The sequence below is a fragment of the Calypte anna genome, chromosome 1 (assembly GCF_003957555.1).
Source record: "Calypte anna isolate BGI_N300 chromosome 1, bCalAnn1_v1.p, whole genome shotgun sequence".
Lineage (NCBI taxonomy): Eukaryota > Metazoa > Chordata > Aves > Apodiformes > Trochilidae > Calypte > Calypte anna.
In genome coordinates, this window is record NC_044244.1 from 106943498 (window position 1) to 107014492 (window position 70995).

General features: G+C 45.0%; 3 protein-coding genes across 6 annotated transcripts; 2 read left to right on the plus strand and 1 right to left on the minus strand.

The window, feature by feature from the left end:
* The first annotated feature begins 34239 nt into the window (after window positions 1–34239).
* Window positions 34240–34617, plus strand: KCNE2 (potassium voltage-gated channel subfamily E regulatory subunit 2). Its single transcript, XM_008496651.1, has one exon. The coding sequence runs from the start codon at window positions 34240–34242 to the stop codon at window positions 34615–34617; it is 378 nt and encodes a 125-aa protein (XP_008494873.1).
* Window positions 34618–36898: 2281 nt separating this feature from the next.
* SMIM11A (small integral membrane protein 11A) lies at window positions 36899–45778 on the plus strand. 4 transcript variants are annotated; one of them, XR_003988977.1, is made up of 6 exons: window positions 36899–37002; window positions 38020–38081; window positions 41945–42056; window positions 43644–43823; window positions 44487–44528; window positions 45584–45778. XR_003988977.1 is itself a non-coding variant. In XM_030469323.1 (5 exons), exons 3-4 carry the CDS (start codon window positions 42036–42038, stop codon window positions 43809–43811), a joined length of 189 nt encoding a protein of 62 aa, XP_030325183.1. In that variant the 5' UTR covers window positions 36900–37002; window positions 38020–38081; window positions 41945–42035; the 3' UTR covers window positions 43812–43823; window positions 45584–45778. The 4 variants fall into 4 exon arrangements, 3 of the variants coding, with proteins under 3 accessions (XP_030325183.1, XP_030325182.1, XP_008494872.1); XM_030469323.1 differs by lacking the exon at window positions 44487–44528 and having other exon boundaries at window positions 36900–37002; XM_008496650.2 differs by lacking the exons at window positions 36899–37002; window positions 38020–38081; window positions 44487–44528 and adding an exon at window positions 41804–41834.
* A 7785-nt stretch (window positions 45779–53563) lies between these two features.
* Window positions 53564–54325, minus strand: FAM243A (family with sequence similarity 243 member A). Its single transcript, XM_008496693.1, has one exon. The coding sequence runs from the start codon at window positions 54323–54325 to the stop codon at window positions 53564–53566; it is 762 nt and encodes a 253-aa protein (XP_008494915.1).
* Window positions 54326–70995: the final 16670 nt, after the last annotated feature.

Here is a 70995-nt window from a genome sequence, read left to right on the forward strand (position 1 = left end):
TGTGCAGCTGAAGAAGAAATTAATGACTGTTTCAGGAGCTGCAAGTAGACCAGAATCGAACCTCCTGGCATATTGCCTGATTTCTGCCACACAGAGACCCTCTGGGAAGGGGACTATGAGTAATGTGTGCGTCACAAAAAGTAGCTGCCAGGCATGAGCAACATTTTCAGCTTCTTGGGAAGGAATACTTTCCCAAGGCTATGCTCAGGCTGTGGATATCTACTGGGGAGATGGATCTTAAGCCCTGCCCTTGGCAAACTGCAGCATGGCGGCTTTGTAAGAGGGAGCAGGCTCTGCATTTTGAAAGGGAAGCTCAAGCTGGTCAATTCTTGAGGCAAACCTGCCATTCTTGAGTATTTCACCATTGCCTGAGCAGTTGCATATGTGTCTGCAGGTTTCTTGGGTTCCCTTTTTGATCAGCTTTAGCAGGTAAACCTAAATCCATAACCTGAGATGTGTAACAGGGAAGCTTAGGTTGGATATTAGAAAGAATTTCTTTATGGAGAGGGTGATCAGGCATTGGAATGGGCTGCCCAGGGAAGTAGTGGATTCTCCATCCCTGGAGATATTTAAAAAGAGACTGGATGTGGCACTCAGTGCCATGGGCTGGTAACTGCAACAGCAGTGGATCAAGGGTTGGACTTGATGATCTCCGAGGTCCCTTTCAACCCAGCCGATTCTATGATTCTATGATTCTTACTGCTCTACCATATGTGTCTTGCATGAGTAAACTGAAGCAAGAATTACAATCGTTTACTAGTTGTGGGACTGGACAAGCTGAACATTAACTAAAGGTTTATCTGTTTACTTCACAGGAAATACATCTGGATATAGTGTAACGAGGCAACCAGGTGCCACTAATTGCCAGGGAGTGAGCATGAGCTTGTGTCAAGCCCACCTGTGCCTAATTAGGGTGGGCCCCCACTGCGCATGAGCAGGACCAGGGGGCCAATAAAAGGTGAGGCCTGAGACACAGGCTCAGCTCAGTCCTGAGCACGCTTTGCAGAGAGGTTGGTTGCTCTTGGAGCACTGTATTACCTTCATTGTGCCACTAGCGCTCATCGCCCACAGGGTGAGGCTCTGGTGGCACAGCTGGCTAAGACCCAGTACTGCAATGCCAAGACCCCGGGTTCAAGACTCCTCAGAGCCTCACCCTGTGGGCAATGAGCGCTAGTGGCACAATGAAGGTAATACAGTGCTCCAAGAGCGACTGACCTCTCTGCAAAGTGTGCTCAGGACTGAGCTGAGCCTGTGTCTCAGGCCTCACCTTTTATTGGCCCCCTGGTCCTGCTCATGCGCAGTGGGGGCCCACCCTAATTAGGCACAGGTGGGCTTGACACAAGCTCATGCTCACTCCCTGGCAATTAGTGGCACCTGGTTGCCTCATTACACTACATCTAGAGGTCATGCAAATGGAAAGGGAATTGTAATTGAACTCTTCAGTTATGGGTAGCTCTCATGACAATGAAAGTGGCAATAAGACCTTAACAGAAATTTAAGTGCAATGTGTATCTTGATTACATACAAGATTTTCTGACAGTGCCTGCTCATGCTATCGGTTTTCTTTGCACCAAAGAAATGGCTGTGCCCATGAGCAAATCTGCCTCAGCCTGGGGTAATGCTAGATGCTAAAGATTCCTTAAGAAATCACAATCATCAAGTTGAATGATGAGTGGAAGTTTTGTGTTTGTTTATGTATTTTTGTCTTCTACAGCACTACAGGGAGATCTTACCCTATCTCTGGATGTATCCTCATTCTCTGACAGTGTCTTGTTGCCATTGCACTGAATGCTGTTACTACAATCTCCTGGGTTTAAATGCATACTACAGGGAAATACCCTGGAATTTCTGTTAAGCTGTTGGAGGGGCATATAAAGGTAAGAAGATGTGTTTGACTGAGAGTATTGGAGACTTTCTTCAAAAAGGCAAGTTTGTGAGATGGCAGCTCAAGTTTCTCTACAGCCTTTCATTTTGCTCAGCTCTGGACCAAAGCAATCCAGAGTACTGCATTGCTTGCGACCTTTTCAGGCATGAGGCTCTCGCAAAAGAAATCATTAAAGCTTTGAGTCAGTCTGCTGCAGCAGGAGACATTATCATCATTACCTAGATGTAACAGTATGTGGAGGAGTATAGAGAGCTGTGTAAGACCTGAGGCAATTAAAGTTCAAACTATTGGCTCTTTCAAACTCTGTCCTTCAGCTTTTCCAGACAAGAGTAATTTTCCAGAGTGACCTGGAATAGTTTTATCAGGTATCTTAGTTGAATGGCACTCTGTCTCCCACCAGCAAACACTTTGAATAATTTAGATGGGCTTCACCCACACAGTGAATATTTCCAAGCCAGGTTTTTAGATGGATCTTGCACATACTACTTTTATTTGGGGGAAAATGTACTTTATATTTTCCATTAGATGTAATAGTTACACTTATTTAAACCCAAGACTTCCTCAGACGAATCTTTCCTCACCAAATGTAAATGTCCCATTGTGATCTGTTTGATGGGGCTCAATGTGGATTTATTTAGGATAGAAAACAGTTGTCCCTGGAGTCTGAACTTGGTTAACAATAAACACGCCATTGAAATATCCACAAGATTTTTTCAGCAGGAAAAAGTCCAATAAATTCTCAGCTGGTCAAAACACGTAAGAATGTGTAAGAAAATGCTGCATAAAGGTGTTGGTTGAGAACCCAAATATTTGGTTATTCAGAATGTCAGTCAAGGATTTTCCACAGGGGATTCTTCTAGGCTGTTTGAGTGGTTTACTGAAAAGTAGTGAAGTATTGGAGGCCTTGAGCCTATTCTAAAAATTATTTTAACAGATTAAATCAGAATAAGGGAAGCTATTAATTTTCCAGTCATATGATCTTATATTTACTCTTGTAATCAAATCCCATTCCCACCCCCTCCATTTTACTAAAGCAATGTGAATCTCATATTCTGCCTACAGTTGAAAAAAAACCATAAAATTACGGTGAATTTACTTTATATGGAATTGCTTAACCAGAATGCAGAGTTCCACTGATCAGATTTAAATATATTCACTGTAAGTCAAATATTTAACTTAGGGTAAAAGATTTTTATGGCTTACTTAGTGGAGACTCATTTATTAAGCACAATAAAAATTTTTACTCACAGAGATGCAAGGCAAAATGAGACAATTAGAACCATGGCAATGGACTCCTGCAACGATTGTCATGCCTTGGAAAAGGTGTTTTTTTAAAATGTGCCAGCATAGAGGCACAGTATGTGTAACAACAGTGATGGGAAAGAAGCAGGAAAATAATGTTTTTGGAGCTCCAAGAGAGTAGAGATTTCCAAAAGGTAAATCGAGTACATTCTGTATGCACCTCAGAGCTCTGTATTTCCAGCACTCCTTTCTAGCCATCAACACAAGGTAGATGTGTGAAGGTAGAGATGCATGGGTGAAGATGTCTGCCTGATTTTGTCTTGTTAATCTTTTTTCTTGTGGTATTAACTGTGTCACTGGTGTTCCAATTCACAAACAGATGTTTAGCTGCAGAGCTATCAAAAAAGATTTTATCAATAAAATGTTTCCCTGACAGTCATGACATTGAAAATCTCCCCAGAAGGTGCTACTGTACCATAGCTACCATGATTTTATTTACCTTTGCTCATGGTAGATGTAGCATCAGTATAATTTTAACTCTGTGATAAGTAGAGCAGCAGTGATTGCCAGTACTCATAAGGTAAATTTGTAGTAAAGAATGATTCAGGTGAGGCTGGGATAAGCATGTACAGCGTCACTGGATGTGATTTCAAGTGAGCAAACTTGAAGGAAGTGGGCTCAGTACTCTTGCATGGATGGTTTCTTAACATGGCCCTATTTCAATTGCTGTTCCATATGATAACCTGTGCAAGTATTTCTCTGGACTTCAGTGACACGCAGCTGGCATCCTGACTCAATGTGTCAGAAGATTGGCCTATGCTTTTTTTCATTATCTACCAGAAGGATACCCATTATAATCTGCAAGATCACACATTTTCACATGTAATTTCTACAATATCTGTTTAAACTTATAAAAATCAAGCATTCCTAGCCTTATAGACTTTTTGCAACAGCAAACTCCCTGCCCTGTTCTGTTTTTGTTTTCCTTTCAATTTAATGCTCTCTGAGTCTTGTTTAGCTAACATTTCTGAGAACTGGAGGCAGAGGTGGGTTCCTGGGCTCAGAAATGGCTGAGCTAACCAGTGAGTGAACGGGGGCCAGATAGCCTCAGAAAAACTTCAGTGTTGATGGGCCAAAGTTGATGTGCTGCATCCCAGCAGTTCCCTGCAGCTGGGCTCACAGGAAACTAGCATTTGAATTCTCATCTGGGTTCAGTCAAATCATTGTAAGCCATGCTAGTTCTTCACTGTTTTATCTTTCAGTGCAGTAGCCAACAACTCTTCTAGGTTCAGGCAGGCTCCTTGGGGAAGCTCATGTTGCAGCACTGAAACTAAGCTAAAACCCTCCATCTGTCTGTCTGTCTGTCTATCCACTCCTAAACCAAGATATTTATATCCTGTGCCTCTCTGAAGCAGAGCACTGTGCTGAATTTCATGAATCCCACAAACTTGCATGGATGTGAGGAGGCAGAATTTGGCCTTGACCAACAAGTTGTGAAGCTGAATCAGCCCTTTTTCCTTTCAGTCCTTCACAACTTTGTCCACAGGATGGCTTCTGCTGTTGTGCTCTTCATCTCACCAGAATGGATTTCCTGAGGCTTTATGTTGTTATCTGCTCATGGAAACAAGGGGGCAAGTTCCTTAAGGGGCTTAGAGAATATAAATGCACAGTTGGCAGCTGATCAGGACACCAGAGCTGGAGAGAGGAAAAAGGTGAGAAAAAGCCCCATATAATATCTGATCCTGGTTTCTCTTCTGTACAGCAAGTCCACTGACCTGAAGGGCAGTGAGCTGTCACAGCCACACTCAACTGTGAGGCAAGAACTCCTTGACCTTTGCAAGGGAAAAGAAACACATCTTAAATGCCAGAAAGAGGAGAAAATGCCATCTACTCCTGGCTTTTATTACCCTCCTCTTTGTGCTCTGAGAACCAGGAGAAAAGGCCTTTCCACCAGTGAAATGGCAGGCACCCCATACAAAGGAAGCACCAAAATCATAGAATGATAGAATGGCTTAGGTTAGAAGGCACCCGAGAGATCATCTACTTCAACCTCCCCGCCATCAGCAGGAATGCCTTCCATCTAGACAAGGTTGCTCAAGGCTTCATTCAACCTGGCCTTGAACACCTCCAGGGAGGAGGCATCCCCAACTTTTCTTGGAAAAAAAAAAAAGAAAATGCACTGACTGCAGATAGGGAAAGATCATTCTCAACTAGACTCTGATAAGTGAGAGCAAAGTGTGCAGAGGAGTATGGACTAGCCCAGAAAACATCAGGATGTGTTTACATAGGGGATAAATGTATCAAAAGGGGACAGGGTACCTAGGGACAGGATCCTGTGTTCCCAGTGTATTGAAGGTGGAGTGAGTGGAAATGGGCAACTGGAAATGCAGATGCCCAAGCGACCCTTGTCTTGTGGCTTATGTCCCATCCTTCTGCTACAATGGACCCAGGCCAGTAGTGACTTGTACCCTTTGCATAGCAGAGTCCCTCCTGTGCATGTCACTCAAGGAAACCAGATGTGCTAATAGAGGGCAGGGCAGAATTAGTGAGAAACAGAGACATAAAGAGATCTCCCAAGCTTCCTACAGACTCACAAACCTCTCCTGGTTTCCCCAAACCTTATTGACACCATCCTTGGAGTGGTGACAGTCAGTTTGAAGTGCTGCACTGATGTACATGCACCTGTGAGGGTGCAAAGAAACTGTCTACCAGGCTAAGAAAGGAAGCATGGCCTCCCCTTTTGTCTGGGAGGGCTTAGGGATTAAAGCGTTGTATAGGACAGAGGGGCCTGTTGTAGGGATGATTTCAAATGCAATATAGTTTTTGGGACACATGAAGTGCAGAGGAAAATTGCAAAATCAGATAAAATAGGAAGAAAGAAATGCAAGGGACAAGATGAAAACAAAAGAAGATAATTTGAAGAGAACATTGATACCTGATGTGTCCAATAAAGACAGGGCCAGTAGCAAATGAAGAACCCTATGATCCCTGATGACCCTGCTACCTCTATGAATCTGTTCTGGGTTGATGTGGTGCTGGTTTTCGGTAGCAGGGGATGGTCTCCGGGGGTGGCTCCTGTGAGAAGCTGCTAAAAAGCTCCTTCGGCTCTAAAAAAGTCCGGCCCCACCACTGGCTAATGTTGAGCCCACCAGTGACAGTGGATGCGCCTACTGCGATTAACATATTCAAGAAGAGGAAAGGAGCGGCTGTGAGACCTCAGGGCAGAGGAGAGGAGGAGGTTACCAGAGGTGAGAGCAACGCCGCGATACTGGGGCAGAGATACCGAGGTCGGTGAGGAAGGAGGGGGGGAGAAGGTGTGTAAGCAGAGGTTCCCCTACATCCCGTGGTGAGACAGTCCTCCTGCAGCCCATGAGGGATCACGGAGAGGGGCAGATGTGGATCTGCAGCCATGTAGGAGCCCATGTGAGAGGAGGTGACTGCTCCCGCAGCAGCCGTGACTCTGTGTGCAGCAGAGGCGGGAACAGTCTGTGCCTGAGGGACTGCACCTGTGGGAGGGACTCGTGTCCCAGGGGTTCCTGAAGGACTCTCCCGGGGGAGGGACCCCGCGCTGGAGCACTGGAAGGCTGTGAGGAGTCCTCCTCCTGAAGAGAAAGGAGCGGCAGAAAACAATGTGTGATGGATGGACTGTAAACCCCACTCCCTGTCCCCCTGTGCTGCTGGGGGGCGGGGAGGGAAGAGGTAGAGGTATCAGGAACAAAGTAATTTGGACCTTGGAAGAAGAGAGGGGTGGGGAAATGTATTTAAGCTCTGGATTTTGTTTTCTCTTTCTGTTTGCCCTGTTTGGTTTGATTAATGATAAATTAAATTGGGTTTTTTTTTTCACCAAGTGGAGTCTGTTTTTCCCTTGAGCATAATTGGTGAGTGGAACCCTCCTAGTCCTTGTCTTAACCCATGGGGTTTTAGGTGGATTTCCTCCTCACCATCTTGAACTGGGGGGAGGAAGTAAGCAGCTGCATGGTCCTTTGTTACCAGCTGGGCCTGCTCACTGACATTTTCTTTGTACAGACTATGAGGTTACCTCTTCTAGAAATACCACGTCTGAGACCAGTGAAGGCCTGGGCAGAGACAGTCCTTTCATGTTTCCCTGTGGTTTTCTGTCTCATTCCTGCCTTTTTTGATTTATTTGCTTCCATATATCTCTTCTTTCCTACTCCCTTTTTCTTCCTGGGCTCAGATTTTCCCATCTCGCTCAGAGCTCAAGTTCCTACTGCAATTAGTGTGGTCTTTTTAACAGGTTGTGCTGATATATGTCTTCTGAAGAAATCATCAAGAAATTATGATTTTTAAATGCTCCACAGCGTCATTTAGAAACCAGTGATGTTACTCAGTTGTCACAGCCCTCCTTCACTTCAAAGTTTTGCCAGAATTCAAACAAGGAGCAAAAGTCACTAGTAGTAACACACTGTCTGGTAACACTTACAATAAGGAGATTGCGTGTTAGATCAGTGTCCTGCCTTCCACCAGAAAATAGTGATAGGGCCCATCTAGTCAGGTGTAGATATTGACAGCATAGGTTTTTCCAGCAGGACTTGTCACCCTTCATAGTTGATAGAGACAAATAAGCACTCTCAGAGTACATTTCATCTTATCCTAAATCATCTAGTTTGGGCCAGACAATTCACACCCCCAAAACATCTCTTATTCTTGGCTAGTGTGAGCAGTTCAGTGCAGGTATCTATTCTGTATTTACTGAAGCTAACAGGATCCATCTCCCCATGAATCCATAATGCTTGGCTCCATGCATCTCTTCAACTACTTATCATAAGGCAGCTCATGCTGTGAATTCAAAAATATTGCAAAATTGAAAAGGGCAGTCAGGAGTGCTCAGCCCAAGGGAAGATAAAATTACTTAGTTCAACTGTGCACCTGAAAGGGATCTGTGATTTGGAGTCCCATTCTGACCATTGCTTATGGTTCTCTGCAGTCCTTCCCCATCCATTCTCTCCCAATCATTAAAGGAGTGTATAGAGAAGGGCAAACTAACAAAGTGCAGAGAGCATGGTTTAAAAGAAAAGCCATCAAGCAGACATCTGTCAAGAAGAAAGACAGTCTGTTAGGAAGATGGAATGGGGAGCACTTCTCCCCAACCAACACCTTTCTTGAGAAGTGCCATCTTTATGGATCTCATCAGGGACTTTGGCTCAGAAATGCAGAAGCCTTTATTTTAAACTTTTCAGCTCTGCTTCAGATAGTGGGGTAATTTTATTTTAGCATTGGCACTCTACAAAATTCCCTATGGAATATCTTGAAGATACACAAACACAAATCCTAAAGAAACAATATTTAGTTTTCGAAGACAATTGAAATATTTTTAAGACCAACCACTGTTTTGGCCCAGGGTATGCACTTTCTGCATGGCAATCTCCAATTTGTGCCAGATGCAAAGGCAGTGATATTTACTACACATACCCCAAACTGCACAAATTCCTTTGTCTTTGTGTTCACTTAACCTCAGCTTCCATGCCACATAACTTACTTCACCTCAACTATGTTTCTTGGAATAACATTGAATTTTGGTCAGTTCATTATTGGCTTTGTTTGCCTTTGGTGCACTGTGCGTTACAGGCTTGGCTTGAAACATGAAACACTGTGGAGAAGGAATCCAATATGGTAATGCAATCATTTGCCTACTATTGCAGGAATAGTTTCCATTATGGCCCCTATTTTTCACACTCCCCTAACTTTCCAAAACACTCACCTTTGAAGATGTAGTTTTTCATGGTTGGTATTTGCCTGGAGGTTAAATTTGTTTGTCTGAATGGAAGTTTCAGCAAAGACGTCTGGTCACTTCTACATTATGTGAGAGTGGAAAAAAAAAACCTACATTTTTTCTGGCTTGGGAAAAAAATGTCTAACCACATTTCTAAGATGGGCGACAGCAAATCTGCTGAGGGTTGAAACTTGACAGGCACAATCAGTGGAAAGTCCAGTCATATGTTATGGACCCTGCTTTTTGAACTCATCTCTATGTCCTCTGGTGTCTATAAGGGGGCTGTTTGCTTTCAACAGCCTGTAGGATGAGCACAACCAGCCAGTCACCCCAGCTGCCACCCACTAATTCCTGTCCCTTATCTTCCATATAAGCACAAAATCAGGAGCTGTATTAACAGGTCTGTCCCTGAGGGGTCTAGAAATGCTACAGTTAAATTTCTATGTGTGATAACAAAGTCTCTCAGAATATATATAGTGAGTTTGTGTGCAAAGGAGTTGTTAAACTAGGAAACTAAGGATACTAGAATACAAGGATACTAAAAGAGGTGGTATTTTTCTTCTGCCAAAATGTGGAGGGGTTTGGCTTAAAACATAGACCTGCTCTATGGGAAGGGCTTGGAATGGCCTGCAGTAACTTATTAATCCTATATGAAGTCTGGCTATAGATTTAATTATTGTGTGACTGGACCTGGTTATTTGACTGTTACCTGCATGAAGAAGTGTCTTGGTTTAATAGCCAAAACATGAAGGGGGAAAAAAGAGGAGGAAAGAAATACAATAGTTACACAAGAGCACTATAGCAGACCTATCAGAAACTCCTAAGAAATAACACGTGAGCTACAAGCTGTAAAGAGGCTACATCCACACAGTGTGCATATCAAAAAAGCCAGGAAAATCATCATTGTTAAAATTGGCAGCTGCAGTCACAGAGATCTCACTAGCAGACACCACACAGGAGGCTGAGGAAGCTAGGCTTCCTCAGGAGCAACAGCTATTACAAGTTGTAGGTGAGATAAAGGTGCAGGTTTTTTCATGATTTTGGAGAGGCAGACGTGCATGGAGAATGTTTGGAGATTTAAAATTAAATACCATGCTGCTACTGCTGAGAGTTGCTTTCAGGTTGCCTTCAGTAATGAAGAGTCATAAGCACTTAGGGAGAAATCAGAAGCTTCCAGCAGCAGGGGAAGTGCTGAGAAGTTACAGGTAGGAGCTTTAGTAGGAGGCTGGATACTAGGCATGTGCCTGGTGAGACTGAAGAGAGCAGTGGTCCTGCATCCATGAAGTAAGAGTAAGTCATTTCAGCAGTAATTTCAGAGTGGGAACAGTGAATGAACAAATGTAGGTATTTCTGGCTGTATCCGTGTTGCTCCTCCTGGTCCTCTGGGGAAGTACTGGAACACCTATATTTCCCCGTGTGGGGGAAATACACAATCCATAGTGTGTGCTATTTCTCCCACAAATCCCCACAGCATTTCAGTCAAGCCTCCCTTAATACATATCCTCCATCTTGACTTATCTGCCCAATGCGCACCCTTTTAGCTGACCATGATTGAGTGAGAGGCTAGACTAGAAGACCTGAGGTCACCTCCAACTTTAATTATCCTGTGATCCCATGAACACACTGCAGAGCAAGCCTACTGTCTGAGTTTGCCATGCACCTTGGGAAAAAGACTGATGCTGCCACATCCATGTGGCAGATCAGGTCCCTGACACGTGGCCAGTGTCACTGTGGAGGTCGGCAGGGCCATAGATTGGATTACTCTTCCATTCCCACTGTCCAGGACATGGCAAAGCATCTCCCCCTTTTTGAGCTCTTAGACTGAACGTGTATTTCCCTATGACGTCCCCCAAATACAGCAATGATGAAAGGTTTGGTTGCACCAGACCTCTCTGATAGCAGCAGATGGCCCTTGTGCTCCCAGATCAGAAGCACCGACTCTGTGTTGTGCCTGTGCTTCCTGGAAGTCCTCCACTTGAAACCCATGTTTACCCTCTCAACAGCTGACATGAGATATCAGGCTCCATGATGTGATTATCTCCACTTTCATCTTTATCAGTGCTGTGTGACCCTCCACAGCCTCCATCTGAATGACCATGGGGAATTCAGTCACATCCTGAGCTCCTGCCAAATGTGTCTTCGGGTGCCTGAGAATTGCATGAGAAATTAGCTGAGGACAAGACCTGGGGCACCTTCCTCACCAGCCTGCTCCAGGGATGAGCATCTGGTCCTGCTCAGCTGCAGATAGGGAAGGGTCGTGGTGGAGAGGCTTTGTCCATGGAGCAAGACATAAAGGGACAAAGATAGGAACCCTCCTATAGGTCAATGAGTGCAGAGAAAGGCATGGGTTGTTAAAATACTTTCTGGCTGACAAGTGTAAAACCTTTTCCTGTGGTCAAGGGCCAGCAATCTGCACTGGCCTCACACAGAGAAGCTTCTGGCAAGAAGTCATTTGTGAAAGCCAGCTCACATTATATCACATTTCTGGGACCACTGGCTCCATGGAGGGAGCACAATCACACAGAAGATGGGCAGGCTGGTCAGTCCTCTCCCTCCTACACCTTCTGGTATCCTGGGAACTAGCTCATAGCAGCAAAGAACTCCAGCTGCAAGCACTATAGTCCAGGCTTGGCACGTGGAGGAAGAAGATGCAGAGAGAATGAATAGCAGTGACAGATTTGCCATTGAGTTTCCCCTCCATCCCCCCAACAATGCAGCCTTGCTTAACCAGAAGAGAAGGGGCCAAGGCAGATCACACAAGGCACCATGCAGATAAAAAAAAGCTTCTCATTCATCACCAGAGCACTGTGCAATCCTGAAGGTCATTCATATGCACTGTACCCAGAAGAGATGGGTCACCATACTGGGAGAAAGGCTGGGATCATTATCACAAGCCACATGCTTGCCTGGCTTTTTGTCTTAAACAAGCTGTAAGTCAGACCTCAGATCCATCTGTCAGCTATTCATGGCAGCGACTCTGGGCTAAGGGCTATTTGCTCTTCTGCTTGCTAAAGTTTGTGGTTTCAGAGCCTGGAAAAGAAGATGCACGAGGCATCCCTTCCTGAAGATGACAAAAGTCAAGAGGACTGAGAAAAAATAGTGTTGAAACAGAGCCCCAGGGTCCTCTGTTACCCTGCTGGCCCCATAGCAAGGAGCTCCCTGGCCCTGATGGCCTTGTTGCCTTAGGTTTAAGGACTCAGTCTTGATGTTGAGGACATGGGGATGAGCCTCCTACTACTTTGTTTGGCTGACTTCCTGGAGCCATGGGCATGGGCCCTCCAGGAGCTCGCTCTTGAACTGACCTGACCGAAGCAGGAATATGCTGATCTGCAGGGGAGTGGGGTGGCCTGAAAGAAAAAATCCCAGTGGATTAGGTAGCTACAGCCTCACTCCTTGCCATCTACCAGGAGGAATTAATGCTTCTATTCAACTTCTGGCAGGCATTTTCTGTGACAGCTGCCCTCCAGCTTTGTATGGTTATTGTTGCTACATGAGGTATCACTAGACCTTAGGACTGCTTGCCGCCTCTAATTTACTCCATGGCCTCCTTAATGCAGTTAAGGACTTTCTAGCAGTCAAGGTTTTGCCTGCTGGTCTTCAGGGAAGGGTAGGATGGAGAATTTCTCCACAGTTAAGGCCTGGATGCAAGTGTTCTGCTCAGTGAACACACTGTGACATCAGTGGTAAAACTGGGCGAGGTAATTTGCCTGCACTGGGTGAGGGACTCTGTGGCAGCTGTGATTTTCCTCAGTAAGACAATCTTTTCCACTAGGATGACACATGCAGAGCAAGAGTCTGTGAATTGTTACCTTTTTAAGCCTGTGTGATAAAAGAGAGAGTGAACATTCCTGTTTAGATCCCATCCCAATAGCTTATTTTCTGGTTTGCCACTTGTGCAGTGAAGACTGCAGAGCTGTATCCCATGTCTCTCTCTTGGGTTTCTTCATCATGACCCATCAACATAAAATTATGTTTCTCAAACCCACGCTCACCGGTTCCCTTCTTTTGCATATTTCTGGGGGTTGTCCTGGAGAACAGAGCAAGTTATTCTGGAGCAACAAAAGTGATAGTGTCACCAGTAGACACACACAATGGTGTCTCCTTAGCAGAAGAGTCCATTTGATGCTAAATGGACTTGATGCCAGGAAGCAATGGGCCTACCCAAAGGGTGACTATTGCTGCCAGGCTGATGGTGCATGAGGCCCACTGTCACATGGATGTGCTGACATGACATTGCTGTCCTCTGATGAGAGCTGAGTTTTCCTTCAAATCCACTGCAGCCTGCTGGCAGGTAAGGAGTTATCTTTCTCTTATCCAAGGGTTTTCTTGTCTGTGGACTTCCCAAAAGTCTTTGTACTTGTGGCAGAAGTATCTTTCCCCACCTCAAGTGGCTGCTTCTGTTCTTGGTCTTGAAGGCAACATTTAACTTCTTCCCATTTGCCTGGAACTGCTCTCCAATTCGCATTTCTCCCAGTGGCCGGTCTGGCCAGGGAACTCTTTGAATCCCATGACCACTGCAGCTCTGCTCTCTGAAATCATAGCTCTGCATGTATTTCTTTCCCCCTTTCCCTTCAGCCTCTCCTCCCTACTTAGTGAGGGTCCCAGACCTCCACCCCCATCTGTCAGGTGGTTGGCACACCTAGATGCAGAGATGCAGATAACAGGACCCTGTGTCCTACCTGCAGTGCACAGCTTTTGAAGAACTATGCTGTGTCTGAAAGGAAGAGGGAGGAGGCTAAAGTGTCATGGCCCACACTGCTTTACCCTTCTGGATATATGTTGGCAAACTCTGATGTTCCAGAATTTCTCCTGCCACTTGCGTGATGGGTCACACAGATATGGAGGTGTCCTAAAGGTGGCTGTAGTGGGCTAGGTGCTTCTGAAAAAACAGCTTCAGTACCTGATGGGGTGGTCTTGCACTTGAGGAGGTCAGGGAGGCTTCTCACTCTCAGGACACAACAGCCACAGCTCAGTAGCAAGGAGACATAACACTTAGACTCAGAAGAGAAAAAAAGCCCCACACTGTCACCTTATCACCTGAGTTTGGGAGTGTGGTCTAGTGGGGTGAGCCTAGACAGAAAGGAATCTTATCAGGTTCAGGTCTGCTATGTGTGTCTGCATGGGCTTGGCAATCAGCTCAGGTGTCCACCTGTGAAATGGGGCTTGAGGTGCTTACCTTTGCTTTCAGGACATTTCAGGTCCTAGTGAGAAAGGTATTATGCACACAAGGAAGGTTTCTGGTGTTATTTCTTAGTCATGAGTGGCAGACCTTGAATTTTGACCTTTACATGTTGTTAGGGATTTTTTTTTTTTGTGTGTGTGTGGTTTGGGTTTTTTTGTTTGTTTGTTGGTTTGTTTGTTTTTTTTAATGTCTCTCCCTACTCGCCTCACCAGGCCTGAACTGAATGGACTGGTTGCAATTGAAGGTCAGAATCATTTCCCTGCCAGCTCTAACCATGTAAGTAGGGGTTAGAGCAGCGCCGGAGGAGGGTATATTTATGGGCATGCAGATGAGCTACCACCAGGACACGTTTTCTGCTGGGAGGTGGAGGGATGGAAGCACAGCTCTGTGGGGACACGGTGTGGTGGCTCCCAAAAATGGCACCCGGCGTTGACGAGCTGAGGCTCTGGCTTGCTTCCTTTTTAGCTGGATGTAGGCAGAGAGCAAGAGCGAAGACCGAGCTGCGTGTCACCGTGGGCGAGTAAATAAAAGCCCCAACTCGTAGGGTTATCTGGCCCTCGGCTCCAGCCTTTTGGGTCTCCAAACTCTGACACTGACCAGCTTAAGGAGAGGACAAATACTGATTCAGTTCTCTGCACTTTGGATCCTGGTAACTCTGCTCTCAACCTGCTCCCCTGGATTCAGAGGAGCGCGTCTCAGCCAGTGTAAATCATGCCTCCTTCTTCCTGGCTCCATTTGTGAATGACACCAGCCTAGGCTCAGCATTTGCCTCCAGAGTAACCCTGTGTGTGTAAGCCTTTCTGTCTCTCTCTCTCTCTCTTTCTCTGTCTCTCTTTCTCTACGCATCAACCTGAGCGAGCTGTTCCCACACAAACTTCCCCTCTTTGTACACCTCAGTATTCTCAGGCTTGTACAGCTGCAACTGGCCTTCCAGGGGAGATTCTTTGGCAGCCCATTGGACTCTCCTAGATTCAGGCCCCATCTTCAACATATATAACTCATACACAGATAATACATACATCGAATCAGAAGCCAGACAACTCGTTCCTCATTCCCTATGGTTTATCGTCTAGCTGGAGCAAGGCTTATGTGTTACTGTGTCAGGGAATAATTCTTCATTAACTCAACTGGGCCAAGCTCAGATGCATGCTATTCTTGCAGCAGGTTCTGCTATCCTGATTTTTGAATGAGAACAAGCGCTCAGGAGGGAAAAGTTTTTTAATGTCCATGGGCTAAACTCTGGATTAGCTTGTTTCTGAAATTGTTTATATGGGCACCCAGGAGCACCTGTTAAATCTCTTGCAGCAGCCAGTGGTAGGGGTAGAGGTGGAGTGCCATGCTGTAGTGTGCAGTGTTCTCTAGGATACAACAGAAGCACTTCATTAGCACCCTCTCTGTGGACTGGATCCATCAACATGACAACTGGCTGAAGAATAAGCAAGAAAATAAGTATTTTTAGGTTTGGATGAGGTTTTGGCAGACCAATCTCATAACTCAGTAGCACAGGGACTGTGCAGATGGCCCATGGACTTCTTCCTCCTCCTCTCCACACACCTGCCTGAGACTCCATTCCCTTTCCAAGAGGGAGATGAGATGTTTGAGTTTCAGTCTGGAATGGAAGGCAACTAAATGTCATATGGGAATTACTGTTTTTTGCTTAGTTCTCGTTGTGATGCTGTGCAGGCTACGAATCTTGATCTCTCTCTTACACATATATTTCAGATTGCTTTCCTGATTAGAGTGGAATATGCCATAACATTAAACACAAACATTTTTCTGGGCTTCTGGTTAACCTAGGAAGAGCTGAGATTCACAGTGATACAAATCAGGATCAGGTTCTATTGCAAAGATGGCTCCGAGCTCCTGAATTCCTTCTGTTAAAAGGGATAGTTGGTTTCAATCTATTATTAATGACTCCTGACATTGCATTTGATCTCCAGTTCCACAAAGCTCAGGAGCGTTCAGCTGAGCCTTTGGTCCTTACTGATCTCATGTGAGCTTCAGCCACCTATGATGTGATATTAATGACCAATTAAAAATACCGTTAATCTATGAATTAATGATAGGGATCTGTGTCAAAAAGAGCAAGTGCAATTCTAGGACACTGTCATATGTGTGGGGTCCCTCAAGCAGACTTTCATCATGCAATTAGCATGGATTTTAGGTGTAAGGAAAGGCTTTGTATAAGAATTAGAATTTTTATACAAGTTCTGCCGAGGACGGGGCTCATAAATGTCTCTACATCAAAAAGTATCAGAAGCCAGAGGGTCAGCAGGGACAGCCACAAATAGGAAGACATAGATTCAGTCTCTTGTCCCATCACAGAGTCATTCAGTGACCTGACAAACTGCACAGCTTCTCAAAGCTGTTTTGGTTCCTGGCTCCTATTACACACCTCAGTATTGTTGAAGATCTACACTTTCAGATGGTTTCCTGAAAGACAGCCTTTAAATCAATGTTTTCATTTGAACTGCTCAAGTCCATGGTAGTCCTTTTACTAGAAAAAGGCACACAGAGCAGTGCACTCAGTCCTGAATATGCAGACCTCCTGCGATGGCATACCCAGAGGCAGCTCTGTGCCAGCAGCCAGGCTCTATCTCTGGGTGGTATGCATCTGTGTCCTTCAGAAGCAACGTTCTTACCCTTCCTTAGACTCCTATCAGCCGTGGGATTCTGCAGGGTACAGCTCATGCTGTTCCAACCCTGGTGAGATAAGGCTCCCTTCAAAGTTCCAACTTGTTAAAACAAGTCTCACACCACATGCAGTGCGTCTGGAAGCTTCCAGATTGTTTAGAGTTACATGAGCAAAACTGTATCTGTATTTTCAGCAAATATCTTCTAAAAACATGTAATCTTTAAAATACATTGAGGTTGTCAAAAGCTGCCAGAAAAAAAGAGCAGTCACTGTAAGACTGAGCTTCTTGTGGTTGAAACACCTTTGAGCCTTTCAGAGACAAGTGTATCTATCAGTACAAGACAAATAAACAAAATTCCTGTAATTTATTGAGTTAGAGCATCACTTCTTCCTACGTGGCAGTTGCTTTATTGCCTGCCTGCCTGTTTCATAGTTTTCAGCTGTGTATGTGAAAAAAATTTAGGAGGAACCCAGTCTGGGACATCATAGGGTACTGACTCAGACTTTTTTTACAGGGCTGATATCTGAAGGGAAAGACAAACATTTTGCTTCTTTGATAAGACCTCAGTTGGCCCTTCAAATAAAAAATGGTACTTAAAGCAACAATGCCAGGTGGAGTTGGTGGGACCCAACTGTGGTGTCCCAAGTGCTACAAGAAAAAAAGAAAGGAGAATCATTCCCCTGATTTATGGAAATATATGTCTCTGAAAGAGATTAAATCCACTTCTGCTTCACTGGCAAAAGCGATCCAGATATTGTTATATCTAACCAGGTTCTTTTTCATTTATCATGATGTTGTAGGTCAAACAAACAGCTTTGTGCTGTATGTCAAATACACACTGATAGGGAGCCTTTGAAGTAAGAAATGTGAGTAATCTTCTCCCCACAGATCTGTTCCTCTTGATAAGTGGGTACACAACCAACACATCACTCTTCAACCCATTCTGGAGTATTCCAGTGGTGTGTTAGCTTTATGGTAATTCTCAGCAATGAAGGGAATACTTATCAAAAGTAAAATCTGAATAGGGAAAGCAGAAAAAAATTAGGTTTTACAGATCAGTTTTAAGAGTAGATCTGTCGTTGCTGAGAGGTTTGAGGCTTCTCTTCTGAGAAGCTGAAACTACTGTAGGTGAGCCCTGAGCTATAGAAACAATGTTTTTATTTTAATTGTGCAGAATATGATAATTCTGAGTGTGGGATGGCAAAATCAAACGCCCCGAGATGGGGGACCCTCCAATTCAATCTTCTTTTTCTTCAGCCAAGCCATTCATACTATTACACTTGGATTTTGCATGATCCTCTGGAGGAGGATCAGTTTGCTATGAGGAACCACTCCATTTTTGACTGTCGGCTAGGATCAGAGGTGAAAAATGGCACAGCATAGAGGTTGCAGATCAAACGTGAATGCACTGACATAGACAAATATGCACAGTTGAAGTTCAGCTGCTTATACAGGTACACAGATATACTATGAACAGTCTGCAGCATTTTAATTCAGATCTGGATTCATATTCTGAACCCTGCCTGAGCTGAGAGAAGGAAGGTCAGAAAGGTCAGCTCTGTCAAGCAAAGCTCCTGAATTATGTCACTGGAGTAAATTTTTAATGAAGGAACATAGGAAACTTAATCAACACTGTCTTTGTAGGCTCATTGGCCATTTCCTGGGTAACTTATAGCACAGTATTTTTCACATTCTCTTCAAACTGAAACACAAGGAAAATTCTTTTTATCATTCAGCACATTCACTGGGTGACATATAGCAACCCTTTCAGTCCTGTTTCTTAACCTTTTCTTGAAAGCTTGCAGGATACATTGCCCTAATCCATGTTTCTAGGCAGAATGAAATCTTTGCTGAAAACCAAGACCTACACAGACAAAGGGGAGACACACAGCCTTTGTAGCCCAAGGCTAACAAGCATCTCCTGCTGTCCTCCTGTTCCTTCTGTGAAGAAACACTTGTGGTACTTAGGAAGCAGTGAGAGTTCTTGTGTTGACTTTAGTGAGAGGAAGCTGAAAGCCTGATCCTTTTCTCAACATGAGAAACCTTTTGCTTCTGTCAAAGCAAATATCTGCTTGTGAAACTTCTTACCTAGGGGCTGGAGTAACACAGTGCCGTAACTGTGAAAACTTGGTAAATATCACATTTAGTATTTGGATTAAGGTCTCAAAGATGCCTCTTAAGCACCTCTAACAGTCTCTTAGGTGTTTGCTTAAGCTGCTTTCATTGTAGACTAAGTACTGCAATTGGTGTCCACCAGCAGATGGTGCTTCTGCCTGAGAATTGTTTTCTTTCATGACCATTGAAAGACACAGCTTCTCCCATCATGACTGTAAAAGATACTTAACAAGGCAAACCACTATCCATTATACTCCACATTTTAGATAGATCCTATGTATGCCTTTCTATCTGCTCTTGCTTGTCCGAGTTTGGGCCAGGATAAAGGTGATTTTCTGTCTTGTACTTTTGCTTTCAGCTAAGTCTCTTGTAAGTAGTTGCACTTGCTTAAATTAACAGCAAGTTTCTCAGACAGTGTGTGCTTCTAGGACTGGTAACACTTGATGTTTATAGTTACTGCTAGAGACTGGTGTGCAGAGCCAAGGACACTGCTCAGCTCTGATGAGAACATTTTACCGTCCAGGAGGATAAAGAAGTCCCACCTGAGCCCTCCTTTGGGGAGGAACGGACAAGATAGATGCCAGAATTGACCAAACAGAGTATTCCATCCCATATACGTCATAGTATAAATTTGAGGGATCACGAGGGCCAAACCATTGATTTCCTGCTTCCAGTTTCCAGCTGCCTGTCCTTCCTGAAGCTGCTTCCCTTCCTTCACCCAGCATCCTGGAAGGATTCCATCCGTTCGTCTGCCTGTGGTCCTGATCCGTGCCAGCCCATATCTGTGTGTTCCTGCCTCCAGCTCCCGACTGCTGCTGACTCCAGGAGTCCAGCCTGGACTTTCCCAGAGCTGCCCTGCAGCCTTGGTGGTGACGTGAGAGTTATTGGGGGAAAAGGGGGGAGGAATGTGGTATCCATTTTCCTGTATATTTGTATATATTTAGTAATTTTTCCTATTTATCACTACTGTTTCATTAAAGTTGTGTGGTTTAGTTTCCAACCCATAAGTCTCTCTCCCTTATTCTCTCTCCTTTCTTTATCAAGGAGAGAGAGATTAATAGAGAGCGTCTGTTATTCGGTTTAATTGCCGGGCCAGTGTTAAACCGTGACATTACCTTACCTTCTTCTTATGGACAGTTTTCCTCCATTCTGACAGTTTCCTTCCAGCTGGTTGTCAGCTCTGAAAACATCTGGAACAGATGTGAAGACAAACAAACATCCACCTGACTCCAGACTATTATCTTTAATATCTGTGGCACCAAACTGCTAACTTTTAGATGAAATCTGGTTGTGCCTATTGTAAGTAATTTGTATTAGGAAACAAGTTCTTTCTTCTGCAATTGTAATAGGAGTAAGTACTTTTAAAATGAAGATCCATAATCACCCCTACTGAGTTAGATAATGCATCTTAAGGGTTCTCTCCTCCATTATACAGATATCTTGACAGCTGGTACTTGTAGTCCCTTAGTTCAGAGCCCACTGTGTGGGCCTGGCAGGTTGCTGAATGTACGAGGGTCCAAGCTCAGGTGCAGTGCTGCTTTGGGGCTGGAAGGCTGCACTTAGCACTGGGCTTGTAGGTAGCTTTGGTGATGGAGAAGGAGAGGTGGTAACAGTAAATCTCTGCGTTACAGGTACATGAGGTATGGCAATCCCTGCAGAAGAGCACAAAAAGGAGCTTGGTTCAACATGTTAGACTGGAATATGAAGCAAACCCTTGTCCTAAAGGGCTCATGCTTTTGAACCCAGACCTGTGTTCAGCAGCCTGCACGCTGACTGCTGCACCCTGGTGCTTTCCATGCTGCTCTGGGCAGCTTCATCCCCATCCAGGAGATACCAGCATGGAGTCTGGGGTTATCTCAGTGAGACCTCTGAATGATCTGGGTCAATGCAAAAGCGGAGTAAGTTATCAACACGAGATGGAAATCTTGTGAAGATGTTCTTACATCAGCCGCAACAACTACATCCTTATATACACAAAATGTACGTGTATTCGTATTGTGCTGGTCTGCAGACTTTTTTGGACACTATGAAAAAAATGACATTTTAAAAAGTGACTGAATTTTAATGAAAATGGTAATTTCTTCTCTTTCTTCTGTCTCGGGATTGATCAGTGAAAGGCAGCAGTAGAAATGCTAAACTCAACCTTCACCAAAAAGGGGCTTTGAGGAACTGCATAGTAGTTTAGAAATCTAACGTAAATCAACAGTCCATGGTTCTTTACTGTAGATTTTACTTGAGTCTTCAATAGAGAGGCCAGAATATAGTACCGAGAGTGCTGGATGTTAGCAGATCCAGGAGGGTAATTAATCAGATGGAATCCAATTAAAAGATTACTCTTGCATTGTCCAGAGAGGGTGTTATATAGATGCACAGAATTATCTGTTGAAATCCCTCAGGCAGATTACCCAGAATAACCTTCTTCTGGATCCACTCCAGCTCTCAGCAGAGGTTCTAGTTCAGGATATTGTCTTTATTCAGACAGCACTTAGGCATTTGCTGAAATTTAGGCATCTATTTAAGAGCCATTTCCAACGAGGTTGTACTTAACTGCACCCTAGATGTCTTCCTAGATTGAGATTAATGTCAGTGGGAAGGTCCCAGCTGATTTTGGAAAGCTGGGAAGAGGCCACTGCCATCTCCACAGAGCCACTGCATGTCTTGACCATAGGATTACTCACAGTTATGCAGTGTGTGGTGTATCCAAAATAACACATTCTTTTTGTGGGAGGGAAGAAAGGTGTTTGGCCCTTTCAGCACAAGGAACACAAGGAGCATCTTTCAGCTCCCAGCTGGTTCCAGGTGGGGTATATCTGGGAACCAGATCTGTTTGGAGGGAGTCAGCAGTGGCTCCAGAGCAGGCTGGTGCCAGGAGTGCTGGGTGTCCCTGCTGGGCACCATCCCTGATGCCAAGGATGAGGGAAGGCAGATGAAAGACACAGGCACAGGGAAGGCATCCAGGCCTGGATGGCCTTTGGCTGCTGCTCCAGAGGTCAGGGTTTTCTGCTGGAAGTGGTAGCTGAATGCAGGCAGGATGAGGAGGACAGTTTGTGCAGCTGGGTTGTGGCCTTGTAAGCAAATGGGCCCAAGGTCAAGGAAGACTGAGGAAACAAGAAATGTGCCTGCACTCACGCAACATATAGCTGGATGAATAAGCAATTATTTCTTAACTCGTGAGCTGACACACTTGTTTTCCTTCCTTGTCAGTGGGCTTGAAATGATCAGTTGTCTTTATTTTTTAGAGCTCTTGGGGTAATATGGGGTCTTGGACCTATGATTTGGTCTCAGTGACCTCTATGGATTGCTGTATGTAAAACAGATTTTTTCTGCCAAAATAAATATCAGTGTAATTTAATTTCTCTGACAGTGGAGTTGGGCTCAGAAGATGCCATTGCATAAGGTTGTGAAGGGTGCTTGCTCTGTTTTTCTGTTTCAAGAAGATGTCTTGACCTGGCCTTTGCTTCCCTTTTCACTGTCACCATGTGAGCAGTATCAACTGGTTCCACAGTCACAGGACTCCTTTAAAGTCCAAAGTATAAGAAATGAGAATCTCTACTAGGCTGTGTTCAGGTCAAGAGGTCGGCAAAAGCAAGCAACACTTTTTATAATGTGCAGTGATGGAGTGCATTGAAGCCAAAGTACAGAGCACCTCTGGACCTAACTTGACATTTCTGCAAAACACTGAGCTCATCAGCAGGTTACATGCAGCCACGGTGGCTATGTGCTCAGACCAGCTAATACTGCTATTATGACCTGCCCTGGGTGCTCTCCTCTTCACCCTTACACAGCATAGCATGGCACATAACCAATTATGTTGCTACTGATCAGCAGCCTTCCTCCAGTGTGAGATCCAGCAGCATTTGCCCACCAGGTACCTGGGTGCAAAGAGGCATCAGTGCACCCCTGGAAGCTAAGTCTGCACTGGGGGGCTGCATCTGCACAGGCATGGATTGAAGCAGTGAGTGGAGTTCTGTTCTGCTCCTGTGTTAAGGATCACAGGTTTGCACCCTGCCTTGCTCTCTTACCTGACTTTTCAGGTCAAGCTAAGCCTCTGCAAGCCTCAGGCTGTACCTTGGGGTCTACAGTCCCTCCTGACTCCTTAGTAAAAAACTGAGAGAGCCTTTAAAGTTAGAAGATATTAAAACATATGAATTAACTATAAATTATATATAAATTAAAATATACAAATGTGTATGTTTGCATGTAGGCATGCAGTTCCATATAGGCATAGGGTCAAAGGTGGACTTTAAAACGCAAAGTTGCTTAACATGAAACTGCTATTTGGAGGCACTTTGATTCGTCTCCTTTGCATAAGGGACTAGTTTGAACTAGGCTCTGGATAGGGGCAGACAGGCACAGTATTTGGCAAGCAATTTAATTCCCAGCTTCTGCCAGGCACTGGCTCCCAAGGGTACCTGCTGGGAAGGCATGATGTTCTGAAAGTGCTTCCTCTCACAGCCTCCAAGAAATGGGGCATTGGTACCCAGCTACCTGCCTGACTTTCCAAGGGGAGCCTTGCCTGAGCAGAAGCAACCCATGGCAGGTCTTGATCATTGGCTAAATGCATCTAGTAGGGGAGAGATCAAGTGTGAGGTAATGCAGAGTCTTTTACACACGGTTGAGAGTTGTTTTAAAGCCTGTCTTGTTCTGGAGTGAGGGGAGTTGGCTGTGTAGTTGTGTCCACTCTGTGAGTAACAGATCTGCTGTGAGGAGCTGCAGTGCTCCACAATGCAAGGAAATGCTCCTAACAGAACTTGAGAGGTCCAGAGTGCCTTGTAATATTTCAGAGACCAGGGGGGATAGAACTTGATCCCCAGCTTCAGTCTTTTGTCTTCTAAACAACATTGCTTTAAAACATGTTTTGAAATGTATCCTTGCCAAGGAGTCACAGCAGCCCTCCTGAAGAAATGGTTGACCTCTCCTGGCCCTGTGAATCAGATCACTTGTTTCACTGATGAGCTATGAAAACAGATGATTCACTCATACGTGGCACTTTTCAGCAACAAGTCCCTGAGACTGCAGACATGTGAGGTAACAACATCAAGCCTTGCGAAAATAGGTATTGGCAGTAACTCCAGTTCTAGTTTCCTTGCTCCGTTCCATCGAAATTCCCTACTGGCTTCTGTAGGCTTCACTTGAGCCAGGAGTGCAGAAGTAGCTTGCTTAGAATCTGGGCCCTGCTGGAGGGGTGTCCATGGAAGGGTTGGTACCAAAGCTGGCCTAAGTACCCCTGCACATCTGTACTGACCCACCTTTCAGCTATGACTCTCCAGTGGTGTCACAAAATTTGGGGCTGAACCCCACTGTGGTGCATCACTGGGCTACAACAACATAAGAATGGCTATCCTGGGTGAGCCACAAGTCTAGCCTTCTGAGGCAAGAGCTTGTGCTGTCACACAAGCACCCTGTGGGTGGCAGGTTGTGATCTCTCTTCTGACCTCTGCAGAGCCTCCTAGCAAGCTCCTCTGGCTGCTCCTCTGATCTTCTCTTTTTTTTCACCTCATCCCTTGTCAAGCTTCATCAAGTCATGGCATCCTTGCCCCCAGAGTGGGAGGTTTGGTGGGAGCATCCTGGTGGCCTTTACATCCTTCCTTTCATTTCTTCTCCTGTTCATTGATCAGGTTGATTCCTACTTGCTTTTTTCCTTTTCTCACCATCCTCTTTCCTGCCTCTCCCCCTACCCTACCATACAGAGTAGAGAGGTTTTGTTAAGTGAAGAAATCAGTCAAGGGAAGGGACAAACCTGGAAGCCTAAGAACATAAAAGTGGGGCAAGCATTTAGTCATGCTTCCTCAGAATAACCCTCAGCAGATTGCTGTGACAGGGCATGATGTCTTTTTACTAAAATACTCTTGATTCTTCTCTGAATAAATCTAATCACTTCTGAATGCTTGCTAGCTACTAGCATCTCCACTGTCCTGTGGCAAAGAGGTCCACAGCTTAGTTGTGCAGTGTGTGAAAAAAGAAGGCAACAAGACCCTTTTGTAAAGAATCAGAGCCGCAGTCAGAATTTGGATCCAGCTTACAGGCCACCCTCTGTGGTTAGGATATGAAAGGAGGAGGAACAAAACTTAATGCCAGGCATCATTACTGTGGGAGTTCAGCCCATCAAAAGCTGTGAGCTGCCCCTGCCCAGAGAAGCTGTTGCAATTGGTGACCTTTGTCAGTACAATGATCACCTGCCAAACCCCTGCCCTGTTGCTGTAACTACTGCTCACCCTTCCCTCTGCTATAGGAGGACAGAACTTTGCAATAAAATGTGGTTTCAGCAAGGGCACCTCTCCCAATCCCCATTCCCCAGAAAATTCCTCAGTACTACTAGCTCTCTGAAGGAGACCCCAGAGACAAGTAAGTTTGATTGTGAAAAAATGGATTGCTTTTTTTTGTGGCATGATGCCTGCTACCATTGTACCTCTGTGATGAAATTTCCATAAACTGGTAGGCAGTATTACCCCCAAAAACCCCTCAGGTCAGCTTGGGAGAAAAGCTCAGACATTTGGCCCTCTCACACCACCTGAGTTCTCCCTTTCCTGTCTCTGGATGTCTTTCAGGGAAGTGGAGGGAACATATAGAGTGCTGCTTCACTTGCCCAGCCCAGGCACATAGACAGCGAATGCATACAGGAGGAAGAAACTTCATCATCATCATCATGTTCAGCTGTGGCATCACTGAAGTCAAATCAAGGTGCAGGTATAGATGATGTCTAAGCCATGGGCTGTATCACTACACAAGATGAGCATTTCTATGTGAGAACAGCACTCATTACCCTGCATGTCTCATAGGGTCTTATTCTGTCTGTCAATTGAAGTGCACAGCACACAATTTTCCAGTCAGTCTTTAGTTACAGAGATAGTGTTTATCAGAGCAAATGCCAAGACAACAAAATCAAAAAAACCCAAAAATATTTGAGACCGATTGATCATGATGCAACTTTATTTCCCTGACCAGGAGTGCAGTTGCCATGTGCATAGGCATTGGATCTGTATAGGGGCATCCAGGGTAGAGGGCCCAGATCCCAGGCTGGGTGGGTGGGTGCATGAGGGTCAGTGGTACCACCACACTGCCATTAGTGCTAGCTCAAACCACTGATGGCAAATGACCTGTGGTTTTCAGGTCCATGGAAGGACAGGACAGGTGAGCACAGCTCACTGCGTCTGCTGCACTGTGTGGCATTTACACTCCTCATCCAACTCTTTACTACCCTCCCTCCAACTCTGTGACTGCTCTGACTGACCTACTGACTGTGTTCCTCCATGAGGACCTGGGCAGTGTGGATGAAGAGCAGAGGGAAGCAAAATTGGGTGTCAGAAAGTACTCCTGTGCATGCAGGAGGTGTGTGTGAGTCTGCAGAGCTTTGTAGTTCCTATCTACAACTCAGCAAGCAACTCACCTTCAGTGTCCCATCTAAAGGATAGATTTAGTGTCGACTGTGAGGAATAAAAGGGCTGCTGTCCATTGTTGACATTAACTTTGCCTTTTGTGACTCTTCAGCAGGACTTTGACCAGATAAATGCAGGTGGTATTCTGCTATTTAGCTACAGGCAACAATATTTTAATTACAGCTGGAAGTATGGTGGAAATCCACTTGATATCTAGGAAGGGACATGTGTGGACACTTCAGGTTTCTTTTATTCTCTGCAGGACACACATACGTGCACTCAAGGTGCCATATCTTACCTTCCTAGCCAGAAGGACAGTCCTCAGGCTGTGGCAGTGTGAAGAGGTCAAGCTGGGAACTAACAGCCAGAATATAATTTCAGGACTGCTTTGGCTGCCTGTCTTGCAGTAAGGGTGGTATTTCCACATGAAAGGTGGCCAGCCTGTGTGCAGGCACACACACTGAGGTGTTCATGGGCATGTGGTCACAACAAGTAGCCCTAGTTACCCTTACCCCAGGACTAGCAGTGCCACCAGCTGCTGCATAGTTTATTAGCACTGCATGCAGGCACCATCCCTGTGGCCTGTGCTGGGAGGACACTCAGCAGCTCTTGTTCTCCAGGTGATGTTCTCCAGGTGATGGAACATCACCATGTTCTCCATGGTGATGGTCTTTATCTGCAGAACATTGGACAATGCTTCCTTCACAGGGATCTGTTTCACCAAAAGCTGTCCCTGAGGGCATTGTTTGGAAAGGTGTTTATTTTCTGTCTTGCTTTCCACAAGGTGATCTCAAAGAGGCTAAGGAGTGAATTTTCTTATGTCACTAGAAACTAAGCATTATACATAGTGTGTTTGCTTTTACATTTCAATGCTATTTCTGGGCAACACCTTTATTCATCCTCTAAAGCTTTTGCAGCAGCCACATATAAAACCATAGCAACAAAACTGAATGACTGCAGTGTCTGCCTGGCCACAATTTCTCCACTCTTGCATTCTGGACTGATGGGAGCAGTGCATTTCTTGTCATGGTAGCAAGTGCCAGTATCTCATTTACAGTGCAATCCTGGCACCAGACACAGTCAGAGTTCAGGACCTGACTTGTTCTCCCTGTTTTGGGTTTTTTTGTTTGTTCTGGGTTTGGTTTTTTGGGTTTTGTTTTATTTTATTTTTGCTTGTTTGTTTGGGGGGTTTGTTTGGGGGATTTTTGTGAGGTTTTTTGGGTTTTATTTAGGTTTGGGTTTTTTAATTTCAGGCATTCAGGGCTGAGAAACTGCTTAGGCTGGAGTCCCTTGCTGTCAAATGCATCCTGATGATATACACTCTTTTTTCACAGAGATAAAGGGTTTCCTTCACAACCCTGCCTATACTTATACTGCATAAGAAAACATGGGAAAAATTCACATTCCTTGTAAATGTTTTTCCTCTCATTTCAGTGATTACATGAAAATTTTGCTTTGTCAAATGTATTTTTATTTAGACACAGAGGTCCATTCCAGGTGTCACTCTCCAGTGTCTCCACTCTTTCATTTTGTTAATACAAGGCCTTAAGCACAATGCACACTGATGTGAGAGTGATCTTCAGGAAGAGGTTTTTACCAGCCATGAACATTTTGGGGACAGCCTGTCAAGATCCCTCTGCATAGCAGTCAACCTTTCAACAGATCAGCTGTTTGTCTTGGCTGGCACCCATACCAGATCTTATGAGAAAGTTTGGGTGTTAACATTTTCACAGATGTACCCAAGGTGTTACGAGAAGTGATCAAAGTGTGTAACATGTAATTAAGTCTCAGGGTCTCTCAGACAAACAGAAGACCCTCAGCTGTTGAACCACCAGATATATTTACCACTGAGCAGACAAAGGCCTAAGAGAACAGGCTGAGTAAGTGCTGCTCCTTGTCTACCTGGATTTCAGCAAGGCCTTTGACACCGTCCCCCATAGCATTCTCCTGAAAAAGCTGTCAGCCCACAGCTTGGACAGGAGCACCCTGTGCTGGGTTAGGAACTGGCTGGAGGGCCGGGCCCAGAGAGTGGTGGTGAACGGGGCTGCATCCAGTTGGCGGCCGGTCACTAGTGGTGCCCCCCAGGGATCAGTATTGGGCCCAGTTCTGTTCAATATCTTTATCGACGACTTAGACGAAGGGATTGAGTCCATCATCAGCAAATTCGCAGATGACACCAAGCTGGGAGGAAGTGTGGACCAACTCGAAGGCAGGAGGGCTCTGCAGAGGGACCTGGACAGACTAGAGAGCTGGGCCGATTTCAACGGGATGAGGTTCAACAAGGCCAAGTGCCGGGTCCTGCACTTTGGCCACAACAACCCCATGCAGCGCTACAGGCTGGGGACAGAGTGGCTGGAGAGCAGCCAGGCAGAAAGGGACCTGGGAGTCTGGATTGACAGGAAGCTGAACATGAGCCAGCAGTGTGCCCAGGTGGCCAAGAAGGCCAATGGCATCCTGGCCTGTATCAGAAACAGCGTCACCAGCAGGTCCAGGGAGGTGATTCTGCCCCTGTACTCAGCGCTGGTGAGGCCACACCTCGAGTACTGTGTCCAGTTCTGGGCCCCTCAGTTTAGGAAGGATGTAGAGGTCCTGGAGCAGGTCCAAAGGAGGGCAACCAGGCTGGTGAAGGGACTCGAGCACAGGCCCAATGAGGAGAGGCTGAGAGAAATGGGGCTGTTCAACCTGAAGAAGAGGAGGCTCAGGGGAGACCTCATTGCTGTCTACAACTACCTGAAAGGAGGCTGTAGCGAGGTGGGAACTGGACTCTTTTCACAGATGACCTTCAACAAGACAAGAGGACACAGTCTTAAGTTGTGCCAGGGGAGGTTTAGGTTAGATATTAGAAAGAATTTCTTCACGGAGAGGGTGATTAGGCTATGGAATGGACTGCCCGGTGAGGTGGTAGATTCTTCGTCCCTGGAGACATTTAAAAAAAGACTGGATGTGGCACTCAGTGCCATGGTCTAGCAACTGCTCTGGTGGTTCAAGGGTTGGACTAGATGATCTCTGAGGTCCCTTCCAACCCGGCTAATTCTATGATTCTATGATTCTATGATTCTATGAAAGATGGAAGAAGAGTTACAAAAGAAATAAGCAATTGAAAGAGGACTTCCTCACTGAAAAGAATACCCAACCTGTATAGGGCAAGACATCAAAACTCCCACTTGTGCTGAAAATCTTGAGAGGAAAAGATGTACTAATCCTGCCTGCCTTATACTGGGAAAGAAAATTATATCCATCATGAATAGGGTGAATGCAGAAAGAAAATTAAACCATAACAATTTGCTGAGAGGAATGGCAAAGAGAGACAGGCAGTTAAATACTTGAGAGGTGAAAGTCAAAGCTCCTGGAGAGGTGGTAGCTTACACATTACCCACTGCAGAAACTCAGCACAAAAATCCAAGAAACAGGCAAGAGACTAGAAGAAGCACAGCTGGACAACAAAAAATAAAGAGGCAGTATCTTTCATTACCAACACTGTTACCAGAAACATAATGTTTCCATTGAGATGGGAAATAAACTCAGAAGTAAAACTTGAATTACAAAAAAACGAGCATAAACAAACAGCTCAAACTTAATTAATTAATTAAACTTAAGATGTAATCTTGATCAGCAGTAAAAGCCAAACTATTAGAACAGAGTGGCCTTGGGTTCTTTTTTTTTATTATTTTTACAATGTGATCCACTGATAGGCAACAACTTGAAAAGCTGCAGCCAGACTCAGGGACAGAACTGTTGATTTCACTGATGTTTTTTTAAACGAATGTGTAAATACCAGAAGGAATCTAGAACGGCTATCAAGAAGGTAAAAAAGTTTAAAGCAGTAGGGAAAGTAATTAAATATTATCAGCACCCTAAGTATCAGCAGTTAGCAGTATAGCATATCAGTAGTTTAAAGCTGAGAAGATTGTGGGTTTAAGTCTGTGTGTACAAAGGTTTGAGGTTTGAAAGGCACAGTGAACAGTACAATATTTTGATTTAACCAGACCTAAGAAATTCCAAAGGTACCTACAAAAGTATACTCATGCCTCTTCATTAACCACATTTAAGAGCTATATTCTTCTGTTTCTAAGAATTAACCCTATAAAATTCATGATCCTAGCTAAGGAACCATATAATTAATGAGTTATGTGTGGCTAATTTCCTTACTTCAAAGTGCCTTCAAGATCACAGGGCTGCTACATGTGAAAATAAATCCAATTGTAATGTTGATTGTATTAATTGTTAAATACTATGCACATTTACCTGTGGTGTACCTCCTGATGACAGGACCCTGGCATTGGATGGACCCACATGCAACACCTGAGAGGCAAGAACAGATGTTGCCACAGCACTGCCTCACCAGTGAATGGTGTAAAAGCACTAATGTCCTCAGCTCTTACATAAAGCCAAGCATCCACAGCTGCTGTGGGCTGTCATTCACTCCATCTTTCTCATGATAGTGGTCAAGCTAGCTCAGGTCTGGTCCATACCTCTTCAATCAGGCTACAAGGATATAACGAGAGACCATGCCAAAACCTTGCTAAAGTGAAGGCAAATCACCACTACCACTCTGCCTTCCTCCACTGAAACAGCCCTTCCATCCTCTTGCAATAAAAGCAACCAGCTTGATCAAGCACAATTTGCTTTTGGTAAATCTAACCTGGCTCTTTTCCATCACCTTTTGTTCTTTACATGCCTGATAATGGCTTCCAGGATTTGTTCCTAAACTGTCACATGGATTGAGGTGCCACTGATCATCCTTCAGATCTCTGGATAATTATTGTCCTTCTCAAGAATGAGCATGGCATTTGTCTTTTTCCAGTCACCAGGGATTCTTCCTGATTGCCATGACCCAACCATTCTTGGGCTAGAGACAGGAGGCCCAACCAGCTGTTCCCACCTCTCCCCATTGCAAATAGAGCATTTTGCTTATATTAGTCTAACTTTGGGAGACTAATAGTAAAGCAGTAATTTTTCCTGCCTAGGACATTTGTCTGCCTGTCCTTTTTAACCAGTTTCATGCTGTCTGTCCTCGATCAGCTCATTGCTCTAGAGACCAAGCAAACCCTGTGCAAATATGACCTTCAGGGGGACACACAGCTTAGCCAGACTATTCAAGGACTCTTTTGGTGCAGCTGAGAACAGAGCTGGCAATTAAATATCATGTCTGCTTGGCAACATGTGCATGTTTGATATGTGTAGGTATGCCTCTGTGAGTGTATGCCTTTAAGTATTGGCCAAACAGGACTGTCCAGAAGAGATGGCTGAAGAGGCTGCTTGCAGGAGGGATAAGCCCTTTCACCCCATTATTGGCAGTCCAGGACAGCAGTTTCCAAGCTGTTCCCAACCTCTCATTTCCACAGTTAGGCTCACAGCCCTGCATTTGGGTACTCCTCTAGTACCATGCTGGTGGCTTCCAGTGGCTTTATCAGCCAGGACCGACCAGGGTGAGTCCCTGGATGCATAATGTAGGAGACTGGATTTGCAGCAGTCCCTCTGGCTTGCTAAGTTTCATCAAACAGAAGCAGCTTGTCAGCTACCTTGACTCCAAGAGGTCAAGCTTAGGGCACATTGGAAACTTCCAGAAACAAACAAGGGATCAGAGAGGAAAGGCTGCCAGGAGCTCACCCCTGTCTTGGGAAGTGTTCATGCACAGGAAATCATCCAGAAGAAATCATAGCAGTAACCATGACAATGTCAGCAGCACGGCACTAGCAGGGCTTCCTCAGGGATTAACACCTTCGCTCACCAAGGGTGTATCTCCCTTTTTCTGATGTGCACTATTGATTCAGTGATGGTTCATGTTTGCTTTGTCTTCCTCAAAGCAGAGATACCTGCCATACTGCTTTCTTTGCAAATTGCTTAGGCAGAATAACCTGTGAAATCAAAATATTTTTTCCAGAAAGTCTCTTCCCTCCCATGTGCTTGTGGAGCACTTTGCACTGCAATCCCACCCTAATCTCTCTCCCTTGGATGCCCCCATCATGACCAGGAACTGCTGCTGACTAAAACCCAAGATGTGTCACTCCACTGAGCACACTGTTGTTTTCTGAGGTGTGACTCAGAGCCTTTCGGTTAGGTGTCAGTATGAGTTATTTGCTAGAAATAAAATCAACAATAATTAATTCTGCTTTGTTTTCTTTTTTTTTTTTTTTTTTTTTTTTTTTTTTTTTTTTTTTTTAAAGTTTTTGTCTTTTCCTTTTTAATGTGTGGTGCACCCAAAGCAGAGTTCAGAAAGGCTGATCTTGGCCGTGTCTGAGGACCTGCTTCTCACAGAAAGGGCTTCATGGAGGGGTTGGTCATTGACAAGCATGATCCCAGTGGAAGAAGAAGTAAGGCAAACTGTGTGGAGAATCCAGGGAAGAGAGAGAGAAAGTCTGAGATTATGGCAAAGAACAGGGGAAGCACAAAACACAGGAAGGAGCAGAAAATTCTTCCCTTTGGGTGCTAAGCAGCCTGGCAGGCTGGCACTTTTCATACTGTCTGCTCAGTGCCCAGCCTCTCATGCTCGTATCAGCCAAGGGCATCCTTATTTCTATCTGGGTCAACAAAGACTGAGCTGCATCAATGTTTACCCCTGGAAAGCACAGCAGTGCTCCTATACAACACATGAAGTTGCAGTAACAAACATAAAGAGTGGCATTTGGCATCTGACAGTATGACTGATGTAAGCTATCAGCCAATATTTAACTTTCTAGGTGAGATTAGATTTAGCATTAAATTTCACATACACATAAAGCATGCAGTACAAGGAACTTACTTAACAGATAATTGCTTATAGACCTGTGCAGGCTGGAGGCTATTTAACATTTAAGATAGCTCTGCTCCTTTCGAGAGTATCATTATCTTACTCAGTGGAGTTTTAAAAACCTGATTTTAACTGTGAATCTCATTAGAGAAGGATACAGGAAAGGTAAGTTTCTATTGGTAATATATTTCCTATTGAAAAAGCATAGTAATTTCTGCTCTGAATCAAAAAAAAAAGTAGAGAGATTTTACATGAAAAAAATGTCAAGGCAGTTTGTATTTGAAATTTCTTATACTGTCCTTACTTTCATTAGATTACTTTTATCCCCTGTGTTTGAGTCTGTATGAGTATATAGCTGCAGAGAGACCTATATGTATGTGTTCTTGCACCCATGCATTCTGTGTATGCAAGACTGTTCCGCGGACGTGGCTACTGCAAGGCTAGTCCAGCAGGGGAAGATTAATTGCTGAACTCAAGTTCTAAAGACACCATAATTTCTTATTAATTATGAAAATTCATCACCCCTTATTATAGGCTCATCATTGTGTTAAGACTGGACTGAGAGCTGTAAAGAGACTTTTTGTAGAAGCTCTGTCACATGTGAGGGGGCTTGGTTGACATGAAGTACCGAAGGAGGGGTGCTACCCAGAAGCATCAGACAGAAATCCTGTCCCAGACCCCTTGCTTTTTGCAGACTTGCAGGCTGCAATGCAGTCACAGCTCTTCTTTATGTTGGAAAGGCAGAGAAAGGAAGAGGCTTTTCTCAGAGCCTACACATCAGGGAAAGGCAGTGTGCCTTGACTCTATAATGAGGGCCCACGTTCACTGGATTCACCAAAGCATAGTTGGCTTTCCACCAACTGAAAGTGACTGGAACAAACTATGGATTCAAACTAGAGGAGGGAAGATTTAGATTTGATATTAGGAAGAAGTTCTTCACCATGAGGGTGGTGAGACACTGGAACAGGTTGCCCAGAGAGGTGGTGGAACCCCATCCCTGGAAGTTTTTAAGGCCAGGCTGGAGAGGGCTCTGAGCAACCTGATCTAGTGAGAGGTGTCCCTGCCCATGGCAGGGGCGTTGGAACTGGGTGATCTTAAAGGTCCCTTCCAGCCCTGAAAATTCTACAATTCTAACAAGAAGAATAAGACTTTACTTTGCATCTCTGAACACACTGAAAACTACTCATTGGGGATTTTCAGCTCATTTTAATTTGGTGCTACATTTTCACTGGACACCTGCAGGTGTTTATTATTTAATTTTCATAATGTGAACAAAAGAAACCAGCTGTCTTATTACAGATATTTGATTAAAGTATCATGTTGTCTTTAGTAACTGGCAAGGATGACTGAAATCCGAAACTTCACTTGGGCGGTGGAAGATATTTTCAAGGAAACCTTTCTCACTTACATGAACAGCTGGAGGAAAAACATGACAGAAGCAGCAGATAATTTGCAGGCCAAGGTTGAGGCCGAAAACTTTGACTACGTTATCCTTTATTTGATGGTGATGATTGGGATGTTCTCCTTCATTATTGTGGCAATTTTGGTGAGCACTGTGAAATCAAAGAGGCGAGAGCACTCCAATGACCCCTACCACCAGTACATCGTTGACGACTGGAACAAGAAGTATAAAAGCCAGGTCCTGAATCGAGAAGACCTCAAGTGTGTGATCCATGAAAACTTAGGTGCAAAGGACAAAACAAACCCTGAATCACCCTGACTTTTTGGAAACACCAGCAATGAGGAAATCATAAAGCCAGGTGCAGGGAACTCACTGGAATTACAGAGATATGAAAGTGTTCATTAAATTAACTGACAGGTCAATGTGGAACACAACACTGGGGAAACCAACATTACTGTTTCCCAGGAAGGCTTTGGCAAAGGTGGTTGGGGAAAACCCAAGAGAAACGCATGATTGTGCTTTGCTTTGGTATTCTGTTCAGGAAAATAAAACCAAGAGAATTAAAATGTTATAATTTTTTAGCATTTTTTAAATCCAGAAGCAGATTTGGATGTTCCCAGCTCATAACAACTGAATTAGTTGTCACAACTGCTGATTTAGATCTAAACTGTATGAATTAAGCCCATCATAAAAGAATAAAAAACGTGAAAGTGTAAAATTGAGTACCAAAATCTCCATCTATTGTCTGAAAAATGTTTTATGGTACGAATCATAGGAGGTAACATACCTACACACATTCAAACCATTTTTTAATTATTGGGCTCCCATTTTTATTTCATTATTAATTGGCAGCAAGAATTGACTCATGACAAGGACTGTTTTATAGCAGAAGAGCTGCTAAACTAGCAGTCTTATCCAGGAGCATGTTCTCGTTCTGCAGGGGAGCTTACAGAGCTTCATCATCTGTCCTGAAGTCTGTAGGTGGCCAACCTGTCTTCTATTGCTCCTTAGTTTTCCAGAGCAATCTGTTTTCCTTGGTATGCAAACTGGGTAATGGAGGTGCTGGATACATCTTATCAGCCAGGACTCTGCAAACCAGTGAGATTCTGTCTTGTGGCTTGCAGAGGAGGGGTTTCTACACCCACCTACCAAGGCTGTCCCATTGCTGTGATTCCTAAGTGTTTCCCATGTTGAGTACTTGTTTTCACTGGCTGGCAAATAGGTTTCCATGATGGTTTCTCTTCTCCTGTGCTGTTCTCCACCATGATGGCTCTCAGGGAATACTTACAAGCAGAAGTAGTGACACTTCTAGTATTAAAATGTGCTTCCTTTTGTAAGACTCTGGGTTTAGTTCCCAGTCATGTTGTCAGACTTAAATCACTTAAGTTGCTATACTGGCTGGCAGGCTGTCATGTGGGCTTCCTTGTTTTCAGAAACTTTTGGCTGAAACACTTCAGCCATGTCTAGTGCTGCATTTCCAACAACTTTGTCTTACTTGTGTTAAAAAGAAAGGGAAAAGGGCTTCTTTTTCTGGGAAGCTTTAGCTTGTTCTGGAGACTGGTCCTGAGATTTGGCACAGCAGCTGTTGCCATGCTCCAGATGTGCCTTTTGCTGGCACCATAAATAAACCTTTGCATCATCTAGTCAGTGAGCACCGGGAAAGGCTTGTCAGGTCCCAGCACAGCCATCTCTCCCCACCTGGCATGTTCCCCCTTACTCCACCTCTCCTGGGTGGCCTGTGTGTTTCTGTTGGCTCCTCAGCTCCTCTCAGGGGTGTGCTTCCCTTCTGAACGTGGGGCCTTCCTTACCCTTGGGGCCACCACACAGGTAAGGTGCTGCAGCAAGCAGGTGGAAGCTGCCAGGGCTACGGCCATGCTACAGTCAAAGAATCACAGAATGGTTTGGGTTCAAAGGGACCTTAAAGATCATCCACTTCGAACCCCCCTGCCATGGGTAGGGACACCTCCCACTAGACCATGCTGCTCCAAGCCCCATCCAACCTGGCCTTTCCCCTGTGCCAGGGTCTTACCACCCTCACAGTAAAGAATTTCTTCCTCATGTCTAACCATCTTCCAGTTTAAAGCCATTCCCCCTCACCCTGTCACTACATGGCCTTGTAAAAAGTCCCTCCCCAGCTTCCCTGTGGCCCGCTCAGGCACTGGAAGGCAGCCATAAGGTCTCTCTGGAGCCCTCTCTTCCCCAGGTTGAACCCCAACTCTCTCAAGCCTGTTCTGGCAGGACAGCTGCTCCAGCCCTCCAGCTCCCAGTCACGAAGAGCCCCTTTGGGCAAGAACAGCTGGAGGAGCACCCCGGCACACCTCGCCCACTAGCACCAGCACCCCAGCAGCTCTCCCACTCCCTCAGACCCTACTCCCCAATGCAACCCGGCGGCAACTCCCATCCCTGGCCCGGCCCTGCGGCTGCCGCGGATAGGAGCCCAACGTTGGACCGCTTTGCCCTCGAACCTACACTTCTGGGACATATGGGAAATGCGTTTTGGGTTTTTTTGTTTGTTTGTGTTTTTTTTTTTAAGACACAAGAGCCTACGTCCTGCACCAGCCTCGGGAAGCGGGTTTGCGGAGTTAAGCGCCCGCGGTGAGGCGAGGAGAGGCGGGCCCTGCCCCGCGGGGTCCTGTGCCGCTGCCGCTCCTGGGAGATGTAGTTTGTGGCGCCTCCCGCCCAGAGCCATGGCCGCCCCGTGAGGTAGGAGACGCGTTCCGCCGGGCCTTGCCCCACACCTCTGGCTGGCTCGGATGCCTGCGGTGCCGGGGCGGGAGGGCACGGCGGGGGCGGCGAGGCGAGATCGGGCAGGACCGGCGCGCTTCCTCCCCCCCCCCCACCACCCCTCACCTCCCCATCCAGCTCTGCCAGCACTGCTGCCCGCCCTCCGGCCCGCTCGTCTGCCTCCCAGCCCCACCACCCCCTGCCTCCTTCTGCCCTCCAGCCTACCCTGCCTTGTTTTCCTGCTCCTCCCGCCTGCCCTCCAGCCCTCCTCCCTGCACTCACACACCCACGCTAGCCCACTCCTTCCTTTGCCTCTACTCCCACCCCCATGGAGTCCTCCTTCCTGCCCACTCTGCGTGCCACCCTCCCTCTCTGCCCCGCTGCCCACCGGCCCTGCTTTCCCGACCCACGCACGGGCCGTGTTCCGACCCAGGAGGTGGCAGAATTCCCCTCGCTGGTAACCCCCAGCCTCCCCCCGCCACCTCTTAGGAGAGAGAGGGTGAAGCTGAAAAGCTGCCGGAGTGATGCTGGCTGGCTGGCTGGCTGGCTGGGAACCGCAGGCAGGCCTGATCCTGCCGTGCCCGGCATAGGCTGCCGGGATGTGTGCTTTGCTGCATATGAATCCGCCAGGTATTGTTGTTTTCTGAAGAAAAAAAATAAAAAGCAACTAAAGCCTGAAGTTATATTATGTTGAAAAAGTTGGGTTTTCTCAAGCAGGTGTGTGGTGCTGCAGGCAGCGGGAAAGTTGACCAGGAACCAGGGCAGAGCAAAGGTCAGAATGGAGGCAGGAGCGGCTGCCAGCCCAGCAGACCCTCCTAGGGCATTGGGGTGACAGCAAGCCAGGGCCTGCTGCTTGCAAGGAGCTTGGGATGTGACTTAAAGTTATGCCCCGGAGCCCATGGTGGAAGAGGCTGCTATGCCACTGACATTTTGGTTTTGATTTTAATCCAGCTGCTGTGATTGATAGATGCCGTCTACTCTTTTCTTGTTTCCCAGTGTTTGGAGCACATGAGGAGCTGCCAGAGGAATCACTAATATTTTCATTTCTCCTTCTTCAGGTATGAAGATCTTCTATCACTTAATGTTTTTCACATTCCCTGTTAGTTTAGGATTTTTTTTTATCAGTGGCACTAGTGTAAACTGAGTGATTAGACAGGTATTTTTATGAATCAGTGTCTTAACCTACCCACGCATGTAGGTTGTAAATATGCATGTGTCTGATATAATCACTATTTTAAGTGGCAGTGATTTGTGATGGACTCTTTGTCCTGCAGTTCTGGTTCACAGTTGCTTCCACTGTGTTTCTCTTCAGTCTTTGGGCTTTGCCATATTAGTATGTTTTGCCATGACCCAATAGTGTTTGTTTTTTTTTTCTTTTTTTGAGGAGGTGGAGGCTTATCTTGCAGATGCTAAGCCTGTTGCATGACACATGTAGTGGTGAATCCTCCAGTGACTATCCAGGTGGGAAGCTTGCATTTTGCTTCCTGAAATAGGTGCATTAAAGAAAGCAGCAATAAGGGACATTTGGAATGATACTCCTTTTCTAGAGCAAGACATACTCAGCCATCACTCCATTTCAGATGCAGTCATATAACCCTAGGGGCTTGCTGCTTTCTGATGCTCAGGACTTTTATAGCTTTTCACAAAGTAGGTAGAATGGAGATGCTCGGAAGTTGCCATTAGACAAAAGAATATCTTGAGTCCCATTTTGTTGACTAGATGGAGTTATTGGCAGGCTGTGTGAGACTTCCAGCCAGGACAACGGAAGTGGGTTGTGAGTATACAGATGCCTGTGTGGATGTTTTATGATGCTTGCAGGCCAGTCAATACTCTGCCACTGCATAAGTAAACAATGGTGTGAATGGCTGGGTTGTGATGCGGTTCCTGTGGTGGACTGGAGCTGTAATTCAGTGGCTGAGAGTCCTGGATTCAATTCTGTGCTCCACCACAGACTTCTCATCTGACTGGGGCCCAAGTCCTTTGTCTGGGGTGGTCTGTGTTGCACAACACAGCGTTGTACAGAGATCCTGGAAATGGTATCAGCTGAAGTCCAACTCTGGGACATGATGCAGCCCTCCCTGAGCACTTTAGCCCTGCCAAGGACATGAGCCTCTACACCAGCACTGGTGAACCTCTAATTGGTGACACTCTCTTCTCTGAACCCAGAAGACCTCACACCATTTGGAGTTAACAGAGGGTTGCTAGTACAGCATTGAGGTGTGCACTGTGGGCAGACTTTTCCTTTCCCATCTGCAGTAGATTGGTCTGCTTGACAGAGGAGGTCTGAGTGTAAATGGGTTAGTAATTGCAAGGTGCAATCACAGTGAAGAAGGCTACCAATATGTGATTATGGATCATCTGTCATGGAGTCTCTGGCAGGGCTTCAGGCAGAGCCAGATGCTCTTGTTGCCTTCTCACACGGCTCAACATGAGACCTCCTTGCTGTGGGTGAAAGTGATAGTGACCTTCTGTGAGGCCCAGTCTCCATTTACAGTAGCTGTGTTTGTTAAGGGAGCCTGCATTTTCCTGAGGAACGAACAATGCCTGACTGTAGATGTGTTCTGAGCTCCTATCTCTGCCTTATCTGCCTCTGAAAAGGCAAACATCAGCTATTCAGTTCCCTGCATGCTTTTAAGATACCACAACCTTGAAAGTACGGTGTCTGAGCTTTTTGGGTTTTAATTTATTACCTCAGTGCTAACAAATTGTTTTTTTCAAATGCGAAGTGAATTCTGCCTTTTTCTATCCTTTTGCTATTTTCTTCTCCCTGCCCCATGCCCAGCCTAGCCCGTTTTTCAGCTGGGGTTTCAGCTGTATTTAATAAGATACGGATCAAAATGGAGACTGAAAATGTGAAGAGGCGAAATGGGGAGAAGTGTTTGACCACCAGAGGCTGATGGCACAGGATGTGGGAATGCAACATGGAGAGAGAGGGGTGGCTTCTCCTCTCAGTTCTAACATCAGGAGACAGTGTGAGGATAGACCATCAGAGGTGTGAACTCTCACGGGAAGCATTTTGGATCAAAACACCATGCTTCAGAACAAAGGGAGATTTTCTTTACATCCTGTCCTTTGTGACTTCAGTGAAGCTACTCTTGGTGGATACACAGTTCAGACAGGTTCAGGCTCATCTTAGCAAAGCAGAAATATTACAGAAGTGTGCTGAATGCTTAAATAATTGTCTGGTAACAAAGAGCAGGAGTGCACTCTGTGTTTCACATTGGACGCTGCTTCTCATTGGTGGGACAATACCCTGCAATCACACCCCACAGATGGGCTCACGTAACATTTGCTGAGTCTAAAACTTTTTCTGTGTGTAAAAAAAATCACCAAAAGCCCATTTTCAGCATCATATGTCAGATGTAGCCTCTTTGAATGGCTGAATTCTTGCTTTTTTATAATATGTTGCAAAATTAATTCTGACTGAAGCACAGGATTTACAGCAATTTAGAAGAGTGAGGACTGTGTCTGATGAAGCCCTTGCCTAAGTCAGCATTTTAAGTTGAGGACACCCCATTTGGACAGTGCAGGCACTTCAGATAAGGCCAGACTTGTCTAAGATGGGTTTTACTGGTAAGCACATAGCCATCTGAACCATGCACTGAGAGCCACATTCTGCTCTGAGGGGGGAATTTTGCTTTGACAGTCTCACAGAGGACTTCAAATCTTAATGTTCACTGAATTCTGGAGCAAGCATCAGAAGTTGAAATGCCTTTTTTTTTTTTTTTTTTTTTTTTTTGCGGTGAAATACTACAGACTCATTAGTTCACAGCTGCCCTGACATTTTTTCAACAGGAGATCAGAGCTGCACAACTCAGGATCTCAACAGAGCAAACAACAGAGCAAATACTTGAGTGACAAACAAGTTTGCCATGCTGCTGCTTTAGTGTAGTTCAGTCTTGGTAACAGAGATCTCCAGTGTCTCTCTGTGGGGACATTTCCAGAGTGGTCTCTGCAGGGTGAAGATTTTGCAGCTCAGGGAAAAGAAGAGGACCCTGTAGCTGGACCAATAAGGGCATCTGTGAAGAAGCTGACTGAGCAGTGCAGGAGATGGAAGAACATTTGCTTGACTCTTTGTTTCTGAAAAAAGGTCAGCAGCAGCTATTGTGGTGTAGTGGTGGTTTCTTCAGCTCAGCTGCTGGTGAAGGTTAGGACTGAGCTGTAGGGCTTCCCCCTGCTTTTCCAAAGTGATTCTTGTTACACATAAAAGAAACACCTCAAGGGGGTTAGGCAGGGAAATGTGCTGAATTTAAAACCCCACAGCTGAAACAATGGTGTTGGTACAAGCAAGCAGAGAGCAGAGGTCAGTGCTGTGGCAGAGAGTAGAGGTCAGTGTTGTGGCAGTGTGGTGCAGCCTTCAGCATCTCCTTGGGCATTTCTCAGCCCTGCAGCTCAGCTCTGGAAGGTACAATGCCTGCTGTGTGGAGACTTAAATTTATTGGTAAATGAGAACTGGTTTGTTATATTAGATGCTAGGATTCATTAGGCATTCAGGCTCTGAGCAGGGCAGGTGGGCTTCAAAACCTCAAGACAGCTCTTTGGGGTGCATGTCTGTTGGCTGCATCTCAGACGTCAGTGAGTTGGTGTGATGTGCACTCGTGTCAAGCTCTCCAGAGCAGGCAGCCTTGTTTTTTTGGGTCTGGCAACTGCTGGGATCTGTTTCCTGTGGTGGAAGTGCAGCCTCTGCTCTGCGCAAGCGTGGCACCTGCTTCAGGCCTGTCAGATCCCTGTCCTTCAGCAACACAGATGTTGCTCCTGTCACTCAGCTCCATAAAGGTCCATGTAGGTCATTCCTGAACCGTGTGGCACTGGTAATGCTGGCAGCCACTGTGCAGTAGATGAGCTTGTCAGAAAGCTGCAGGGTGGACGTGCTGCGCAGGAACAGACTGGCTAATTCCTTTTTAATTTCCATTTTTGCAAGATGCTCCTGCCCAGGTCTGTGCCTGTAGAAGTGTGACGCTCCTCGGTGCTGGGTGCTGCCTGCGGTGGGACAGTGTAATCACGCAGCCAAGATGGTGGCATTTAACTGGAAGGTGAGGATGTTCCATATCCATTAGACAGTGAATTTCTGCTCTTTCAAGCAGATGCATGCAAGATACGGTTGGGTGGGTCCTCTGTTTAAAGATGGTTTCCTTCCCTAGGTGAAGGTTGTCTACCCTCTCTGCACCTCAGGGACAGAGGATTCATTGTTGTTGTCCTTTCTGGCCATACACGCTTGCACCTTGCACCTGCTGTTGGGGCCTCACACTTTAGACCTGAGTGTAGCTCTGCTGTCCTCTAGTCCTCCTGGATTTCCTCTTTCAAGGCTTTTCTCTGGCTGATCTGTCCTCCTTTCTCTTCTCCACTGTCTTCCAGAATATTTGGGTCATAAGCACTCTGCAGGATAGATGTGTAAGGCACACAAATCTTTGGGCAAGTGCTTCATCATGCATTAACACTTTTAACATGTTTAATCAAGCTATTTTTCAAGAAAACAGTGATAACTGCAAGCCTTGGATTTACCTTTTTGGTGTTGCAGAGCTGTGGTTTAAAGAGATTGACACTTCTAATATGTGGGGAGGTTGATGATGGGCTTTGGCAAAATTAGAAGGAAGTCTAATGTCAAAGGTAACATGCAGCTTGTAGAGATCAGTGTTATAAAAGCCCCCACTTGAGCCTCTGATTTGTGTATTCTAAGGAGACAAACTAATGGTGTATTGATACAGGGGTTTTTTTTGTTGTTGTTGTTTTTAAATCAGTAGTTTGACAGTGGCCAAGCAGCTTTTTGAGGTGCTGAAAGGTCTGCTAAGGGTACAATAGGGTTCTGAGAGGCTTGCCAAGGGAGAGCTGGCACTGTGAACCTTCAGTGCACCACTGGACCCATCCTGCTGGCCAGGTGGCTGTGGAACAGTGTGCTGGGAACTTCACGTGCCTTCAATATTCTTCTGCAATTGATATCACTCACTATACTGTTCTTGTTATAATTGTGTTCTGAGTTCACATTGTTACCCATTTTCTTTTTATTTACCACTCCACGTACACATAGAGTAGCATGCTTTTATAACATTGAAATATGTTGTGCAATTTCAGTGGCTCCAGGCATTAAAAACTCCTGAAACTGAATTCTTGCAGGTTGCGGAGTTTTAAAAAATTTTCTTCCAGTTTAAAGGCCTTTATCATACCTTCTAGATGTGGGAAAGTTAATTGCAGAACTACATGGAAATTTTTAGGAGCACAGAAATGTCTTTGGGGATCACATCTATAAGCTGATATACACAGATCCATCACCTGTGGGAAAATCCTTTAGAAGCTTTTCCACTTTTATAGTTGTTCTAATATATTTGGTCCTTCCCCTTTTTCAGCTCTAGATAGTGCTAATATTCCATTTGCTGTATAGCAAGAAAAAGCAACAAAGACCTTTTCAAAGAGGCTTTATTTCCAAACTTGAGTGAACTTGGTTTTGTCCTTTTCCCTAGATGCTGATCTGCCTAGTGTAAAGTTTCCTACAGACAAAAAATCATGAACAGAGGAGCCTTACCATTGCTTTGAGTGATGCTTTAGAAAGCTCTATAGCATTTCTGTAGATTAATTTTTAATTGTCCAAGTGTTCCAGTAACTGCTTACATTGTTTTGCATTTCAGGCTTTGGAGAATTTCCCATTGCTGATGTACATTTTGGCAGCTAAAACATTGATTCTTTGCTTAGCATTTGCTGGAGTAAAAATGTACCAGAGCAAAAAAATTGAAGAAAAACTGAAGAGGGAACGTGAAAAGAAGTTGAAAACAGAAGTAGAAAAGAAGGATGATTGAAGAGTCTCTCAGGTATAGAATTTGTTCCACATCCCATTGTCTAGTAATGGCATTGACATATTAAATCCATTATGTTTTGGCTTGGGTACGTTTGAATTGTGCAATCAGGACTATCACCATTACCTGAGTTCTTGGAATATTTGTCTCCTGCAATGCTTCAGCACATTAGCACCCCCACATCATGCCCATTCTTTGTAAAAACTGCAGATGCCACCAGAAGATTTGGCAGCCATGTTTCATGATTTGGGAGATCTCAGCATAGTGTTCCTTCTCTGCTCTTAATCCCTCTTACACTCAGCCAATTGCACAGGAAATCCTGATATGTAGTGAGGTGGTTAAATTGGCAAAAAGTGCATAAGAGGCACAACAGACTGGATGATGCTGTCAGACATCTTGATCATAGGTCACATATTTAAGATAGAAAAGAATAAGTCATTCCATGTTAGTTAAATACACAACAGGTTGTAGATAGTTTAGCTGGAAGTGCCAAATCTCATGCTATGGAACTTCCCAGGGTAATAGAAATGCTACAGATTGTGCTATGTAGCATCCACCAATTAGACTTCACTGAGAAGAATTGACATCTTTCCTCATGAAAGAGCAAAATTAACAAAAATTTCTTAGTTTTGTGTTTTCATTCCTTGTGTACTGCATTTCTTCCCACTGTTTTCAAAGTTCAAGCAATCACTGTCTTACTGGATCAAAGCCATTAGCAAAGTGAGTGCTGATTAATGTTAATTATATTCCCTGACTTGTTTGGTATGTGATTTTTATATCAGTACATTTCACATCTATCTCTTCTGCAGCAAAATGGGAATTCTATTCCTGCCTGCCCTTTGTAAGCTCAGTGGGAGTTTGATGTGATATTACTCTTTGTTAAACTAAAAAACTTACTTTCCCCTTTTGAGATCATCACCTCACATACATGCAGAGAGTTTCAGTTTTTAGAAATGTTTACTGGTTTTGACTTTAAACCTTATCACTGTTTTATTTCATGCAACAGGATTTGGAAATTCTGACTAGAAATGAGGTCCTGGAAATAACCAGGGGAATGGAATGGTTCATTTGCATAGGAAAAATAAGAAAACAAAAGATGTTTTCCAGTCTCCTGTTTACATCAGATTTAGGACTTGTCTCTAGGCAGAGTGTGGCCATTTTAAACTCTTGTTTTGAATCAGTTTAGCTAGCCACTGGAAATCTGTGAGAACACTTCTTTCCATTTTTGCAAAATAACTCAGACAGAGCAAATTATCTGAAGTTTTATATCCTAACAGCTGAGAGATGGGCTGCCCTGGAAGGGAGCAAAACCTGCTGCTTGTAATGAGCAGACCATACCATGCTGTGTGGGCAGCACTGAGTCCTGGGGAGTTCTGCCTTGCAGAGTCAGGATTGCTGTGCCAGTGTAATGAGCTTACCCTGCAAGGCCCCTGTGTCCAGCATGTGAACTGACTTTTTTTGAATGATGTTGAATGATTGGCATTAAATCTTTTCTGACTTTTCAGAAAATACCCTGCTAGCCCAGTCACCCCATGTTGCCCGGCAGAGGCCCAGTCCTTTCCAAATTCTGCCATCTCTCAGACTGTCTGCTATGTCTTTCTATAATGGGACTGAGAGGTGAGGTGAATTCTCCTACCCTAAAATTGTTCCCCAGTGTCAGCACTGCAGAGCTGTGATTATCTCTGGTTGCAGCTTGCCACATGGGCAGGCAGATCTATCCCATGCTGCCAGCATATAATGCCTGCTGTTCTCACTGCTGTTCCCCCACCCTGCAGATTTCCTGACACTTGGCAGCTTGCATTGGATTCCTTTCCTGGGAGAACGAAGCCTTCCTGTAGATGAAGGATGTGTCAAAGGAATAAAATTCAAGAGTCTCATTCGCTTAAACTGTATCTCAACTTTTTATACATACAGCAGAATGTCTAAGCTTCTATTTATGCAATAAAAAACCCTTTGTAAAAAAAGAGAAAAAAGCAATGGCCTTGGTTACTGCTTAATCAAATGCTACAGTCAGAGCTGCAGGGGAGGCAGTTTTTAAAGATTAGCTGCAAGGGGGTGGCTGGTTTTAAAGAGAAAAACACTCTGAGTCCTTCATAGGTGTGTGCAGGGTTCATGGACAGACAGCAGGGATTGAGGAAGAGCTCTGTGCAACTACCTCAGAGCAACTGCTTCCTGCAGGGGTGTAAATCTGAGACTTGTGGGCCGTTTATTGAACAAATGCAGGATGGGAGCTTTTCCTGACAGGTCTTTTTCAAGCTACTTCCCATATTCCCATACTTAGGCCTTCCTTAGTCATAGAAATCACAGTGTCAGTGTGAAAACCTTTGAGGAATTTTCATGCTAGAAGCTTTCTTAACATTATTTTGCTATGTGCAATATCTGAGAGTTATGTGTGGCTCTCCATTTTACTACTTGACCTATGAAGCACAGGGGGTTTTCATTAGCTGTTCTGCATGTACAGTAACACTAAATCCTGGAAGATAAGGTAACTTGGTCACGGTAGGTTAACCAACAGAGCAGACTTGTTTCCCAGAAACAAAGGCTGAGGCATGTGTAGCAGTGTCAAGAGGAACGTTTGCCTTCACACTTCCGAGATCCTTTTGTCTTCTGGAAGTTAGGCTGAAGCTGGAATCTGACAGTGGAGAGAGGAGAAGAGGAAGGAGGAGAGGTTGGAGAAGCCGTGAGAGCCCAGCAGGATGTGGGAGACCTTTGGGATGTCTCACTCCTGCCCTCTCCCTGCAGCTGCTGGCTGAGGTGCCTGCTGGGATCACACCAGCTCACAGCACCTCTGCATCCTTCTCTGAAGCCTTACCTAGCTGAGTTTGTGTGCAGCTCATATGGCTGATGGTCAGAGAGCTCTGGCTGTGCTGGAGTTACTCCCCAGTCATTTTTAAATTTTTGCTATTCATGCCATCACCTTGATGTCTGGTAAACGTAAGTCTTGGAGAAACCTGTTCCTGGGATAGAGCAGTATCGTGGCCACAGCAGCCTCAGGACTGCCAGGCTAGGGCATTCCTACTGGCACTGAAAACCAGCAGCTTCCCTCTACTGCCTCAGTAGTCACCTGTATGCAAAGGTGGAGTTGTATGATAATTTTATTAAATGGCCCTGCAGTGTTCAGTGACAACAGGCTCTGCTAACCACCTCCATTAAACAGCTATTGAGGGAAACACACCAAGGTACTTAGCTAAGCCACACGCCCAAACTTTTAACACAAAATTGCCAAGCCTGTGTAGTGTCCACTAGCTTCAAAAGTAAGCAGTGTCTTGGCTCCGTGCAGTCACTGGCTGCCTTTGGATATTAGCCCCAATCTAGATTTTTATAGACTCTCAACCAAAAGTAGGTATGTCTAGCCTCATGGTAATAACTAGCTTTTTTTTCTGTTTTAAACTGATGGCAGAGCTATAGGAGTCTTTTTTGTCCGGGACTTGAACAAGGGAGAAAGCAGCTGTGAGAAGTCTCTTCAGAAGTCCTTCCCATCACCATGTTTTCCTCTACAGCCAAATCAGAAAGCTTCTTTGTACGTGTAAGACTTTGCATCTGGCCAAACCTGGCTGCTTTTTTCCTTAGCTTTGGCAATGATAACCCCCTGGTGCTTGTGATGAGTGTCACAGCAGGCTGATGTTCTAGAATTTCCAAGATAAGAAGACATCTTACCATTCCCAAATCTGAACCAATATCTGTTCTCTGACAGCAGGGTAGAGGTTTGATCTCTCCTATCACTGGATAGATTACAGCAGATTTTTTTTACCCTTGGACACCCTATGTGCTGCACTTGCAGCCATAAACAAGAAAATATGCTGACACTGGGGGGAGACAGCAGCTCAGATTTCTTTCTGTTTCTTAATCAGAAACCTGCTGGGGACAGTCGAAGTTTGGTTTGTTACTGAAAGAAGGGTTATGTGATTAGTCCTGGTAAGTTTGAAATAGAGAATTCAATTTGATTGTGTTTCTGCAAGTGAGAGGAGGCAGCAAGGATGAAGTGCTCAGTGTGGATTCAGTGTGTGTGGCCAGGCAGCAGGGACAGAATCCTCTTGTAGATGTTTCCATCTCAGAAATTGAGCCAGGTCACACTCTTCTGGTGCCTACAGAACTACAGAGTTTCACCTTTTCAACTGCTGCATAAAATTATTCATGTCAATACAAGCATTCATGTTGTAGGGACAGGCAACTTAACATTATGCAGTACCTCACTTGCACAGGTCTTCCACTATTGGATTTGTCATTGTCACCAGTGCCAAGTGTTGAAGACTGAGAAAATAAAAGGATTGCTGGATTTTAAACTTCCGGGGTTTGTACCTTTGGGCTTACTTTTACTGACATGAAGGCCACATGTTTTTAATCAAAAACCAAAATCCTTGTGTAGTAATAAAGAAAGGAGCTACTGGGATTTTAATGGGGAAAAAAAATAAACTCTGACAAGTTCTGAAATTACATAAGTGGCTGCTGGAATAGGTCTCTTCTAGCCTGAAGAAGCTCAGTGGCTGTGGGGTATGTGCAGTCCTGATAGTGAAAAACAAATGAAGCAGCTTGCATAATAGCAGGACTATTTTCTCATTATCCACTTTAGACTTCGTTGAAATTAACTCAGCTTGATTTCAGCACCAATGAAGGATTTTAATCTGATAGGCCACAAGAGTTTTTTACCAGAGACGGAAGAACAATGGTGCTGGAAGAAGGCAGGGCTCACTGAGGGATTGCTCTTGAGTTAACTGTGTTGCAAGTCAGGTAGCTAAGTATTTTCCAGGTCTTCCAAGAGCATCACATACAAGCAAATATTCCAAACATCTCGTTCCTCAGTTTTTTTCTTGGGTGATCATCAGTGCCAGCTGTTCTGTCTTGCTTTTCTCAGTAAAGGCACTGCAAATGTTCTGCCTGGGGTAGAGTCCTTCATTGTTCTCCTTGATCCCAGCTCTAACCTGTGACACTGTCTCAGCACCTCTGCCCACCTGCTGACTATCAACACCCCGGCCTCAACTCTGTCCAAAGAGGAGCACTGCAGCAGACTCTCACAGTCCCTTCTCCACCTCTGACATAGGAGAAACAAATAAACAAAGCAGCTGAAACAGAGCTCCGCTGTTTCAGACTTCACCAGTTCTTCACAGGTTTTGCAAAATGGCTTCAAAAGGTACATCAGCTTTCTGCATCCTCTCCCTATTTACTGGAGCCCACAAGAAGAACATGGACCTGTTGGAGTGAGACCAGAGGAGGGACACAAAGATGACCATAGGGCTGGAGCAGCTCTGCTATGAAGACAGACTGAGGGAGCTGGAGTTGTTTAGACTTGAGGAGAGAAAGCTCTGGGGAAACCTTCCAGTACCTGAAGGGGACCTACAGGAAAGCTGAGGAGGGACTTTTTACAAGTCCGTGTAGTGAAAGAACAAAGGGCAATGGCTTTAAATTGGAAGAGGGTAAACTTAGGACAGACATTAGGAAGGAATTCTTCACTCTTCAATGTTAGGGTGGTGACACTCTGTAACAGGTTTCCCAGGGAGGTTGTGGCTGCTCCTTCCCTGGAAGAAGGGAAGAACTTGATGATGCCTAAGGTGCCTTCCAATCCAAAACATTACATGATTCTATGAATAACTGTCTGTTAACCTCAGCTATCAAGTTGAGATTAGTGAGGAGCTGAGAGACTTGACATGAAGGAGCTGACCAGGCTGTGACAGTCTTGTGTCTGACATGGTCCTGAGCACATGGAAAACAAACAAATGTACAGCAAATGAGTGTGTGGAGACAGATCAGGTAAAGTTTCTAAAACCTGAGTTTATGTTTTCCCTCTGCACCTGTGCCAAAAGCCATTTTCAGAGGTGCTGGTTCAAAGTGGCTACCTGGTTTGGGGACACGGAGGTGGATGGATGTTTATGCATAATCCATGTCACTACACAGTTTAGCTTTGGCTTTTGAAGCTAGTTTGTCTTAGCTACTGGAGCAAGCCCAACATATCAGCTGGGCTCAGCTGGAACTTGATTGGCATATGTGTGTGCCAATCTTGGGGACAATCACCTGGCCCTTCTCCAGCTGATAACAGAAATAACCAGTAGTTGCCAGAAAACACATACCCATGGAATGGATTTCTCATATGTTCCTATGGAGAAAAAGTTTGCTTGGGCACAAATAACTGAGTAGGCATGTATTCATGCATATCTCCATATGGCATCAATTTCTCCTACTCTGAATCTTGGGAGAGAGCTATTGAAAATGTCTGTTTGTACCAGCATCAGAGGCTGTACCTCACCAAGAGACTGTACCCAGTCTATTCAAAGGCTCTTGAGATGGATGTCACAGAGAGGAGAATGTATATAGCTGCATCCCGTTGATCACCAGAAACACAGCATGAGTGATTATCCCTTTTTATTAGTCTCTTTTTTTCCTTGGACTTCCCCATCTTGGTTGATTTTGCTCTCCAATGCCTCAGTTTCTGGTGTGGCACTTTCCTAGGTCTGTGGCTTTTTAAATTTGTTTTTGACTCATATTGCTGTGTCCTACATTTTAACTGATTTTCAAGCTTAGTGTTTCTCATTGATTTGAAGCTTAGATCTAGCCAACAAGAAACACCAGACACGGACAGTTAAGTGCCATTTGAGCCATATGAATTATTCTGGCCCTTACGTGTTTTTGTTTTCTAAAACAGTTTTCTTTGCATTTTTTACACAGAATATTGTTCCTGCCTCCTTCCTCCTTACCTCTGCATTTCTCCCCATGCCTCCTCCACTTGGTTGCTGCAGAGGGAAACTTCAAGGTACAAGTTCTCAGAGACAGAGTCTGGGCTTTGAGCAATGTTGGTTGCCTTTCCACTACCTGTCCAGCCTAGTCCTCAGGCATGGCACAAAATGGACCCCACTCTGTCTGCTCCATCACAGAAGCTCACACTTTGTATCCCATCATTACATCCATCCCTGGCTTGGGCCTCTGTAAGCTCTTGCCCCAGGCACATTTGTCCTGTCTGTAACCTGGATTGCAGCACACTGGCAGGATAGAGAACTTGAAAATAGGGGGAAAAAATGTGTTGAGCCTGTCATTACAGGCCTGCTCTGTGAGCTGGGGGAAAATATTTTTTTTTCATGAAGACAGGACTTGGAAAAGCATTTAGAAGAAAATAGCTAATGAGACATCATGAAAATTCAGGTGATTTGCATTCCGGTTAGCTTAGAGCAGAGAGACATCTGTTATAGATACTTCATCAACATACACATTTGCATCTGCCTCTCCTCTCTATGCAAAGATATTTTAATCATTTTATTCGAGTGGTGCATTTCAGAGAAAATCCTGAGTGGGAACAAAGAGATTTGCTTTGAAATCTTGCAATAGGTCAAGTGTACTGAGCCTCACTACTACAAGAGCTATTGCTCACAAGCCTAATAAAATTATAGGTATTTAAAATCCTACCAAGAAGATATTAGACTCATACAGGCTATTTCAAGTGCTCTTGAATAAGATGCATGCTATTTGGTAACATCCTCCTATTAGCTTGTTTAGTCATATGTTAAAGGAATTGCTTGTCATCCTAAATTACCAGTTGAGTCAGAACTGTATGAGCCACAATATTTTTCTTCGGTACAAAGGTTTACAACATTTTGTAGAAAACATGGGTAGTAATTACCCTTCTGCAGTAGAAAAGCAGGAGGGAGGAAGAACGAAGACAACTCATCACAGGCGATTTTATATAAAATACCAAAGTTCATTTGATTTCAAACTTGGTACTTTTTCCTGCCCTCAGGATTCTGTACACATTAAATAGGACTGGATAAAAAAGTTTCGCCAGCCCTCAACCTCCCAGCAGGAGGCTAGGAAGAGTGAAGGTGTTTAGCAAGGCTTTCCCAGCCCTCTGCAGGGAAAGGGTGTTTTTCCCTCACTCTCTGGGAGATGTGGCACTAAACACTTCCTCTTTCCTCATGTTTGTTCCCATGAAACCCTTCATGGAGGCTTCACTCTCGTTTTACTGAAGAATACACAACAGGAAAGGCAGATGAATTCCTGTGACACAAACTACTTCCTTTTGGTACTTCCTCATTACTAAATGGATGGAAAGAAGGGGATTCTGTACCTGGTCCCATGGACTCCACTGAGAATTAGGGATGGCAGAAGACACACCCAGCCAATGAAGAAGTGTTGTAACGGGGCCCAAAACCCACAACTGCGTAAGCTTTGGCAGCACAGACTGGTGCGGCTGAACTGGGGACAGCCTCTTGCTTCTCCCCAGTGGTATAATGCAGTGTCATCAGGTGCAGGTAAACACTCACTGAGGACACGGGGTGTGCATCATTTGTTTCTTAAGACAACCAAGCTGCTGTGCAATTACTGCCTATCCTTGTGGCACAGAGGCACTGGGCCTATTTCTTTCCTCATGCTGATTTCACACCACTTCATAGCCATGGATATTTAATGGGGCAATTGCAGCTCCAAGCTAGTGTAACACGATGTTCTGGGCCATAATACCAAGACAATAAAAACATTCCTGCCCTTCTCCCCTTTTCTCCCCATTCTTTCTTCCTCGCATGCGAAGTACCTAATTTTCCATTCTCTGCAACATCTGTATTTGTAAAAACTGAGCAGATGTTTTTGCTGATGAATATGAAGCTGAGAAAAGATGCTTATTTTCCTCTGAACATTCACATCTCAGCTGTAGAGAACTGTGTGGAATCCATATGCGTGAATTCTTCTGAGGGTAGATGAGGCTCCCTTTTGTACATATCTCTCTGCCACACCAAATTACAATGCTCTTTTAGATGGTTTCCACACACAGAAGAAAAACGGCACAGTTTTTCCTCAGTGTATTCAAATGTTTTAGTAAACCTGTGAATCATCTCATAACGTACTTCTTTTATGTTCTTACATTCTTAGTTCTCTTAGAAATACACAATAAACACATACTCAGTAATGAGCAGCTTTGAGAATGCAAATTGGAAGATGCTTTCAGAAAGCCAAAAAAGTGTTCAATTAAGTCAAAACAAGTGCTGTTAAGAAATATGGTTTTACATCACTCATAAAAATTCTCTTGAACGCAGTTCCATGAGAAATCATTACATCTCAGTAATCAATGTCACAGTAAAGAAAATCTCCACTGATGAGTGCCAGAGACCAGACTTTTCATGCTTTAAAACCTTAACCAATTACTCAGGTCAGGCTTCATAAAGGAACTTCCCTTTTAGAAAGATTTCTACTACTTGTCACTGAAATGTTTATCACTGTTGGATAAGACCACTGTTGGAAGCACTGTACTTGGTGTAATGGACCACTGAGCTCATAGCAGGTGTTGACATGTATTTTATGGGAAAGTCATGTTAAATTCTTTGGACTTCCTTAGGCCGTGGGCTCTGGTGCCAGTCACAGTCCAGTAGATTCCCTGCTGAGGAGCAGATCTCCCATTTGGCTCAAAGACAGAATTCCTTTTGCAGCCCAGTCTTTCTTGAAATAGCAGGCAGTAACACCTGTGGCATGGTCTCATGACCCCCATGACAGGCATTTATGAAGAAGCCTGGCTAAGTTGGATCTTAGGCATGCTTTGGGCCCTTTTTGTGATAAGGCAAACTAACTGTCCCTTGGTGGTGCAAACATTGCACATATTAACCTAGACCTGGAATACACATAAAATGAAACATTTGGACTTTAAATTATGTCTTTTATTAGCACTGTTGACATGTGTTTCTTTGGGTTTACACCCTTATAAGGAAAGGGCTCAGCAGAGATGGAGCAAGGTAACTCATTCAGTACCAACCACAAAACATTTGAGGTCTGACTGCAGGAAGAAGTTCTTAAGAAAGTGTGTCAAGGTAGTAGTTCTCCCATCTCTTCACCCTGTTAATCACTGCTTTCCATTTGTTTGGAGTCATAGTCTCAATTCCTTTAACAATCAAGTCACTAAAGAGGATACACCTATAGGAGTGGGTCCTCTCAATAGACCTCAAGGCAAAGTCCTGCCTGTTGTTTATAATAAACCATTTCAAAGAAGACCAGGCGACATCCATAGGATAGAGATAGCTGTAAGATGAAGGCACAACAAGAAGCTCGTGGCCATTTGCTCTAGCAACTTCAGGGCAACACTTAATGCCAGACATGGAGATCACTGGTGGGACTGGTGGCAGAGTTCCCATTTCTGGCTCCTGGCTCTCTGTTCCCCTCACATGCGTCAGCTGCGATTTATCCTTTGCCACAATTACACAGTTTCCATAGGAGACGGTCAGAGTATCACACAACTCCTTAAAGACACCGTTCTGCTCTTGGATAGGCAGATCAACTCTTAATAGCAGCTTATACCTCCAGGGCACCCACCCTTGGCTACTGCCAGCATGAATAAGTGTCCATACTGGCCAGCGCTGGCTGGTCTCCTTGTCTTTTTTTTCTCCTGTTATAAGACTTTCTGGAATTTCTGTTTCTCCTAAAAATATGGTGTTGAAACCATTAAGCTGAAGTTTCCTCAGAGCTCTTAAGTATTGCAGGCACTGTCTCTTTGAAGTGGCATCAAAGTAGTCCCTGTGAATTATGTGCTTGAGAAGTGGATTAACGAAGCGCTGCATGCTGGTGTCTCGAGGCTCCTGAAGGGTGTTGGCAGAGCTCACAATGCACCCGTTGCCTGGTGTTACCCAGCAGTGTCACACCCAGACAGCATCAGCAGGGACCTCCAGGTGGCTGACCAAAAGGCATCTTGGATACAATGGTCCCACCAGGCTGGGGAGGCTGCACCTGTACTGGAGAGGCTTCAACTGAGTCTGCAACTGTGCTTCTAGTCAGGACAGTGCTTGTCTTGAATGTTGTGGTTCCTGGGTGAAATGAAGGTCAGAGCAGAAGGCTGGACAGATACCACCCTGCTGCCATGGCAACTCAAATGGGGAGCACCAGAAGAGGTGGTAAATTGAGGGTTGCATCTGGTCTGGGGAGATAGGAACAGTCAGGGGAAGATGTGTGCCTTGTGTGTGCAAGCATGAGTGTGTGCACGGGCTCTCTGAGGACAGCACAGGGTCAGAGGAGGAAGGCTTTGGAGCAGCAGAAAGTGAGGACTGTTTTGACCTGTCTGGTTTCTTACCTGTCCCTCCTCCCTACAGGTGCACACACAGAATTTTACTGCAGGAACAAGGTTGTCAGTACAAGACTGTTCAACTGCTCACACCTAGCTGTACCTACAGGGCTGGGAGGGAAGGCTGGCAACATCATCAGCCTGCCAGTTGAGGCTGAACAGCACAAATGTGTCAGTCATTGGTGACAGCACACATTTCTTTGCCCACCTCTGAAACTAAGATACCTCAAAAACCATGTCATCCCCTCTGTAAGCAGTTTTTCTTTGTCCTAATGCAGTAGGGAACTGTGTGAAGTCAAAAAATGTCTCAAGATGAACATGGCCAGTGGGCTCTAACTTAGGTGTCTGGCTGCTGTACTTGCTGACTTAGATGAGTGATGGGACACATGGTGTAGCATCATCAAATGGAGATCAGAAGTCTGCAAATTTGATGTAAGAGGAAGAATATGGCCCCAGAAAGAGGCCTATAAGGTTTGTTAGTCAGATATAAAATGATGGCAAATTCAGACTGCATACATACAAAGGAAAATCCTTGAATATACAGTTCATATTCATATGTTAATACAACATAAAATAATATTGATTCATCTCTATTAGCTTTTTCCACTGTTCTATACCTTTCTCTTTCAGTGTTAGCTTTTGTCCTTAATAAATGTATACCAATAAATGTATACACTGAGTTAGGGACTTCATTGTTCAAGAACTGGATGTAAAATGTGAAAAAGAACTACCTGTAAAGGAATCTTTCCTTAATTTTTCTTTGTGCTTGTGATAAGCATCCCACTCATGACACCCACTGGAATGGCAAATCATATTCCCTGTTACTTAAATTGAAGATATCACTTCCTTGTCTTCTCTCCAGAAAGAATTTACTTATTCGTGCCTGAGCTGGAGCATGCCATTCTTGAGAGAGACACAAAAATGGGCACATTGCTTTTGTTACTCTTGCTGTATAGCTACCTCTGACTGTGAACAGACACCAGTAGGAAGCAAGTCAGGGGAACAACTTTGGTTGCAGCCAGGTAGTGTTTCCAGGTATAAAAGTGAGGCAGGCTTTCGCCTCTCCTTGCCATTCCTCTCCTCCTACTCCTTGAGGCCTCCTGGCCATACCAGGCTAAAGATGCTCCAGCTGCCTGCCTGGTCCCTCTCAGCCCCTTCCCTGTCACCAGTGGCAGCTCCATGCTGCTGTCCCCCCCCATGGGATGCCCATGAGCTGCAGGCAGTGATGCCTGGCACCCTGGGGGTGCACAAGACTGCTCTGTGAGGTGATCCAAAGCACAGCAGCAGCAGCAGCAGTCAGGAGATGTATTTCAAATGAGCACAGTCTTCTTCTGAACTGGGCCACACATGTAGGTACTGCTGGGGTTTCTGAGGACAGTCAGGCTTGAAGCTCCTCAGTTTTCACCTCCTATAGTGAACAGTGTGCTCTGTCAGTCCAGGCTTTTGTGATTTTGCACCATCAAGAAATTTGTGATTTTGCAGCTGGGTGACAGAGACAGCCATAGAGCTGCAGGCTGAGTGCCTGCCTGTGCTCCCATGTGCCGATGAAGGGACTCAGCAAGGTGGATGCAGGAGGTGCAAACCAACCTTTCTGCTTTCTGAGCCTTTAGGCATGGGCAAGGTCTGTATCACTGGATTGTGGTACTGACCCAGGAGGATGTGGTGATCCCCTTCTGCTGTCAAGTGGCATCACTGTGCTTGCATCTCTGGATGGGCCTGGCTCCTTCAGTCCCTATGAACTGGTATGAGCCTAACTGGTTATGAAAATGCCAGTGATAAGGCAGCTGATATGTAGGGAGATGGGAGGGATTGGCTGCTTTCATGTCCTTTCAGAGTAACTATTTCAGAAGCGAATTCTCCTCTGTCCCATTTAAATATATATATATATAAACCAACTTATAACCTGCTTTAAAAAAATTATCCATGGTTCCATCATCTCCACATAATTTAACATAAGGCACCAGACTAAGATACAAAAAAATGTATTTTATTTTCCCTGATCCCTTTAGCTTGCTCTGTCACTTTTTTGTCTCTTTTCCCTCCCACCCCATGTCTACCAAGGCAGCAAGCATCTTGGGGGAAGGACCTTTCCTCCTTTTTTAATTTTAGACTTCTGACTTTCCCTTGAGAGGCCACACAGTGCAGGATCTCTGGGCATAGTCCCTGCCTCACAGGTGCATTCAGGATCTGGGAAATGGTACTTCTGATCTCACTCTTATCCTCCAGCCATTGCACCAGTGTCTCCTGCTCTTGTCCTACTGCCCCACCACTCAGACCTCTCACTGGCAGCAGTGCCCTGAAGGTTGAGGTCTGGACATCAGCACTGGACCAACCTGTAGTGCTCCACCACCCCCCCCCACACACACAACCACTGCCCCCAGAGCACAGAGTGCCAGCAGGGAGGGATGTTCCTGCCAGCCCCTGGATGGGCTCAGCAGCACATGGAACATCTCACAGGGGTGTCCAGGCTCAGTGGCCTCCTGCCCAGGCCTCCTAGAAAAGAGGTTGGAGGCCTGGCCCCTGCCTGCTGCCAGCTCCTCCATCACTGCCTGGGTACAGGGAAGTGATCCCCTCCACTCCCTCCATGCATTTTTTTTGGTGCTTCACCAAATTCTGTTGTACCACTCAACCAAAACCCAAATATGCCAATTACCCTATTAAAGAAGCAATTAGGATACAAATTGTCAGTTACATACCAATTACTCATTTCAGTAGTAATTATGTTATTAGGCTACCAGTCCCTACATTCTCTGTGCAAGATAAAAATAATCACAAACCCTTTATTTTAAAATCCCAAATAAAAACATAATAAAATACAGAAGAACATAATAAAATACACATAAACAGTAGGCAAGATGCTAGGCAATGAGTGAATGCTTTTACTGCTGTATTATGTTACATGTAGCAGCTAAAATTAAGTTGCTAATTTTGAAATCTAACATTTTATTTTCATCTAAATAAAATTTTTTATAAATTTGAATTTATTTTTTCCAAAACCAACACTTGAGAACATTATTGTACAGGAACTTTGGTGCTCTTCCAGTGTTATACGGAGTGAGAGATTCTTTTTCCAGCAAATAGGATTCTTTTTCCAGCAAATACCATACCCAAATTAAATCATCTATTTTCCCTCCTAGCTGTCTGATGAAGTCCTGTACAGTGACTGAAGTCCCATGCCAAAGTAGTGTTTTTGGTCTCAAAGAAGACTTTCCAAAATTGTGTAATTTTAGCTGATGATCTGTGGTGGAACAAATAAGAGAAGGACTTGCCAAAATGAAAGATGGCTATAGGGTGGAAACACAGAAAAAGGTGGAAACTTCAGAAAATAACTTAAGCTAACATCTAAAGAGTGAGCCCTGAGCTTCTACGAACAGAGCTGGTACCACTGCCGGTGGTTTCCCACAAAGACTGTTGAGACACCTTGTGAAAACTGATGAAATTTGGGATTGAGCTTCAGGGATTCTCTGCCAAGGTTGAGTTTAGCAGCCTTTCCCTTCCATCACAGTCATCGCTTCCGACCAACTACAGCCTCTATCTAAGGCAGAAATACTTGGCCTGTTACCTGGACTCCATAGGCATGAGGTATCTTTAGGAGTTGAAGCTGATTATCGGATGTGCTTGAAATTACATGTATGCACATATACTTCTCCTTGGGGTGGGAAAGAAAAAAAAAAGGAAGGGAAAGTTTCAAGGCCAAGGGACTGGCTGGTGCTGATGGGGTTGCCTGGGCCTGGGAAGGGGACAAACCTTTTAGGTCCATGTGCGTGTCTGAAATCTGATTTTAGCTCCCAATACATGGTGTAAAGCCCCTGATGGATGTTGAGCACAGGGAGAGGAAGGACTTGCCTCACCTCCACCCCAGACTGCCCGCAAGAATTGATTGCCCCTAAAGGTGTGAGCAGGAATGGGCTCATCCCCAGGTGGACACCAAAAGGGACATCAATAGACTTCTGTCATATCAGCAGTGAGGTAGTTTTCAGCAGCTCAGTTTACAGGGAGGCAAAGAGCACTTCCCATGGCTCTCGAGTCCGTCCTCCAGCCTGGTGCTTCCCTGGCTTCAGACATCTGGACAAGCAGCAGCATTGCTGCACTTGCTGGAAAAAATTCACACTGGGCAGAAGGAATAAACTTGGAACTGCAAATATTTCTTCTTCCTTCCAAAGGCCTCTCATTTTTCAGATCTGAATAGCTGGGATGCAACAATGGGAATGTGGCTACCGAGTGCAGTCAGGAGCCCTGAGCAGCAACAGTGGATCCTGGCTCAAACTGAGCAGTTGTTAAACCAGACATAGTAATGAAGCCAGAGGCAATGGGGTCCAAAACTAACTCAACTGCCTAATTGGTTGCTGCTGGAGAAAGTGTCTGGGGAATATGCACCTGTCCAAAAAAGGAGATGTCTCTGTTGGAAAGCTGAATCTCTGGAATTCAAGGAAGAAGTGTGGAAAGCCAAGAGAGTGGTGTGTATTTCATCTTGGCTATCAGCTGGAAGAATCAGTCTTGGAACATGTCTTATGAGATCAGGCTGTGGAAATTCCCTCTAAGGATATGTCCCACATCAAGTGAATCATTTCCAGGCAGTTGGTTTGGACCAAACAGTGGCAAAACCTCATAATAACAACACTATATCATGGCAGTAAAGAACATATTAAAAAAAAAAAAAAAAAAAAAAAAAGGAGAACAAAATTGCAGTAGCAAAACATGAAGCTACAGATGAAGTAAAACCTTCTTAAGAAAAGTTAGGAAGGAATGTTTCCTAGGGTACAAAATGTTAAAGAACTTTTTTGCCATTGGTAACAAAAAGCAAACATACACAGCAACATAAAGGAGGCTGAGTGGAACCAGCAACACCCACCCCACAGGCAGACCATTTTATAGGATTTCATAGGATATTTGGTGCTGTAATAAAATGCCTTAAAGTTCTCAGAGTATCTGCACAACCAGTTTCCAATTATTGTGATTTGCAGACTCCAGAGCTTTTTCCAGTAAATGTGTGGACCAAGTATAGCAAGCTGAAACCCACTGCCTGCATTTTCTTCACCGTAGCTGAACGTCCTGGATCCCTGTATGCCAAGGCTCTACAGGACATGGATTAAACACCCTTGAGCTCTGTGGTGGGCAAACCCCTCCTTGTGTCTTCTGAGGCTTGGTGGCCTGCAGAAGATATTCTAAAACTACCATGAAAACCCCTTGCTTACTATCTGCCACCTGAGGAAGCATCAGGGACTGAGAGCTCAGTGGAATTTCATGATGAGAGGTTTAGCACTAATCACACAAGGAATTTGTCAGGGATAATTGACACAACAGTGGCACAACCCTGAGGGCTATAGCTCTGGCTTGTCAGCCCTAATGCTGTCCAGGTGGGCCCAGGAAGGGACCGTGGAGAGCTATCAGGATGTCTTGGCCCTCTGCATTGTCCTGGGCTTTGGTAAAGGACTGACATGCAGGAAGGGAACTGCTGAGAAATGCATGACCACTGTCAAAAACCTGCTGCAGACCAAGCCTGCCAAACAAGCAAAGGAGTTCAAGTCTGACATGTGCCTGCAGACCCTTGAAGTAAGTTTCCTTTCAGAAGGGTTGGACATGGGTCAGCTTGCCTCTGCCTCCAGGTGCCCAGCGTGGCAGTGAAGGTGGGCACAGAGGCTGTGGCAGCTTTTTCTGCTTGCAGAGTGTGTAGCCAATGAGGTCCGTGGCAACTCTGACCCCCCAGAGAAATAAATGAATAAATAATAATAGCAAAGAGGCACAGCAGCACTGCCCCAGCTGGATACGTCCTGGCCCTGCTTGAAGCAACAGCATGCAAAGGGAAGCTTTCCATTCTCCAGAGAAGCAAGCTGTAAAAATGTGATAGAAACAGCCATGGAGGAGCTAGGCCAGCAAGGACTTGATTTCCAGCCTCTTCTCTGAAGGCCTGAGGCTGAAACCACAGGGATTGCACACAGGTACCTTCACAGCTGCACATGGGAAACTTGCACAAGACCCGTCTGGATCTGTTCCGGCACAGCTCCTCATTTCTTGCTTTCATGAAAGAAGTGTCTCCATTTAAGCTCCTTATGCCCAACAGAATGATCATAAAAAGAAACCATTTTCATACATTCCTCAGGACTGTGTCTGTGCTCGGCCCCTCAGAGCCAGGGCTGGTTTTGCCATCCTGCCTTTGCAGCTCCAGTAAGGCGGGGCTGTTGATAATAATGAAGGTGTCTTTGCTCTCCTTTCCTGGAAGCTCCACCTTGCTTCTCTGAGGATTAAGCTTCCCAGAATAGAGATAGTCAATATAGTTTTCAGGCTTGCTGGAAACAATATTGCTGAGCATCATAACAAAGAGAAGAAAGCCAAAAAACCCAACGATGATGAGGATGTAAAATGAGGCCATTATCTCCTCTTGCAGTTCCAAGGCTGGGTTGCTGAAATTATTGAACCGAAGGGTCTTCTTTTGTTCCACCAACATGTGGACTAAATCTGGCATGACGGAACTGTCGTTTGTGTGGTTGCTGAAAGCCATCTTACACTTCCACTCCGGCTGCAAAAGCAAAGCAGAGCAAAATAAAAGAACCAACTTAGCTGGTAAATGCACACCTGTCCTTTTGCTTCCTCTAGTTCAGGTCTTTCCTGAACTGTTTTCCTACTGTTCCCTCTCCTCTGCTGTGTTTCAAATGCAGAGGGCCATGGTGAAAATCAGCAGCTAGATGTCCCAAGAACTGGAGAACCAAAAGTTGTTGCTCTCTGCATGAATGACATGCCTGTACATACAGGGCAACATACAACTCTCTTTAGTATGGCTTTGTTTTGCTGGTGATGTAGCATCACAATCAGGACACAGAAATAAGGCTGACAGTGCCAGGGACTGTCTCAATGGAGAAAGGATGAGTTGTACTTTGGTACCAGTGTAATTCAAACTGTAACATGGCTAAAGGGAGAGGGGAACAATGCTGGTGTTGTAGTTCTGGCTCTGAAGTTGAAGGTCTGCTCGTCCTAAATCACCTACAGCAAAACCTGCTGGACTGCAGAGGAGCTGTGGGAAGGAAAAAATTAATCCAGCTGATTCAAGTTTTTTGTCTCACTACGGAGGAAACCCAGGAGAGACATTATTTTCTGTCAAATTATGGTTCTTGAGGTTGTCTTTTTTATGAGTTTTTAAAAAGTCATTTTTAGAAGAAGACAAACTTAAATCATTGCCTCTAAGTAAACCATTAAATCCTTCCGTTTTGAAAAACAAAAGTCTCAAAGTCTTCCAATCCCACATCCAAAAAATAAGCTTTTCCTTTTGGCAGCAACCATTTTTCAGTTTTGATACAAATCTATGTGCAATTTTTGGTTCTCTGAAATCCTTTTCTCTGAGAAGTATGTGATAATCTTAGAAAAGCTTTGTGCAACTCTGCCTATGAAGCCTTGCCCACCTGTAAACAGAATCACAAATGTGCAACTTCTGCTAATATATATAATATCATATAATATATAATGTCATTCACATTCCTTGTTGCTGCTTTCCTTGCTTTTTAGCCAGTGCTGATTAACCTGTGTTGCTCTCCTGTTGCAAAGGGTCTGTACAAATGTTGGCTACGACCTCACATATTGCAGCAAGAGCTCTGGTGTTATACAATACCTGAGGATTTGACCACTCCCTTACATCTCATAGAAGAAACAATTTAAAAAGCTAGATATGAATAACAGAATAAAAAGGTCTGGAAAATTTCTGATAGATAAAGCTACATCAGAGCAGCTCTGCCTGCCAGTCAGCCCAGAGACATTTGGCAGAGCTAAAATGAGAATTTCACTTGGAAAAGGAAGTGGCCAGAAACCCAGGTCAGGGCAGCAGCATACCCAGCTGGCAGCCTCCTTCCCTTTGTCACCATGCTTGCAGATACTGGTAATAGATGTTTTTCCTCCTTGTGCCTCACACATGGATGTCCACTATTCCTGACTCAGGGAAGTCAGGCATTTCCTCTCTGGTCCAGCTAGGATGAGCCCAGCACCCGACCACTGAAGTGCCTATGGGGTGTCTGGAATTGCCTGAACATCCTGGATGATTAAGGTTAGCTACTCCTGGTTAGGTTTCCTCCTTCTTGCAACTATTACCTTTTAATGAAGGTGTTTATCCTGCTGTCTGGGTTGTGACTGGTCTGCCTGGAATCTATTAATAGCCAAATAACCATGACCGGCAGCTGCGTGAGTCGAGCCTGGAGCTTCTGTGGGACCTTTCTGCAGAGGTGTGAGGAGACTTACAAACACAGCACGGGAACTGGAGGTGTACCACGGGAATGTAAAGAATTGCAGCAACAATGGGTGTGTGGGACCATGTGATTCAGGGGAGTTTAGCTTTTAGCTAACGAAGCTTTTTTGGTCTATTCAGAAAAACAGAAAGGCGAGACTCCAAGGCAGATGTGAGTAAACTGCCCATAGATTACAAAACTCCTCTCCGCCTCACCCCAATCTGGTGGCATCTATTTGGCTGCAGTAGAAATCAATGATCACAGTACTCCACAGAAGTGAAATCTGTCTTGGTGTTCCCCTTTTCAGGATACAGTGTGAAAGAAAAAGTGATCTATACCTGAACTCTGGGTGAAAGTTTCATTTTGAAAAAGATTTGCTGAAAGTAAAGTGACTTTCTGCTAACAAGATTTTCTTTATAGTTTCCCAAATCCATATTTCCCTTCTCTGATTCTCCAGCTTATTCTGCTATACTGTCTGCCTTGGGTTTTGTGGCCAACATAATGAGCTACAACACATTGCAGAGGAACAAGCTTCAGAAATACACCAGTGGTCTTTTCTTTATAGATGCACTTCCTAACTTTCTGCAGTCCCATTAAAAACACAACAAAACAAAACCAAACTGCCCATCCCCAGACTATCCTTTATCCAGCTGCCACAATTATGTTCCCTTGCTATCATAAAAAAAGTGAGGTTAAGCTCTGAATGCACGTTTATTATTTCCAGTGCCTCTTGATGACTGCCTTTTGTTGAAAAGTTTCTTCTGCACTCATTGTATTGCTCTCTGGGTCACCTCAAACTCTTCTCCAGACCCCTGGAGACAGAACAGCAGCTAGATGGACCGTCCCTCTCACATCTGGGAAGATAATGTGTATCTGGGAACCACAGCTCCACACTGCCCTTTGGAGTCCCTGGCATGGGTCTTCTTGACTCCTGCCACCACTGGGGTGGGGATGGTCCTTTAGTGATGGGTATAAATCCTTGGGTTTTAAAAATATAATGCAAAAATCACAGCGTCTCGGTGCACAGTTCCTCAGACAGTGCTTTCTAAGGAGCATAGGGAAAGAGAAACTAATTAAATATTGAACCACAGAACACAGAATTTTCAGAGTTGGAAAGGACCTTTAAGATCATCTAGTTCCAACTCCTCTGCCATGGGCAGAGACACCTCTCACTAGATCAGGTTGCTCAGAGCCAGCCTGGCTTTAAAGACTTCCAGGGATGGGGCTTCCACCACTTCTCTGGGCAACCTGTTCCATTGTCTCACCACCCTCATGGTGAAGAACTTCTTCCTGACATCCAATCTAAATCTACCCTGCTCTAGTTTGAATCCATTCCCCCTAGTCCTATCACTGCCTGACATCCTAAAAAGACCCTCCCCAGCTTTCTTGTAGGCCCCCTTCATATACTGGATAGCAAAAAAGACCAGCACTTATATCTGCAAGTGTGGGCATTGCTGAGCCATGTGCCACTTCACTACAGTAAAATCCTGTCTGTACAGAAAACATTTTGGGGGGATGAAACAGACACACAAACACTCATTTATTACTTTCTAACAGTTTGCCCTCCCATACAAAATACCACAGGAAAACAACATAACAGGTACCAGTCTCCAGAAAACAGTAATGAGAGGTTTGAGGCAAATGACATAACCAGCTGAAAGGGCAGAGTATCACCCGTTAACCATAAGGGCTGTTTGATTCTCCTTGGGTTGGGCATGCAGTGCACTGGGGATTCTGTAAGGCAGAACCTGAGTATTTACCCCAGAATGAGAAAGAATTTTAGGCTACGATCTGCTTTTTGTGTCAATCAGGGGAAGAATTGGGAAGTGCTGCTGTGGTCCACTGGGAGAGAGAAAAGAGGCTTCAGATGGCTTTGTTCAAATACAGCTGTGTCATTTGTCTGTGCAGACATCCACACTCACCTCCCCACACCCATCCACACACAGACAATACTGGAAAGATACTGAGATGTCCCATCAGCACTACTCCAGGCTTCAAACATCTGAATGGCTACATTTTCCCCATCATCCCATCAGATACGCAGGTTAAAAATCAGCATTTTTCCATGGTGGGAATTCACCTGCCTTCTACCCACTCCCCTCTACAATGCCTTTCCACAGCCTAAGGACTGTTTTTTCCCCATGTTGACCATTTTCTGTGTATGTGCAAAAGCGTGTCCTGCTCACATCAACTTGGAACCTACACTGTTATCACCTGCCTCATAAGTAGGTTTAAGTCCAAGCACACAAAAGTACAGAGAGAGATATATGTACATATACTTCTTCTTTTCCTATACACACAGACATATGCTAAAATACAAAAACATCCACAAGGCTTCATGTATAATGCCACTAGTTAATTTTAAAGGGAAAGAAAAAAAAAAAAAGAAAAGAAAAGAAAAAAACCCCAGAAACTTAAGTGTTAAACAGCTGATTTTCAAAGAACAGCACTTAAGGAGAAAAACAATTGAGTAAATATCCAAAATAATGGAAAATCAATGGAAATGGAGATTTAAACCAGTGCCTTCTTATCCCTATTTAGAGGAAGTTGCAGCCATCCCAGGTACCATAACAACACAATGAAACCTTGTACCTCTTCAAACAACTTACATGCAGACCTGGCTCTGTCCTGGGAGCAGCACCTCTTTCAGCTGTCAGGCTTGCTCCCAGCTGACCAATGCATTTAACTATTTAAGGAGCATAGGAGAGGAGTGGCCTCTGCTTCTTGCCTGGAGCAAATAATCACAGGCACATTATGCGTGAGGGAGTGTCAGCAAAGCAATGTGGTAACAGGATACTATAGGCCTGTGAGGCTCATACTATATAGAAGCTCCAGGCAAGTGGCCATATATATTCCCTTATCATGCAGGGGATGAGAATAACATGAAGGAGGGCTCAGTTTCCTAAGTACTGGGCAAATTAAAGCATAAAAGCTGGTCTGGACAGGTGAGTGCTCACTGCTGGACAGAGATTGAGTGAGAGCAATTTGTGGGCCTGCGGTGATTTTTGGTTATTCATTATGTATCTGCCATTTTTATAAGTCAGCAGTTCTGAGGAGAAGGAAAGAAAAGAGCAGTGTCCTAGTGCTCCCCAGATGAATTGACTTATGCCCCCTCATCACTCCAGAGGAAAGAGGATACATGGTTGTGCCTCCTTGTTCAGTGAACGTTTATGTCCTCACTCACCCTGCTTTACCCTTCTGGTGAAAGGCTGGGAAAAGAAAGTAGCCAGGAATAGGGAAGAGGATGCTGGATGAACCAACCTTGCTATCTTTCATCTTGCATCCTGCTGCCTCAACTTCTTGTATCCTCTTCTGCCAGCTGAGTATGGGTGCTTTATTCTGTTCATACACCTTCTCCATGGAAAAACAGCACAAGTTACACCCGTTCACATACAAGTCCCGTTTTAGGAACTCGTAACACCAGCCATGGCTTGCAACATCTCTAATTTAACTCAGACTTTGCCATGGGAGCCACAGATGTCTGCTGGCATGGGGCTATGTTGTGCAACCAGAACAGCCAAAGGCAGCTGAGGGAGGAGGAGAGCTCATGCTAAAGGTGCTCAGTTTTCCTGCTGTGGGAAGCAGGAGGGAGAAGGACTGGTAGAGGTGAGGGAAGCAGGGCCCCACAACAGCAGGGTATGTCTGCCTTCAGGAAACAGCAGCAGCTATTGCTGTTAAATTACAGTCAGACAGATACATAAATCTTGTTGTGCGAGTCAGAACACAAAACTCATATTTTCACGTCCAACCTTTAGTGGATAATACACAGTGCTTTGAAAGTATCAGCTTGTTAGGTGAGCTGCATATTTGGCTTACAAACACAGGAACGCGAAAAAAACCAGAAGCACACAGATAGTGGTTGGAAGAAAGGAGACCTGAGGGCTCCCAGGCAACAAAACAGATGGAAAAAGAGAAATTGGAGCAAACTCCCTCATGTGCCTTCTTCCATCTATCTGTGTATAATTCCCACTACTACCAAACTGCTGGAGCTTTTTTACAGCTGAACTCCAGCTCTCAGAGTAAATCATGGTGCTAGGAGTATTTTGAGCACTGGGCAGAGGCAGAGACCTGGGCTGGCTGTGAATGAACCAGCAGGCCATGGTGCAGTGCTGGCTGGAGATGCTGGTGAGGGCCAGGGAGTGGTGGAGCTGGATCAGCACAGCCCTACAGCATGGCTAATTAGCTGGCTTCTCTGTAGGGTTTATCAGGTTAGAGCCAGCACTGTACTGAAGTTGCTGTCTTGTTTCCATTTTCAGAGGAAGCGTGGTGAGGGCTAGGGAAAGGTGACCCTCACACCTTTTCCTTTTGCCTTGTCAGGTATAGCTCCATTGTGCCTCTTGTCCCCACTCCTCTGCCTGGAGATAGAGGTGGAAAACCCACCTGCTTTCATACCTGTTCTCTAGATTTGATGGTCCTTTTTCTTGGAAAAATGATCAAATGGAAATGTAAAAGTATAGACAGTGATAATAAACCCATTGGTGATGATGGTCATCTGCTCACCTGCACAGAGGGGGAGTATGAGCCACACAGGCTCAAGCATAGTCCATAAGTGGGATTTGTTTTGCTGCCTGGGACTCCGTGAGTTTTGTTGGGAGAGTTTTGGGGAAAAATGGACATGTGAGCAATCCTGACTATTTGGCTTTAGCCAGAGTGAGCTAAGGGCCTTGAGGCCCAGCTGCAAGGTAATTAAAAGATCAGCTACGGGCAAAAGATGAGGGAGTTGACAGCAGAAAAGAAAAATAAAAGGATGGGAAAGCATCTCAGAGACATCACATAAACAGCTGTATTTAACAGCTGTATTTAGCAGTTAGATAGCGCCCTGTGGCCTATGAAGAAAGTGTTGTACCAATCAGCAATATGCTTATGTTATCAGCCTGACTGTGTATAAAAGGGCTACTGCTACTCTCAGTAAAGGGCAATACTTTGATTACATTAATCTGCACGTTGCCACTGCGCTCTTCCCAACAGAGTTTCCCTATCCAGCGGGGAGAGAGGTCTGACGGGTGGTGAGTCCATCTCTCAACATAATGTGCTCTCAAAAGTTTACTTTCTAATGACTGTGATTAATCCCAGCCTCTAACCTGACAACAGTAGAAGTGCTGTGAGATGGATTGCCCCCTCCAGTCATACCAAGGCATAGGATGTAGGATTCATACTTGTCCTCCCCAAGGAAGGACAGCAAGGGTCCCATGTCCCATGGAGTAAGCATCCAGACACCATTCCTGATAAAGAAAACATAGGAACTGGGGTATCATATGATGTCCATATGAGAGGGAGGGTGGAAATTATGGAAGTGTGGCACAGGACTGGATCCCACTGCAGCATGGATGGAGAGAGACACTCGGACACAACCATGTTGCTTGACCAGGAACACGTGCTCAGCACCTTCCTAATGGTGACAGCCTCCTTCCTTCTTCCACAGTCCTGGAAGTCTGTTCCTGTGCCAGGTGGCACCTTCCTTTTTAAAAAAAATTAAAGATAAGGTAACAGGTTTACAGTACAAACATAACAACAGGGTCAGAAAGAGTAATTCTGACAGTGTTTCAGTGAAGGCAGATGGACCCCAGAATAAGCTGGGAAGTTTCCATCAGCTTTATAGCAGAGAGGCCAGGGCACAGCAGCTGAGGATATGATTGTCTTCATATAGAAGCTTAATTTTTTTAAAAAGATGGCATTAGGAAACAATGTGCATGAGCAAGGACATGTTAGTCATGACTTTCATAAATGTTGGATTTTAGAGTGTTGCGTAGATTGTTGAGTCGATTCTATAGCGAGAATCAAAGCCACGGAAAGGGGTTTAGGGTCTGGTACAAATTGAATTAATCTTCATGTTCCTCCTGTTCCAGGCCCAAGGGCACCTCCCTGGAAGCATGTGCAGGACATGACCAAGACAGGCAGACATGTCTGTGAAATCCTATGGGTGGGAATGAGCCAGTAACAGAAGAGTCATCCTGCACTTGGACAAGCCCAGATAAGCTTAAGGTCTGAAGTGTTTCTCATGCACACTTTCCTCTGAAGTGTGCTAGCTTGTTTTCCATTCTCTCACCCCTGTGAGATATAAGGTGGATCATGTCTTCAAGCCATCTTTCCTGTTGAGCCAGGGCGACCTGCCTGCTTCAGAGGAAGTGTGATGAAAGAATGTCTGGATCTGAGACGAGTGACAGAGCATTCCTCACGTGGCCAAGTCCTGCAAACAGACCACACCATTCATCGGGGACAATGGGGTACTGAGGACCTCAAACCCATGTGGTTCCTTGCACACTAGCACAGTGACTTCCTCAAAAAAAATCTAGGTCATTCCCTGACAGGCATTTATATCAAGCATGAACCATCCTCAAGATTCGGATGCTGAGGTGCGCCCCTTCCCCAGCAATCCTCCTGGCATCTCCTGCTGATGGCTGGAGAGCCCCCAGGGTGTCTCAGAGGCAGCCTGGCTTGCTCATGAAGCAGGAGCAGAGTGCCAGGGAGGCTGGCACCGCTGCTGCAGTACCAACAGGGGACCCTTTCTATGCGGAACCAGAGGAGAAATGTGCTCAATTTGCAGAGAGTTAGGCAAGAGCTGGGGAGGATTTGTGAGGGTACTGGGCTATTTTATGTAGAAAAGTCCTTCCTAGGACCCCGGTTGGGCAGGGTGATAACAGTGTTGTGTGCTTCTCTCAGCGTCCTCTTGATAGGGGCTGAGCCATCTTGGCTCCCTAAGAAGAGGCTGAGTAGGGGCACTCAGCTGGTGGTGGCTGAGGGTGAGGGCTTCAGGCAACGGCCCAATGCAAGACAGCACACACTGCCTCTCCTGCAGGTCAGGCCATGTCACGAATAGCATTACCCAAGTTTCTGTGGCTGAGAAAGAGCCAGAGCTTTCATTTTGCTGTTGCAATAACAGGCCTTGGGCTAGTCCTGGTTAACTGGTGACCTGTTTCTCTCTCTCTGTGCTCAGCTGTAGGTGTGAGAAAAAAACTCGTCTGAATCCTTGAGTATTTATGCAAAACACTGTTGCATCCCTGACAGTACACTGGGGCTAGGTGGAAATAGCCTGGGGCTGCCGTACCTGCTATGGGATCTCTGGTTAACCCTGCACTGCACTGCACTGCACTGCACTGCAGTCATGTGGATCACTCCTTCCTAAAAAAATGTATTTTTTTTTTACTGGACCCTAGTATATTTCCAATACTCCTCAGCACTAGCCTGAATAGCTTCTTGCACATTTAATACACCAGATGAAAGAAAACAGCTTCTTGCTTTCTGTGAGATACTCAGTGTGAGTCACAAGGTAAAACCAACATTATTAGACATTATATAATGAGTGATTCTGATGATAAAAGTCTCAGTCAGTTAAGTTTAGGGTCTTTGTTTCTTTCTTCCTTTTCCCTAGCTTTTCCAACACTTACTGTCTGATCCTTCTAAATGCATTTACCTTCTAAAATACTCTGGTGTAGCAGACCTCACAGATTTTGCTGCCCTGCCACCATCCTCTAGTTATCTAATGCTGCCATGATGTCACTCCACGTCACTAGGAGGCACCTATGGCAGCCAGCACCTCTGGGACCCACCCTCTTGCAATGGAGTGTGCTTCAGACAAGGGCATCGCCAAACACTGGAACTCATCAGTGCTTTGTTCCTCGGTTCATTTCATGAGCAGGCTCTGCACAGATGGACAATCGCTTCAGGGGCTGGTTGTCTCAGAGCCACATCCACATTTTTCCACTTGTGACTGGGAAGTGAAAAAATCCACATTCATTGTGGTCTGATGTTCACGTTTTTGGCTTCTGTCCAAAACACATGGTAATACGATTCGAATATTATCACCTTCAGGACAGCAATAAAAGCAATTGCCACTCCCATCCTGTGCTTCACATCCTGTTTCCACCACAGGCTACGCATTAAGGAGCTCTCGCCAAAGACAACATCACCTGGGACAACCTGAGAGCCAGCCTGTGGTGGTGGGTGCTGGCTGCTGGTGACACCAGAG

What these genes read in the sequence shown, in the direction of transcription:
- KCNE2 (XM_008496651.1), top strand. Translation starts at nt 34,240, where the DNA reads ATGACTGAAATCCGAAACTTCACTTGGGCGGTGGAAGATATTTTCAAG.
- SMIM11A (XM_030469322.1), top strand. Translation starts at nt 37,352, where the DNA reads ATGGAGTCCTCCTTCCTGCCCACTCTGCGTGCCACCCTCCCTCTCTGC. An exon ending in GCTGCATATGAATCCGCCAG is followed by an intron (nt 37,654 to 41,944) that starts GTATTGTTGTTT and finishes CATTTTTGCAAG; the next exon opens with ATGCTCCTGCCCAGGTCTGT.
- FAM243A (XM_008496693.1), bottom strand. Translation starts at nt 54,325, where the DNA reads ATGCAGCGCTTCGTTAATCCACTTCTCAAGCACATAATTCACAGGGAC.